We start from the raw sequence: 72,089 nt of genomic DNA on the forward strand, positions 1-72,089 counted from the left end.
AAAGACCCAACACTTCTCTGACAAAGCACAGGTCTGAAATGTTCGGCTTGATGAAGAAGACCACGTCGTCCGCATATAATGACAGCCTTTGCAGAGGGGTGCATCCATTCATTTTACTAAGAACCTAGGCTTCATGTGCCATTATCACAATGTCCGTGAGTACATCCATGGCAATGACAAATAGCAAAGGGGAGATTGAGTCTCCTTGCCTTAACCCCTTTGCATGCATGAACTTAGCTCCAGCCGATCCATTCACAATCACTCTGGAGCTGGTCGAAGTAAGAAGCGTGGCCACCCAAGAAATCCAACGCTCCGAGAATCCTTTTACTCTCAACACCTTAAAAAGGAAAGGCCATGAGAGAGAGTCAAACGCTCTAGAGATATTCAGCTTAAGTAACACGCCCTTGACCTTCCTCTTGTGCAACCTACGCGCCATCTAACGAACCAACAAGAAGTTGTCATGTATGTTTCTGCCTTTAATGAATGCTGACTGGTTAATGTGCACGAGCTCTCCCATCCCCGGTCGCACCCTCATTGCCATGAGCTTGGAAGCCAGCTTTGGCACACTATGGACCAAACTAATCGGCTGGAAGTGATTGATGTTGCATGCCTCCGGGGACTTTGGAATGAGGGTTATAAGAGCTTGGTTTAACCTTCCAAATCCCACCCCATTGCCAATGAAAAATATGTGCAGAGCAGCGATCAAATCTCCCTTCATAATCCCCCAGGCTTTTTGAAAGAAAAGGCCAATGAAACCGTCCGGCCTCGGTGCCTTGTCCGACGACATCTCTTTAACTACCGCCCATATCTCCTCCTCTGAGAATACCAAGTCTTGTTCAGACAGGTCCACCGCAGTGATGCCAAGAGCTTGTAGGTCCACTATGTGCTCCCTTGACTCGTCCCTTTCGAGGATGGCCTTATAGGCATTAAGGAATGCTTCCTCCTTGCCGGCTTGATCTGTGATGACTTGCCCATCCACATGGATAGCTGGAATATAATTCTTCATCCTCCTCCCATTAGCCACCAGATGGAAAAGTTTAGAGTTAGCATCATCATCTTGCAACCAAGAAATTCTGGACCTCTGGCGGGAAATGGTTCGCTCTAGTGAAGCAAGTCCGAGAACCAAGCGCTTAAGCAGTCCCCGCATCCCTCGTTCCTCCCTGGTCAGCAGCCTATTCTCTTGTGCATAATCAAACTGTAGAATGACCAGATTAGCAACGGCCATCTACAACTTGATGTTTCCAACCCTTTTCTGTCCCCAAATGGCAAGAGATCTGGCAGTGTTCCTGAGCAATACATCGAGGTGGTGAAATGGGTCCAAGATCGCAGGATCACAAACCCAAGCCTCCCTCACCACCTCTAGGAAACCATCTAGCTTAACCCAGAACTTCTCAAATCTAAATCTCTTCCCGTAGTGCAAGTGTTCTTCCAAAGATAGGAATAGAGGGCAATGGTCAGAGGTTGACGTAGACAGAGCCTGCAACAAACAATTCGGATGGTCCAGCTCCCAATTGATGGACACAAAAGCCCTGTCAATCTTAGTAAGTGTCGCCACTTCTCGCTCACTGCTCCACGTAAATCTCCTCCCATGCAAGAAAAGCTCCTTGAGAGCATTATCCTCAACAAACCTTCTAAACTTACTCATCATCCTCCGGTCCAGCAATGCGTTGTTCTTATCAGCCGCATATAGAATCATGTTGAAATCTCCCCAAACTAGCCAAGGTCCGGGGCAGAGTTGTCTCCTTGCCGCTAGTTCCTCCAGAAATAGGATCTTTTGAGCGTCTTCTTGCGGGCCATAAACCATTGTAAGCCACCAGGGCGGCCCCTCCAATGGGGACACATAGCCCGTAGTGAAGTTTGTATCATTAACGAAGTTAGTCAACTGCACCTTCGTGGAGTCCCACGCCACAAAAATTCCACCACGCGTGTCCGAGGCAGGCAAGTAGAAAAAGCCATCATAAGCTGGCCCCACACATTGCATTATTACAAATTGATCCACCGACTCCAACTTAGTTTCTAAGATACAAATGATGGCGACCCGAACGGACTCTACAAATTCTCTAAGGGCCTTTTTTCTGGCAGGGCTATTCAGTCCCCTCACGTGCCAGCAAACCAACTCCTGATGATTGTACGGCATAGGAAAAATGTGCTCCATGTCCGTACCCACCACCCGGGAGATGACCTAGGTGGCTACCATATCGGTACGCTCTAGCTCAGCCCCCAAGTTGAGAGGTATTGCCTTGCCAAAGATGGCAGCAATCGCCCTTAGCTGCTGTTCTTGGAGAGGCGAGTCGAACACCTCGCGAAGCTGTCCTAGCGCATCTTCAGAGACCGCCAGATCCTCGCAATCAAAACCCAGTCTTGAGCAGCACCATCTCTGCAGCCAAGGCCTTTGTTTTGCGTGGCCCTCCCACACCTAGCGACCTGGTAGTGCGTCGCGGTGTGAACGGATCTTGCCCTGGCCGAACGCCTCGCAACCCCTCAAATTCCTTGCGTAGAGGCGGTGCCAGTTTCTTCAGTAATCCCGCATAGGAAGTCTTTATATTCCCAAGTGCTACTTGTTCCTTGTTGGACAGACTGGAGTCCGAGCGAAGCAGCACGTCTCGATTATCATTGCATGCGATCGACGTGGTCACATCCTGAATAGTAGTGCCCATATCCCCCATTGGCTGCATGGGCGCTGTCACCAAAATGATTTCCGCCCAGCCAGCGCACTACCCTCTCCGCCTGTGTTGGACCACAGAATCTCCTCCATAGGGGCCCAGCCATCAGACAAATGATTGTCAGCATCCTTGTCTCCACTCGCCCCTGGCCCCAAGGAGATCTTCTGCGGCACCACAGCTTGATTTTCCAACGGGATGATGGAAGGCACCGAGACAACCACCCGCAGAGGATCCCCCAACGGGTCCTGCTCTACTCCCGATACAACCAGCTGGTCTCCCTGCAGTGGAAGCACCGAGACAGGCGCAGATGGCTCCACCACCTGCTCCAATCCCAACTCCTCCTCGCGGGGCCCCTGCGGTGGCCCAACCATATCAGCCGTGACCGGCTCCACCTCCTGCGCCTCCTCCTGATTGGTCCCCTTTTCCCCCTCGATGCTAGCTACAGGCCTGGAAGGCTCGAGAATCTGGACCGGAGTCCTGGTCCGATTGGTCAGGGCACTTGTCACCCCTGTCTCCTTTGGCAGCGGATCCGATGTGACAAGCCCACTAGTTGTCAACAATGGGCCCCCGCCTCTTCCTGTGGACCGGATAGGACGATTTGAAAGAGCCGGCTGCCCCACAATCCTGGTACTGTGGCCCACCACCTCAGCGGCCCCGGCAGTACGCATTGGTGGAATTCTCCAGTCCGATGGCCCCACACGCCCCTCCAGCGCCTGCCGGTATGAACGCCCGGCGCCTCCAGCACCAACTCCGGCCTGTCCCCCAGGCCGCCTGCCTGCGCCCCGATCATCACGGACGCCTCGCGTCCAAGGCAGGACTTGCCAATGGCCACCCGGCCCCGAATCGCGCGAGCTGCCCGGCAAGCCACTCTGGCCGCTGTCCCCATCCTCACTGGCGGCACGACCCTAGTGCTCCGGTGGTGTGAAATCCCTCACCCTGCCGACATGGATGATGGTAGGGTACTCAAGCAACTGTCGGAAGGTTTCGCGTCTCTTCGCAGGATCACAGCATGTCGGCGGCGGCTCCGGCACCCAAAGACAACGGGACACAGGCACCTCCTCCGGATCCACACACCAGGCCCTGAGCTTGAATAGCGACAAGTCTTCTCTGTTCTCCGTCTCAGGTGCTAAGCTATCAATCAAACATGAGCTGCCCAGCAGCTCCACCGCCATGTCCCGGTCCCAAGCATGCGACGGCACCCCCTCAATCATCAGATCCACCTGCATCCTCATCATCTTGGATTTTGCTTGCGCCTGTCTCAGCCAGGGCTTGATGAACAGTTGCACTCCCCCACGGGCGACTGAAGGGACAACAAGAGGTTTGTTCCGAAACTCATGGCTAGCGAACACAACCAAGAAACCCTCCGGGTGATACTTGTGAACTGAGAACCTGTGTCGCGGCATGTCCAACTGCTCCGCCAATATCTCTGCCGCCGTGTCACATGAGATTCGCGGACGTTGCCCTCCCACATACATCACCACTGCCAATTGCAGCCGGCGCTCCATGTCAGCCATGGCAGCAGAGCGGGGCAGAATGCAGACGTCCCCCGACAGCGACGGCGTCTCCAGGAATAGCGGAAAGATGTTGGGCGCAACCGGCGAGGCAGGCGCCCTCGGCGCCCCCTGCCCAGGCTCCAACAATAGCCTTCCCCCTTCCCGAGCCAGCCTCTTCGCCGTCGGCTCTGCCCCGGCTGCCCTGGCAATGACCGCCCTCCGTAACTCCTCCGCAGAGATGAGGCTCCTAGGCTGCGAACACTGCGACGAGACGTGCCCCGACAAACCGCACCGGATGCAGAGCGGGTCATTCGTGCAGTCTTGCCTCAAATAGCCCTCCTTGAAACACCGAAAACAAAGCCCGTAGAGATCCGGCGGGATTTGATGCCGCTCGGAAGAGGAAGGAGACGCCGACCTGCCCCTCAGGCCCGCCTCCATCTGACGCTGCAAAGCACGACGCCTGCACCACATGGCCTTGCGAGACGGCCCAGGCCTGTGCCAGGCCGCCTCCATCCCCAGGGCCGCCACCTCCGCCTACGCAGCGCCCGCCGACGAGGAGCGCGTCGAACCAGGGGAGCCCGAGAGTCCCAAACCAGATACCACCGGCCGCATCGAGGAGGTAACGGATGGGGGACTACGAGATCCAGAAGCCATGGCCCGCGGCAAGGGAGATCACTAGGGTCGGAGAGGCCCGCAGCAGGACGGGGTGGTCACCGGGGCCGGAGTGGCCACCAGCGAGAAGGGTGGTGATACGTCTCCGTCGTATCTACTTTTCCAAACACTTTTGCCCTTGTTTTGGACTCTAACTTGTATGATTTGAATGGAACTAACCCGGACTGACGCTGTTTTCAGCAGAATTGCCATGGTGTTGTTTTATGTGCAGAAAAAAAATATTCTCGGAATGTCCTGAAACTCCACGGAACATCTTAGAAAAAATAATAAAAAATCCTCGCCAAAGATGAAGACCAGGGGGCCCACACCCTTCTCATGAGGGTGCCCCCCCCTAGGGCGCGCCCCCTACCTCGTGGGCCCCCTGGAAACCCTCCGATGCCAACTCCAACTCTATATATTTGCTTTCAGAGAAAAAAATGAGAGAGAAGAAATCATCATGTTTTACGATACGGAGCCGTCGCCAAGCCCTAAAACCTCTCGGGAGGGCTGATCTGGAGTCCGTTCGGGGCTCCGGAGAGGGGGATTCGTCGCCGTCGTCATCATCAACCATCCTCCATCACCAATTTCATGATGCTCACCGTCGTGCGTGAGTAATTCCATCGTAGGCTTGCTGGACGGTGATGGGTTGGATGAGATTTATCATGTAATCGAGTTAGTTTTGTTAGGGTTTGATCCCTAGTATCCACTATGTTCTGAGATTGATGTTGCTATGACTTTGCTATGCTTAATGCTTGTCACTAGGGCCCGAGTGCCATGATTTCAGATCTGAACCTATTATATTTTCATGAATATATGTGAGTTCTTGATCATATCTTGCAAGTCTATAGTCACCTACTATGTGTTATGATCCGGCAACCCCGAAGTGACAATAATCGGGACCACTCCCGGTGATGACCATAGTTTGAGGAGTTCATGTATTCACTATGTGCTAATGCTTTGTTCCGGTTCTCTATTAAAAGGAGGCCTTAATATCCCTTAGTTTCCAATAGGACCCTGCTTCCACGGGAGGGTAGGACAAAAGATGTCATGCAAGTTCTTTTCCATAAGCACGTATGACTATATACGGAATACATGCCTACATTACATTGATGAATTGGAGCTAGTTCTGTGTCACCCTATGTTATGACTGTTACATGATGAACCGCATCCGGCATAATTATCCATCACTGATCCGGTGCCTACGAGTTTTCCATATACTGGTTTACGCTTATTTACTTTCCCGCTGCTACTGTTACAATCACTACAAAATAGCAAAAACATTACTTTTGCTGTCTTTACTTTTGTTGCCGCTACCACCACTATCATATTACTTTGCTACTAAACACTTTGCTGCGGATACTAAGTTTCCAGGTGTGGTTGAATTGACAACTCAGCTGCTAATACTTGAGAATATTCTTTGGCTCCCCTTGTGTCGAATTAATAAATTTGGGTTGAATACTCTACCCTCAAAAGTTGTTGCGATCCCCTATACTTGTGGGTTATCAAGACTAATTTCTGGCGCCGTTGCCGGGGAGCATAGCTCTATTCTTTGAGTCACTTGGGATTTATATCTGCTGGACACTATGAAGAACTTGAGAGATCCAAAAACCAAGATCTATCCCTCAACTACGAGGGGAGGTAAGGAACTGCCATCTAGCTCCGCACTTGATTCACCTTCTGTTATGAGTAAGTTTGTGACACCTATACCTGCTTCTGCTATTCGTTCTGATATGTCGCATGTTATTAATGATGCCACTTCTGCTATGCATGATACTTATGATGAAACTGCTTCTATGCCTGATACTACTGTGCCCCTTGGTGAATTTCTTGATGAACAAATTCCTAGGGCTAGAGAAAAAGAAATTATTGAATCTGAATACGATGATGATAGTGATGATGAAAGTATGCCTGTTATCCCTGAGGGCTATCTTTTTGATATGGAATCTTCTGCCGCTATTTTAGCTTGCAAATATATATATGAGCTTAAGAGGTTATTAATTAAATGGAACAAAGAATCACTTAGAGATAAAATGAAACCCGACCCTGCTTTTGCTACTTCACCTATCTGTGTTCCTGATAAGGATTATGAATTCTCTGTTAATCCTGATATAATTACTCTGGTTGAATCTAATCCATTTTATGGCTATGAATCTGAAACTGTTGTGGCACATCTTACTAAGTTAAATGATATAGTTGCCCTGTTTACTAATGATGAGAGATCGCGTTACTTCTATATACTTAAAATATTTCCGTTCTCATTAAAGGGTGATGCTAAGATATGGTTTAATTCTCTTGATCCTGGTTGTGTGCGTAGTCCCCAGGATATGATTTATTACTTCTCTGCTAAATATTTCCCTGCTCATAAGAAACAAGCTGCTTTGAGGGAAATATACAACTTCGTGCAAATTAAAGAAGAGAGTCTCCCACAAGCTTGGGGGAGGCTTCTCAAGCTACTTAATGCTTTGCCTGATCATCCTCTTCAGAAACCTGAAATACTTGATATCTTTTATAAAGGACTAACCGATGCTTCCAGAGATTACCTGGATAGTTGTGTTGGTTCTCTTTTCAGGGAAAGAACACCAGACGAAGCTGAAATTTTATTGAATAATATGTTGACAAATGAAAATAATTGGGCACCTCCTGAGCCAGCTCCTGAGCCAACTCCTGCTCCAATTACTGAGTCTATTCCTAAACCAACTCCGAAGAAGAGAGGTGTTCTATTTCTCAGTCCCGAAGATATGCAAGAGGCAAAGAAATCTATGAAAGAAAAAGGTATTAAAGCTGAAGACATTAAGAATTTACCTCCTATTGAAGAAATACATGGTCTTAATATACCGCCTGTTGAAGAAACATATGATCTCAATTCTTTATTTACTGAAGAACCTCCTGATCCCGATATCCCGACACAGGTAGTAAAGGTAAATTCTCTCTATAGATATGATAAAGCTGAAGTCCCTCCTACTAAAATTGCTAGTCGGTGCTTGGATGAGTTTGATAACTTTATGTTTAAGCAAGACGACTTCAATGCTTATTTTGGTAGACAATTAAAAGAAAATGCTTATATGATTAGACGCTTGGGTGATTATATGGCTGATATTAAAGGTGAACTTAAACTTGTTAGCAAACATGCTTCTATGGTTACCACTCAAGTAGAACAAGTACTTAAGGCTCAAAAGAAGTGCTTGATGAAATGAATAGTAAGAAAAATGATTATGCTGTTAGAGTGGCTACTAGAACTGGTATAATGACTCAGGAACCTTTGTATCCTGAAGGCCACCCTAAGAGAATCGAGCAAGATTCTCAAAGAAATAATATTGATGTTCCTAGTTCTTCTAAAAAGAAGAAGAAGAAAAATGATAGAACTGTGCAAACTTCTAGTGAACCTATTGCTGAACCACCTGATAATCCAAATGATATCTCTATGTCTGATGCTGAAACACAATCTGGTAATGAACATGAACCTAGTAAAAATATTAAAGATGATGTTCATGATGATGCTCAACCTAGTAATGGCAATGATGTAGAAATTGAACCTGCTGTTGATCTTGATAACCCACAATCAAAGAATCAACGTTATGATAAAAGAGACTTTGTTGCTAGGAAACATGGTAAAGAAAGGGAACCTTGGGTTCAGAAACCCATGCCTTTTCCTCCGAAACCATCCAAGAAAAAGGATGATGAGGATTTTGAGCGCTTTGCTGAAATGATTAGGCCTATCTTTTTGCGTATGCGATTAACTGATGTGCTCAAAACAAATCCTTATGCTAAATATATGAAGGATATCATTACTAATAAAAGAAAGATACCGGAAGATGAAATTTCCACCATGCTTGCTAATTATACTTTTAAGGGTGGAATACCAAAGAAACTCGGAGACCTCGGAGTACCTACTATACCTTGCTCCATTAAAAGAAATTATATTAAAACCGCTTTGTGTGATCTTGGAGCCGGTGTTAGTGTTATGCCTCTCTCTTTATGTCGTAGACTTGACTTGAATAAGCTGACACCTACTGAAATATCTTTGCAAATGGCTGATAAATCAACTGCTATACCTGTCGGTATCTATGAGGATGTGCCTGTTGTGGTTGCAAACATTACTATTTTAACGGACTTTGTTATACTTGATATTCTCGAGGATGATAGTATGTCTATTATTCTTGGAAGACCTCTTCTTAATACTGCAGGGGCTGTTATTGATTGCAACAAAGGCAATGTCACTTTTCATGTTAATGGTAATGAGCATATGGTACACTTTCCGAGGAAACAACCTCAAGTTCATAGTATCAACTCCATTGGAAAAATTCCATCGACTATAATTGGAGGTTTTGAATTTCCTCTTCCTACTGTCAAGAAGAAATATGATATTCTTATTATTGGGGATGTGCATATCCCCGTTGAGGTAACTTAGTGTTATTCGAAATTTCTCCGGTTTCATGATTATCGGAATGAGTTTGTTAACAAGACTTGATCAATCTTGTTAGTGGATTCTTTTTGATGAGCATGAGATGGATGAAACTAGAAGCACAACCTTTTGTACCCTCTCTATACTTTCTGTTATTTATATTAAATATAGTAAAAAATAGTATTTTTCTGTCTGTTTCCTGACTTATCCGTGCAACATAAAAATATCCTGAAAATAAAAGTCCTCAGAATGCCATGCCAATTTAATATGATTTTTTCAGGAATATTCGAGGATTTACTGTGCAAAAATTACCATGGAAGGAGCTGCCACCTGGCCACGAGGGTGGTGGGCGCCCCCCTTAGGGCGCGCCCCCTGCCTCGTGGGCCCACAGTGGCCCTCCTCCACTTATCCCAGCACCCATCTTCTTCCTCTGTCTCACACAAACCCGAAAAACCAACTCAAGCACGAGTTCCAGGCACTTTTGCTGTGATTTTCGATCTCCTTGCTCAAAGCACCTCTCGCAAAACTACTTGGGGAGATTGTTCCTTGGTATGTGACTCCTCCATTGGTCCAATTAGTTTTTGTTCTAGTGCTTTATTTTTTGCAAATTTGTGCTGCATAGGTGACCATGTTCTTGAGCTTGCATGCCAAATTTATATGGTTCCAAGTAGTTCTAATGCTTGATATAGGCTCTAGGCACTTGTAGGAGTAGTTGCTATCAATATTATTGAGTTTGGTTTACTTTTATTTTGAAGTTACTAAAAATTTCAGATTTTTTTAGAGAAAAACAATATTCTTAGGAAGATGTTCCAAGGTGGTTCCTCTAAGAAGCAAGGACCCAGGATTGCTATGCGCGATGCTGACGAGGATCCACCAAGAGACGCTCCAGTACGTCCTTGCGAATGGCCGTCGGAAAATTTTATGGACCGTGCAGGAATTAAAGAAGAATTCAAAGCATATTTGCGCAATGCCGGTCTTGAGGATTTTGAGGCTAACAAATGCCCCCAGTATCATGATCTCACAAGTTCATTTGTGAGGAGGTTTGAGTATTCATCTTCGTGTAATTCTCCTTCAGTCATGTTTGATCTCTATGACAAATCTTATACCATAGACTTAGAGGATTTCACTTATGCTTGCAAACTTCCATCATGGGGTAGTGTTAGGGATCCCCCTAAATCTGAATTTAGAAACTTTCTTGCTAGTATAACTGTGGGGGAATCTAGAGATAACGCAGGCTACCATAGGGAGCATTCACTTTCCTGCTATACATTATTTTGCTCTCTTCATCGGTAGATGCATAAATGCTAACGATGAAGCATGTCACATGTGTGTCCCTGATCTTAGCATTCTCAGGAGTGCTGTGTTAGGAGACCAATCTTATCATATGGGAGCCATTATAGCTCGTAGGTTGCATCATAATAGACATAATGGAGATTTCTTTGGAGGAATTTATGCAACCCGCTTAGCTCATTTTCTTGAGATAGACATTCATGAGGGTGATATGGAGTTGCCTCCTGCATATTTAGATTATGACTCTATGGCTTCGCACCAGTTTGTCGAGAGGCCTGAATCACCTCTTTTATATCGTTTAATTTTTGACAAACGATGTGTTTTCCGTATTACTCTCTCTGCTCCTGCTTTTTTTGATTCACAGACAAAAGGAAGATATATTATTACCAGAGAGGAGGCAGAAGAGTACGAGAGGAGAGCGGAGGCAGCTCGACTCCATGCTGTAGCTCAGCAGGAGATAACCGCTGCACATCAGTATGATCCCAACTATTCTTCCTCATCACAGTACGACCCCAACAATTATTATTATGGACATCCTCTAGGCCAGCCGTGGCCATAAACCAACTTAGGCCAAAATCCTAAGCTTGGGGGAGTACGTATTTCTCACCGACATTACATTTATGTTCACACGCACTCATTGCTAGATGTCGGTGCTCATACTTTTTCACTGTAATATCCATGCTAGTTTATTTTCTTTTTCCTGCTTTCTTCTTGTGTGTTTGTTAAACCTTAAGAAAAAACAAAAGAATTAGTAGTAGTTTATTTTTCTGTTGTAGTAGTAATAATTAAAAAGAAAACCCAAAAATATTTCCCGTTCTTCTTTTGCTTGTTGGGAGCTTTCTTGTGTAAATAATTTTATTTCTTTTCTTTTCTTTGGGGGTCCGTAGGAGAAGACCATAATTAAATTGTTGAAGTGGCTCTTATATGCATTATTGTTGATTTAACCAAGAGCCCATATTGCCTTGTCTTCTCTTGTTTATTGAATGCTCGTAGATTCCAGCTTAGTCCAATGCACGTACACTCTTATTATTATTCACACCGTTCGGTCGTGCAAGTGAAAGGCAATTATGATGATATATGATGGACTGACTGAGATGAGAAAAGCTGGTATGAACTCGACCTATTTTGTTTTTGTAAATATGATGAGTCCCTCGTTCTTGATTCAGCTTATTATGAATAAACATGTTTGCAATGACAATTAGAGATCATAGTTGCTTGTGCCATGCTTGATTAGCTATGAGTTATAATGGTTTACCTTGTGTGCCAACATGCTATTGAGATGATTATGATGTGGTATGATGGGGTGGTATCCTCCTTTGAATGATTTAAGTGACTTGACTTGGCACATGTTCACGCATGTAGTTGAAATAAATCAACATAGCTTTCACGATATTTATGTTCATGATGGATTATATCCTACTCATGCTTGCATCCAATGTTTATTAATTTTAATGCATGTACATGGCTGTTGTCGCTCTCTAGTTGGTCACTTCCCAGTCTTTTGCTAGCCTTCACTTGTACTAAGCGGGAATACTGCTTGTGCATCCAATCCCTTAAACCCCAAAGTTATTCCAGATGAGTCCACTATACCTTCCTATATGCGGTATCTACATGCCGTTCCAAATAAATTTGTATGTGCCAAACTCTAAACCTTTAAATAAACATTCTGTTTTATATGCTCGAATAGCTCATGTATCAACCAAGGTTGTCCTTATCTTCCATGTTAGGCGGGTTATTCTCAAGAGGAGTGGACTCCGCTCCTCACTCACGAGAAAATGGCTGGTCACCGGGATGCCCAGTCCCATGCTTTATGCAAACTAAATCAAAATTAATTGCAAACAAAACTCCCCCTGGGACCTGATGTATGTTGGAGGCACTCGTTGTTTCGAGCAAGCCATGGATTGATGTTTGTTGGTGGAGGGGGAGTATAAACTTTACCATTCTGTTTGGGAACCGCCTATAATGTGTTTAGCATGGAAGATGTCGCCATCTCTTAGTTGTTACGTTGACAATGAAAGTATACCGCTCAAAATACAATTTATCTCTATTTCAAAATCGAGCTCTCGCACCTCTACAAATCCCTGCTTCCCTCTGCGAAGGGCCTATCCATTTACTTTTATGTTGAGTCATCGCCTCTTATTAAAAAACACTAGCTGGAGAGCACAGCTGTCATTTGCATTCATCACTGTTAATTTATATTGGGTATGACTATGATTGGATCTCTTTTTACCATGAATTACAATGTCTAGTTAGTCCTTGATCTTTAAAGGTGCTCTGCATTTATGTTTTGCGGTCTCAGAAAGGGCTAGCGAGATACCATCTTGTTATATCGTATTATGATTGTTTTGAGAAAGTGTTGTCATCCGAGATTTATTAATTATGGCTTGCTAGTTGATTATGCTATTGATATGAGTAATTGTGAGACCTGAGAATTATTGCAAATGTGGTTAGTTATGATCTATGCTGAAAACTTGAATACTGGCTTGACATAGTTACAACAACAAGAGCAAACAGAGTTTGTAAAAGTTTTTTCTTTCTTTCTTTCAGTTTGTCAACTGAATTGCTTGAGGACAAGTAAGGGTTTAAGCTTGGGGGAGTTGATACGTCTCCGTCGTATCTTCTTTTCCAAACACTTTTGCCCTTGTTTTGGACTCTAACTTGTATGATTTGAATGGAACTAACCCAGACTGACGTTGTTTTCAGCAGAATTGCCATGGCGTTGTTTTATGTGCAGAAAACAAATATTCTCAGTATGTCCTGAAACTCCACGGAACATCTTAGAAAAAATAAAAAAAATCCTCGCCAAAGATGAAGACCAGGGGGCCCACACCCTTCTCACGAGGGTGGGGGGCGCCCCCCCCCTAGGGCGCGCCCCCTACCTCGTGGGCCCCCTAGAAACCCTCCGACGCCAACTCCAACTCTATATATTTGCTTTCGGAGAGAAAAAAATAAGAGAGAAGAAATCATCGCGTTTTACGATACGGAGCCGCCGCCAAGCCCTAAAACCTCTCGGGAGGGCTGGTCTGGAGTCCGTTCGGGGCTCCAGAGAGGGGGATTCGTCGCCGTCGTCATCATCAACCATCCTCCATCACCAATTTCATGATGCTCACCGTCGTGCGTGAGTAATTCCATCGTAGGCTTGCTGGACGGTGATGGGTTGGATGAGATTTATCATGTAATCGAGTTAGTTTTGTTAGGGTTTGATCCCTAGTATCCACTATGTTCTGAGATTGATGTTGCTATGACTTTGCTATGCTTAATGCTTGTCACTAGGGCCCGAGTGCCATGATTTCAGATCTGAACCTATTATGTTTTCATGAATATATGTGAGTTCTTGATCCTATCTTGCAAGTCTATAGTCACCTACTATGTGTTATGATCCAGCAACCCCGAAGTGACAATAATCGGGACCACTCCCGGTGATGACCATAGTTTGAGGAGTTCATGTATTCACTATATGCTAATGCTTTGTTCCGGTTCTCTATTAAAAGGAGGCCTTAATATCCCTTAGTTTCCAATAGGACCCCGCTGCCACGGGAGGGTAGGACAAAAGATGGCATGCAAGTTCTTTTCCATAAGCACGTATGACTACATACAGAATACATGCCTACATTACATTGATGAATTGGAGCTAGTTCTGTGTCACCCTATGTTATGACTGTTACATGATGAACCGCATCCGGTATAATTATCCATCACTGATCCGGTGCCTACGAGCTTTCCATATACTGGTTTATGCTTATTTACTTTCCCGCTGCTACTGTTACAATCACTACAAAATACCAAAAACATTACTTTTGCTGTCTTTACTTTTGTTGCCGCTACCACCACTATCATATTACTTTGCTACTAAACACTTTGCTGCAGATACTAAGTTTCCAGGTGTGGTTGAATTGACAACTCAGCTACTAATACTTGAGAATATTCTTTGGCTCCCCTTGTGTCGAATCAATAAATTTGGGTTGAATACTCTACCCTCGAAAGCTATTGCGATCCCCTATACTTGTGGGTTATCAGGTGGACGCCGGAGCCGGAGCGGCTACCGGCGGGGAGGGAGGGAGCGGGGAGGAGGAGGGAGTAGTGCCTATTCAGTCTCTACGACGGTTTTCACTGACAAAAGACAGTTTGAGATTTTTGGAAGTGGAACCCGGTGATGAGTGTACACATTCACAAGTTCCCACTCGTAGTTGTACCCAATATAAACAACCCAATCTCCATTTGCGCCTGCCCAAGCCTTGCCCTCAAGCGATGGCATCTTAACATCACACGTATCATTATCAAGAGGCATCAACTTGCACAAGGTGAGGCTTCTGTTGTCCCCGCGCCAGTCAGCAGGATCACGGTGAAGAAAATAGGGGAGATCAAACCGCTCCTGGACCCGTGGGTTGCTTGTAATGATGTTACTAGTTGAGTCGAGAATGGTCTTGAACGAACCTGCCATGCTAGCAAAGAGTTATATAAGTAGGAAAATGGGAAGAATTGAGGCACCTACAGAAGTAAGGGGTCAGCTTATGATTTTAGGCCAAGGTGATGACGTCGCACCGATCAATGAGTTCCTCCACCATGTCATCTTTCAGATCGGGGCAAGAATAACAGAGTCGTTTCTGGCCTGTTCCCTCCATGGAGAAGATGATCGAACAATGGCAGAAGGAAGGGTGAAGGCAAATGGAGGGAGGAAGAGTGTGCGATAGCAGTTCCAAATCGAGAGGGAAAGGCGAAGAGGCGGTGGACGGTTGCCACGGTACAAGAAGAGGCTAGTGGGGAGCGAACAGTTGCCACAGAGGTCACACACCGACGACAAGGCCATGAGTTAACTGCATGCCGTATATCGCACACACCTTGATCTGGCTGACCGTTTCTTTTGTGTTGCCTAATCACAAATAGTTCATCCAAGTGAACCGTATGCTATACATCGCACACCCCTTCATCTGGCTGCCCGTTTCTTTTGTGTTTACTAATCACAAACAGTTCATCCGAGTGAACCGTGTGTTGTATATCGCACACACCTTCATCTGGTTGCCCGTTTCTTTTGTACTCCTCATCGCAAACAGTTAATTGAACTGAACCGTATGCCCTGCATCGCACACGCAACTAAAATCCGAACCGTGTTTGATGCATCCGTCATCGCAAATGTTTTGCATATTTTTTGATGGTTTTTTACACCATCGTTTGCGATTATTGCATCGCACACAGTTTCGTCGAATGGTCTCTTATCGTAGTGTCGCGTTAGCAGCATCCTGCAGTAGTGTTGGAATCGTTAGAGATGTTGAAGTCTTTTGTGGAAAGATCAAATACCCTACTGATTTTCTAGTTCTTGGTTCTCCACACGATGTTTTTTCTGAAAGCTCACAGACGTCAGCGGTTTAGCGGCGGCACCCGGTTGGACGGGAACCACCTGTGCTTGTATTAGGGGGTGGGTTTGCTCCAGACTGCATTTGCAATGTGCAGGATTGCAAAGGACGATTGTCCCATGAACCCTTCGTATTTAGGATGCAGACTGGCGTGCTGACCTCTCCGTTGAGCCTAGGTAGGACTACGGCGTGTCGATCAGTCAAGGTCGGGCATGACCCAGGAAAGTGTGTTCGGCCGGAGTTAATCAAGCATGTTGGGTAAGTTTGTGCACCCCTACAGGGAAGTTAATCTATTCGAATAGCCATGTCCACGGTAACGGACGCTCGGAGTTGTATCCCGGTCGATACAACTAGAACTCGATACTAGAGACATGAAATGAATATGATGGCTCCGAGATTGCTTTTCTCGTGGTGAGTAGAGGAAGGATCAATTGGCGTTAATAAAATATACTTGCTACTTATATTATGTTAATCTGCACTCTTGTAATGATGCAAGATGCTTCAAGATGCTAGTCTTCGATAGGCTATGCTTTCCCTTCTCTTCTGGCATTTCTGCAGTTCAGTCCAAAGATATAGCCCCATTCGTTTGATACTGATGCATACTTAGTATAGATGTGATGTAAGTCTTACGAGTACTTTGGATGAGTACTCATTGTTACTTTGCTACCTCTTTTCCCCTATACCGGATTGTTGTGATCATATGACGGATCCCATGAGCCATATGCCACCACCGATGACTACCACTACCCCGAGGGTTCCTACTACTACATGGAGGCCGCCGATGACCAGGAGTAGTTAGGAGACTCCTAGGTAGGAGGCCTTGCCTTTTCGATCCATGTTGTTGTTTTTGCTAGCCTTCTTAAGGCAGACTTGTTGCTTATGTCTATACTTAGATATTGTTGCTTCTGCTGACTCGTTTGTATTCGAGTTTATGTATTCGAGCCCTCGAGGCTCCTGGCTTGTAATATAAAGCTTGTATGATTTTAATTTATGTGTAGAGTTGTGTTGTGATATCTTCCCGTGAGTCTCAGATCTTAATCGTGCGTATTTGCGTGTATGATTAGTGCATGATTAAGTCGGGGTGTCACACACACTCAGACCTCAAGAAGGAGAAAAGACAGAGAGGTTCAAAATTATTAATAGAGGCGACAGACAAGAAGTTCAAGCTCGAAGAGAGGAGGGCCATGCTTAAAGAGAGGAAGGCCGCGCTCGAGGAAAAGAAGTTGAAGATCACCGCCCAATGCGAGGATGCCAAGATGTTGACCTTGAATCTGGACTCTTTGGATGCGACACAAGAATGATCGTGCAATCCGTCCGCTACCAGATGTTGCAGCGACAAAAAGATCAGTTGATAGCGGCGGACGATGAGGATGAGGTGGGTGTGGACGTGGAGGCGGACCCGGAGACTGTCTACGCGGCGATGACTACACCTTGATCGGGAGCATACGGCTGGGATTGCCGGTCCGGTAGGGCAGAAAATTGCACGGATTGTCGGACCGATGTTCTTTTAAATCCATGCATGTAAAAATTAAGCATACTTTCCTCTTTTTGGTTGTGATCGGACATGCGATCCGGCGTTGGTGTGATTGGACTAAATTTGAATTTCAAATTCCCTTCACTGACGAACATATACATAATAGCGTTGGATAACGCTCTCCTGCATCCGTGTTCGTAGATTTACGGGTCGTCGTCGGAGATTCCCTAAGAGCAACTCTAGCAGACCCCGCAAAAGCCGCGAACCCGCAAAATTCCGGCGAGTATGCGGGTTCGGCCCAATTTTCCAGCCAGAACAGAGCCCGCATACTCGCCCGGTCCGTAAAAAATTTGCCGCGGCCCGCAAACCACACGCCCCGACCAGTATATCTACGGGTTTGCGGCGCGTTTGCGGGTCCATACCATATCCCCCCGCCGCCACCGAGCTACGCAATTCCCCACCCCCTCTCCACATTTCTCGCCGCCGGCGACCCCCTTCCGCCTCCAGCCGCCATGTGGGGATGCATGTGGAGCTCCGGACGCGGCTCCGAGAGCAGATCCGACGGCGGCAGCGACCCCAAGCGCGAGCGGCGCGTCCGGTCGGATGACGCGAGAAAGCGCGGGGCGGGGAAGTGGACCAACCGCGGCCTCTCGCCGCCGCCGTGCTTCCACGTCCGCGAGACGGACGATTACGACCGTCGGCATGGCCGTACCCCTTCCTCTGCCGCGGGCTCGTCCTCCGCAGCGAGATCTTCCTACGCCGGGAGATCCTCCTCTTCCGGCGCGGGCCTTCTCCCCGTGAAGAGGGAGTGGTCGGAGGAGCCTGAGGACTTCGAGTTCGTCCTCATCAAGGAGGAGCCCGAGGAGCTTGGCCGCCGCGGAGTCGTCGGGCCAGAGGACTTCGTCGCCGATGTCGACGTGGTTGCGGCCGCCATTGCCGAGCGGAGCGTGCGCGAGGAGGCGGAGCGCCGACGCCACCACGAGGAGCTCGAATACCTCCAGTTTTGGCAGGCGGTCGCGAGCAACCTCGCCGCCAGGGAGAAGGATGACGAGTGGTGGCGCATCGGCGAGCAGCAGAGGCCGAAGTACATTGACCTCAACAGCTCCGGCGAGGAGGATTGAGCTCCTCCACGGTGTCGTCCATGGTCGCGAGCTCGCCACCGTGAGATCCCCACCCCCTCTAGTACTAGCACCAATGTAGTATGCAGTATGAACTGGTGTTTGTAGTTTTTGATCATGTAAATATATGTAGTACGTGATGAACTAGTACGGTGCAATTTCTCCCGTGAAACTATTTTTTCAAATTATGCAGTTCATCTATGGTTTCTGTTCGACTACGCTCGTTCTCAACCCACAAACGAGATTTTCGTCAAAACCGCAAACGCGTTTTGAGAGTCGGGATTTTGCGGGGTCTGGTAGAGTTGCTCTAACCAAGCGACAGAGAAGGCCCAGTGCAAGGTGACCTTACGCATGTGTGGTAGGAGTAGTACTTTGCTTCGCTCTTCCCTCCCAAAACAGAAGCATGCAACAACAGGTAACTCTCAAAACAAGTACCACCACATCACATACAGAAGCCATGAGAGCATGTACACACGGCATCTCGCATTTATAGGAAGATTTGCATCCAAGGAAACTGTCCGTGTACGTACGGCGTACCCTCAGCTTTCAATAACGCCTGTTTTGCACCAAACCAACGCCGTCCTTTCTTTGCCATAGACCGTACGTGCATACTACTTACACTCGTACTCCCAGTACCATAATACCGTCCTTCCCCGAGAACAATTACGCGCTCACCCACACGCCATCACACCAAGCACAAGACATGCGGTGAAAAGGAAGATAAGATCCGGTTACCAGACAAGCAAAACATTTCCTGCCAGCTCTCCGCCGCTGTCCACCAACGCCGACGTCGCCGGAAGCTCGAGTCGAGAAGCGCTGTCTGCTGCATGCTGCATGGTACTGTGCCGCGCAACCGCATTTCTTCTTCTCCGTCGTCGTCGTCGTCATGATGCATGAGGCGGGGCGCGCGGCCATGGCAGGGCACGTGAGCTTAACTAATGGCCGCCCGCTCCCTTTATCTTTACTCCTCTCCTCGCCTCCTTTGCCCGCTTCTACGCCTCCGCTTTTCGGCCCTCTCCCCTTTATTTTCCTTTTGTTGCAGCTGCTCCGTAATCTATGTTGCGCGTGGACCCCATGTTAGTGGCAGTACGGGGGAGGGAGGTTTAAAGCCGTTGCGTTGCTTTTGGAGGATGGATGGATGATGAGGTTGACGTCGTGCTGGGCCGCGCATCGGGCCGCGTGTCGCGCACACTGACACAATGGAGTATTCTTCTGTTGCCCTTTTAATGACCGGGATTAAGATACCTCTGCACACAATTCTCTACTGTGTTTACAGTAGAGTAGCTTCTTCATGCAGGCAGGGGCAGGCACGCAGTGGGATGATGCAGAAGGAGGGCAGGGCTTCTCATGGATCTTGACCTTGACCGCATAGTTCCGCATGGATTTGTTAGGATTACCTTTTTAGAGTAGATGTCTTTGCCTTCCTGATGAAAGAAAGCCAATAATGCTCTGCTTAACACTCCCTCCGTAAACTAATATAAGAGCGTTTAGAATACTAAAATAGTGATCTAGACGTTTTTATATTAGTTTACAGAGGGAGTACTAGATTGGGAGGGAGGAATAAACATGAAGCCAAAATCCAACGAGAAACGGGGGCGAGATTTGGGACCCCAACCCAACCCATTCTATTCAATTTAAAGTGGACACAAAGCTAATCTCCGGGCACCACAGTACGTCCCGCCCAAAATAAATAGGGGCAGGGCCAACGGGCTCAACTAAACAAGGCGCCCGCCCAGCAATCGGCCTAAGTGCAGCACAAGCTAACAAATCAATCCATCGACGTCGCCGCGGCAACTTATGGGTCGGGTCGGGCGCGGCGACTTATGGACAAGAACGTCTGCAAACCTCATTCAGTTGCCTCCCAGGGCCACGGGCACGGGCGCGCCCAATCTCTTGACTGTGCGTGGAGCAGTTTTGTTTTCGAAAACAAGGAGTCGGGAGGTCTCGTGCTCCACCCGAAAAGCGCAAGCGAACAAGGGCGACAGCGACTAATCCGGCCACTCTCACATCGGCTGGAAAGCAACCCCCTCCAGCTCCAGTCCCGGCCAAAATTTAAGCCCCGCCCCCAGAAGCAAGGGGGGGAGAGAAAGATAGATGGCGATCCATGGCTTAATCACCGCCATCAAAACCAAACCTCCCTCTAATCAAAGCCAAGAAAGAAAGAAAAAACACCACAGCCACGAAGCCTTCGCTCACTGTCACTGGGCTAGCCAGCCTCACTCTCACGCACTGCAACCAACTGCGAGCTCGCCGCGCCACCCTAGGGGTTGGGCTCGGGCCACCATTACTCCCACTCCACCTTCCCCGTTTCAATTCACTCCAGTCCAGTCCCCACACTCCCCCCCCCCCCCCAACTAAAAGCTCTCTCTTTCCTTCTCTCCCCTTCTCTCTCCTCTCCGCCATGGCCGCCTACTCTCCCTCCTTCTAGCGCGCGCCCCACCGCCATCGCCACCACCGCGATCCAGATCCCACCCGCCGCCCGCCGCCGCCATGGGGGGCTGCCACGCCAAGCCGCGCACCCGCGACGCCGACGGGGCCTCCCCGCCGCCGCCCGCGCCGGCCACGCCGCCGCCGCCCTCCTCCACGGCGCCCGCCACGCCGGCCTCCAAGAAGCACTGGACGTCGTCCCCCTTCTTCCCCTTCTCCACGCCCAGCCCCAGCCCGGCGCACCACCTCTTCTCCTCCTCCTCCGCGGCCTCCCCCAGGGCCTCCTCCAGGGCCTCCTCCAGGTCCCCCGCCCCGGCGGGCGCCAAGTCCCCGGCGCCCGCCACCCCGGCCCGGCGCCTCCTGCGCCTGCCCTTCCCGCCGCCCTCGCCCGCCAAGCACATCCGCCAGGCGCTCGCGCGGCGCCACGGCCCGCCGCGCCCGGCGATCCCCGAGGAGGACGGCGACGGCGGGAGGGGCCTCGACAAGGGCTTCGGCTTCAACAAGGGCTTCGCCGCCAAGTACGACCTCGGGGACGAGGTCGGCAGGGGCCACTTCGGATACACCTGCGCCGCCAGGATTAGGAAGGGCGCGCGCAAGGGCGACGCCGTCGCCGTCAAGGTCATCCCCAAGGCCAAGGTGATGACCTACCCGCAACCTCTGCAAACGCTTCAAAAATAAAAAATATCGGATCCGTTCGCTAGTTTTTCTGAAAGTTGATGCCGCGCTAGTTTAGATTTGTGAATTTCTGTTGGATAATTCGGTACTCTCATGACTTTTGCGGTTTTGATTGATGCTGTATAAATGTCCTTCATATTTTGTTGAACAGAGAAAGGTAAAGCATGTGTTCCTGAAAGCAACCACTCACTAATATAGTCTAATCAAAGTTTTTGAGAACTGGATGCATGCCTGTTCATTTCTTAAGAAACGTGGCCCCTTCTTGTCTACACGAGTAGTCGAGTAGATGTGCCTTGTTACAGATGTAACCTGACATCATGGGTTCATGTACTAACATGCTATTGATCTACATCGTGCATTGTGAAAAGAATATCTAGTTTTATCACATGCTGCATACCTGTATATAAGAATAATATGGATTACGAGATCTTCTACGTTCAGCATTGTTGCATGGTACGTACTAGGTAACATATTAAATTGTGTGCTGTAAAACATTAAATATACCCACTTGAATGATGAGATCTGAGTAAGTCCTGTCATTTTTTGTTATGGAGTTTACACTTGATATTCCGTAACTACTTTGCCTATCGCTCTTTTATGGCTGTGCGATCTGGTTTAATCTCTCCATAGTTGCAATCTCCCTTGTTTGGGTCACCACATTTCAATGCCTTACTTGAGGATTAATACCATCATTGTGTCGTTGCTAGGCATGAACTTAGTTCCTCACTCCTCCTATGTACATTTTTTAGTATCATCTGAAGTTGCTCTAATCTCTTGTCAGATGACAACATCCATTGCTATAGAGGATGTCCGCAGGGAGGTGAAAATTTTGAAGGCTTTGGCAGGACACAAGAACTTGGTTCAGTTTTATGATGCATATGAGGACAACGAAAATGTCTACATAGTCATGGAGTAAGTTCCAGCACCTTGATAGTCACACAATGTGTTTTGACTTCAATTTCACATGCTATGAGGATGCACTCCTTAAGATGTCAAGCAGAGTAGAGTAGCTTTTTGCTCTTGTTATCAACACTCTCAACTACAAGCATAGAAAACAAACTCACTGAATAATCAGTTCCATTTTATTGACGCAACTTCAATAGTTTTCCACAGTCCCTTTTTATTAAGATTCTTTGATCTACTTATTGCTGATGCGGCAATAATTACCTTTCAGAAGCATATAATGCGTTATCTTGTGTGCTTAAAAATGTAGTTAACAACCATATGTTATTTCATCCATATGTCTGGACGGTTAGTTACCTTTTCAGTTCTTAGGTTAGTTCTTGTTCTTACGTTAGTTCTTGTTCTCAGGTTAGTTACTGGCAATTTAAATAATCTGAGCAGTTATCACTTGATAATGCATGATGAAAATGAACATACATTAATGCCATTTGGGGCAGCCACACTGTTTTAAATATGCTTGCAGTGCAACTGGATACTCTTTTATTTTCCCGCCCAATTGCCCAAACTTGACAACAAATATTTTGCCAATAAAAAGGATTTCTAGATATGGCCAAATCCAGATGATGTCATTACTACAGGTCGTTGAATGTTGCCTTATATTAGGCATCTGTTTTTTGGCATCTATATTTAGCTTCTATACCTTCCGCTGATAGTGATCCCTGTACGCTCTATTCTGGATTTCAAATGCCATCCACGCCATGTTTAGTTTTTTTAATATCTAATTAAAAATCCCGTTGTTTAGGTTGTGTGAGGGCGGGGAGCTTCTGGATAGAATACTTTCCAGGTAAGCTACAAGTAAACTTACATTATGTTATACAACATCATGGTTTATTACGAAATACTTTAATATAGCTTATGTTTTGCATTCATTTTAAGTAGAGGTGGAAAGTACTCCGAGGATGATGCAAAGTCTGTCCTGGTGCAAATATTGAACGTTGTCGCTTTTTGCCACATTCAGGGAGTGGTTCATAGGGATCTCAAACCAGAGGTGAAGTTCAGTTTTACCTGCATCTCATCAGTTGTCATCATTACCATGTTTGAGATATTAGAAAGTGATGATTTAAATAGTGCTGGTAAACAAGCCATGACTTTTAAGGCAAATGGCGATGGCTACCTGTTTCTACTTCCAATGTTCGAACCTCCTTTTTGAAAGAAAAAAAATTACACTGTTCCAAAGGACGTATAATTTGTTCATGACATTCCTTAGATGGTGTATTTATTGTATTGCCTTTCTCTTCTCCTGTGAATAAGATCTAATTTTACTGTTTTTGTATTTGACATTGCAATGGATTTCTAAAATGTTGTGTTTTTTCTCTTCAGAATTTTCTTTTTACTTCGAAAGATGAGAACTCTCAACTTAAGACAATTGACTTTGGATTATCAGATTTTGTAAAACCAGGTTAGTTTCTTGCTCATCAATCTGCATATCTGTTAATTTGTTGATTTGTACTTGCCATCAGTGAAGATAATACTATCCACTAGCACTTTTTTAATGCAGTGGTCTAATACCTTATGCAGATGAGAGACTAAATGATATCGTTGGAAGTGCTTATTATGTTGCTCCGGAAGTTCTGCATAGATGCTATAGCACAGAAGCGGATGTCTGGAGTATCGGTGTCATTGCATATATCCTCCTTTGTGGCAGCCGCCCTTTTTGGGCACGCACTGAATCTGGCATATTTCGTTCTGTTCTCAAAGCTGACCCCAGTTATAATGAGGCACCTTGGCCTTCTCTGACTCCAGAAGCAATGGACTTCGTTAAGCGCTTGCTATGCAAGGATCCACGTAGAAGGATGACTGCAGCACAAGCTTTAGGTGAGTTTCAGTCTGTATGTATGGATCCAGTTTAAACTTACATTGCTAACTCTGCCTTATATCATGTTTTTCAGGTCATCCATGGATTAGAAATTACAATGACATTAAGATGCCATTGGACGTCCTTATATTTCGTCTTATCAAAGCTTATATTCGTTCTTCATCGTTACGTAAAGCTGCTCTGAAGGTCTGCATTGATAAAATCTGTTCTGTTTTTTCTCCTGTTGTTCCACATAGATATATGCTGTTGCTTCAAATCTGGACTTGCTTTTATATTACAGCATTTTTTCTACTCAAGGCTTTGAATGGTTGTGCAGTAACCTAGTATTTTGTTAGATGTTTAATACTTTCAAGTCCACATGCCTTGTACAAATTCCTGATCAATATCATTACATGTGTATAATTTTCATTAAAAAAATTGGACGCCTACTTTTTGTACCATTGGTTTTATAAGTTCCAAAATGAAATGCTTGTACAGTTCTATTTGTTTGCAATTCTCTCCTGTTAAAATAGCATAAAGAGGGGATGCCACTTTATTTGAACCTCAAAGTGGTGCTGTCAAAATATTCTTTTGATACCTATGGCTGACCGCTTTTACTTTCCTCTGCAAGCTGCAGCCGTTGATGTATCTTTCTTGATCCATTACAGGCTTTGTCGAAGACTTTGACTGTTGATGAGCTTTTTTATCTCAAAGGGCAGTTCTCCTTATTAGAGCCTGATAGAAATGGATGTATCACGCTAGATAATATCAGAATGGTTGGTTCGTCATAGAGCTCTGATATGTTCTCTCCCATTCATTTTGAACCCCCTTGCTGACTCCTCTTCCTTCCTTTTTAGGCCTTAACAAGAGAAGCCACTGATGCGATGAAAGAAACACGAGTTCAGGAGATTCTTGTCTCGGTACATTACTTATGTTGTTGATCTTAAAGACAGAATTTTCATCCAGCATAAACTGTACTCACGGTATACCTGAATTGTCTTTTCAGCTGAGCGCTCTTCAGTACAGAAGAATGGACTTCCACGAGTTCTGTGCAGCTGCAGTAAGTGTTCACCAGCTTGAAGCATTAGACAGATGGGAGCAACATGCGAGATCCGCTTATGAAATTTTCGAGAAGGATGGCAATCGAGCCATTGTAATCGACGAGCTAGCTTCAGTACGTGATATCTTCCTCCCTGTCTATTTTCATTCTCTAACTGATAAATTTGGAGTCCCTTCACACATTTCCTATGATGCTACTTGGTGTTTCAGGAACTGGGTCTCAGCCCTTCCGTGCCGCTGCATGTCGTTCTACAGGACTGGATCCGGCACACCGATGGGAAGCTCAGCTTCCTCGGGTTTGTCAAGTTGCTGCATGGCATGTCCAGCAGGTCCCTGTCAAAGATGAGATAGCTGTTGATAATCTCTAACGACAGTACAAATTTATGCTGCCCCAGCCCCAGCCCCAGCCCAACTTAGCAAGCAAGGCCAAGACTGCACACCGAGGTCAACATGACACGACACGACGCTGCCTGCGCTAGAACCCGCCTGGTTTTGCCACTAATCTGAATATAGAGTTCTGTTTGCGGTCGCCCGTGTACTGATCACCACCGTCTTCTTCAAAGTTCATCAGCATCATCTTTTAGTAGGTTAGGAAAAGGAAATTTCACCCGTGTCTCGGCAACATGTGATGCCTCTAACAGTCTCTTAGAATAGCCCGCCCAGCCATGTCCTGTCGCTGTGGGCAGCGTTGTAAAATGCCCCCGTTCATGTAACTGGAGCAGAGTCGCCCTTTTGTCGTCAGTGTGCCGTTATATTGATTGAGTTGAAGATGCTTGAATTTTGTGCTGCTCACCCGGTTTTGCTTCAACGTTCTTCCTAATTGTCTGACTCTGATTTTAGTGAAGGATGGGTGGCTGTCGTCGCATTTACAAGAGCACTGGTTTCATTTTTGTATGGCTGTCTATCGTCGCATGGACAAGAGCACTGATTTCATTTTTGTATGGCTGATACTCGTGATATGTTTGGTTGGTGTCTGAAACGGACCTTACCATTTCTTTGGTTATAACCAAATTTTTTGCCCTTGATTTGTTTGGATAGTTGGCATTTTTTGTCAATATTGGTCACTTCATCAGGAAGATAAACATTCACTCAAATTTTGATCGTAGGGTGAATCTTGATAAATCATAGGTGTTTTTTTAGCAAGGGTTGCCCTCAAACTGCTAGAGGTGGGCAAGTCAAATAGTGAGACCTTCAAGTACTTGAAGCATGGAAATATGGAGCAAGATTCCAAAAGTGTCCTTCTCAGCTCGACCTCATGTGAGCTCGGTATAAACAGTAAGACAAATTTTAACATGCTTCCTTTTACCCTCTCTTTTTAGGTCTTTTTTGATTCATAGGATAGGATTATTGTAGAAATAGGAATTTTGTAGGAAATGAGATGACATGTATCTCAAATCCTATGAGTAGGAATAGGAAACGAGATGTCATTTGGTTGACATCAAAGGAATTTTTCCATTGAGTCTAGGCTCATTTTTATTTTCCTATGAAATGTGGAGGATAGGAACCAATTCTATGTAGGAATAGGAATCTATTCCTATGAATCAAAGGGCTCTAAAAGAAAAAAATCCTATAAGAATCCTATCCTCTAAAATTCCTATGAAATTCCTCCAAACCAAAGGAGGCCTTACATCTAAGGTAAGAAGGTAAGAGTTAATCAGATCACTAATTAATGAGATCAACGGCTCAGATCTATTATATACTTTTACCTCTCATGAGAAAAGAGGGGTAAGAGGGAGCATGTTAAAACTGCTCAAACAATAAAGTCTGAAATTTTTGAAAAAAAACTATTTTTTATAAATTTTAACAAATGTTTTTAATGCTTGCAAAGTTTCATCATGAATGACATTTGTGGAAGTCGTGGCAATAAAATAAAAAAAAATTAGCAATGTAAAATGCTTTTGAAAATAACTTTTTTGCAGCATTGATTTTGTTCTTTTTCCACGACTTGCACAAATGTTATTCCATGATGAAATTTTACAAGTACTTAGAACAATTGTCAATGTTTGACACAGAAAAAATAGAATTTGTTTTTTTGGGTGATTTTATTGTTCACCTGAGCTCATTTGAGCTCGAGCTGAGAACATCACATCTACAAGATTCAAGGTTAGCTTGGAAATTTATTGTTTGTTGGGGGAAAATATGTGGTGATCAAGTCGGTGGTACAAACTATCCCGGTTTATTCTATGTTCTATTTTAAACTCCCACTTGGGCTTTGCGAGTATATTAACACTCTTATAGGGAAATACTGGTGGCGAAGCAAAGGAGGTGAACATAAAGTAGCTTGGGTTAGGTTTTCGTGATTTCGAGTTGTTTAACCTTGCGTGTCTAGCAAGGCAAGCATGGAGATTATTGGAAGAACCTAGTTCTTTGAGTGCCAGAATATTGAAAACGGTTTACTATCCAGATAGCTCAATCCTTGATGTGAATCTTGGCTCTCACTCATCATAAATCAGGAGATCAATCATTAAAGTACGTGATATTCTAGCCCATGGCCTTATAAAAAGAATAGATGACGGAGCCTCCACTGAAATATTGTGTCACAACTGGCTTCCTCGACAAGGGACGATGAGGCCAATTACCACATGAACAAATGGAAATGCTAGCATCGTATGTGAGCTCATAGATGAGATGTAGAAATGCAAACATTAAGGTGTGTTTACGAAGACTTGCCCAACAGCCGATCACATGTTATGATCTTCTTCACCATTGAAATATGTCTAGCACTCCTAATTGCTCATTATGTGGTTGTCAAGACTCACGACATCATTCCTTGATTGACCGCTCGATGTTGAGATGTGTTTGGGTTCTGTCTAATGAAGAAGTTCCTGAGCATACGGTTGACACGACATTTGAAGCCCTAGCTCGCTGAGAAGCTCAAGCTCTAGCGGATGATCTGCTGCCAAACACTTACCCAACGCCTCCGACTGTGCAACCGTTGAGCAGGATATATCGAAATGTAGGAGTAAGGCATGGTGCCATTGTCAGGGAAATCATTGCTCGTGCAAGGGATTTCGAGTATTGTCGTGTTGTCTATGGAAGTCGCAAGAGTAAACATAAGGCGGATAGTGTAGCTAAATTCTCATTATCTTTAGATGTTGGTTGCCATATTTGGCTAGTTGCGCCACTTGATATTTGTAACAATCCCTTTGAACGTCATCGAAAATAAAGTGCAATGATGTTCCCTAAAACAAATCACCAAAAATTTGAGTGGCTAATTTATTTGGTAGGGTGAAATTGAGCTCAAACCAAACGCACGCTTAAGGCATGTGAGACTTTTTTGGGGGAAGATGGCACGTGAGACTTGCGAGAAGCTCTCAATTCTCTTTAGATACCATAATTATTCTAACTATCATTACAACCGATTTTGCCTACGCTCATACTTTACGTTTTGTGATAGTCTACTAATATTCAAAAACTCGCTTCCTGTGAACCAACCCTAGTCATGGGTTCGTCATCCCAAAAGCCAGTCCCGGATATGTGAGGTTCTTCTGGCGACGTTGATCTCGCCACCACAACATGCAACACCGCCCTTGCCCCTTGAAGCATTCAACATCGAGTTTGCCACCACAACATGCAACACCGCCCTTGGCCCTTGAAGGACTCAACTGCCATCGTCCCTTGACGGTCATCATCTTGATAACATGTCACCGTCGTCCGCTTCTTCCACTCTCGAGGTGTGACGGAGAAGGCATCGTGCTCGACCACATTTGATGCATTAGTAGCAGGAAGGTATCTGAGTGTTGGCACCATGAGGGCCTCGTCGGCGATACATGTGTGCTCGTTAAGGGAGAGAGAGAGACCAGCAACGACAGAAAATCGGAGAGAAGTGAAAACTAGAGATGAAAATCTATTTAATACTCTTATCTCATTGACGGCCATATTTGAAGTTTATAAGTCCAAACAAAGTATTCTATCAACTAACTTGAACAAAACAACAACTTAAAACTGCTTTTTCTAAAAATCTCTACAACTAGTTTTGCTAAAATTTAGTCCAAATATTACTACTCCCTCCAATACGTGGAGCCGGGATCCGCTGAAGTACGCCCCCCTGAGGTTGGGTCATTGATGGGTGGGTCCGGATCCATACGTCAGTATGTGAGCTGTACGTTAAAGGAGTCACGTCTCCAATACGTAAGCATATTATGGGACGGATGGAGAAGTTACCAAAACAGCTACCATGGCATTGGCAAGCTAAGCTCTGATCTGAGCCGTTGAGGCTTTCTTCTGAGCAACACGTCAATCCAAATGTCCCAACCCAACGGCCGTTCATTCAAAATTTGAATTTCTGGAACTTATAAAGTGACGTTACTTGTGGAGAGGCTGCAGACGTTGCTGGTCTGACAAGGCAATATAAATCATATAAATCCGCCTTTCCATTTTTCTCCGAGGCAAACAAAAGGGGGAAAACGCGAAGGCCGAGGGGCAAAGCGGCGGCACGGCGGCGCGGCGGAAGGCAATCCGGTGGCGCGCAAGGACGCCGCGATGCCGGTAACAAGAGGGCGCGCCGCGGCGGCGGTGGCGGCAGATGAGGAAGAGGGCCACGCGCCCATCGACATCTCCTCGGATTCCGATGCCGGCGGATCCGAAGAGTCCGGGTCGTCGTCGTCGGAGGAGGAGGAGCCCAGCAGCGACGAAGACTACATCGACATCAGCGACAGCGGCGAGAGCTGCGTCGACGTCAGCGACAGCGGCGAGAGCTACGTCGACATCAGCGACAGCGACAGCGAAGACGATGAGGACGACGATGAGGAAGGCGGCCGCGCGGGGAACGAGGGGGAAGCGGGGGCGGAACGACCCGGCGCGGATCGGAGCGAGGCTGCCTGCACCAAAATCGCCGATCTCCTCCGCCGTATGCACCTCTATCCCTTTCTCGTTTGCTCTCGGCCGTAATTCGGATGATTGCGTTCTATAGGCAGGCGATATTTTTGAAAATCTGGAGCGGAATTGGAACTCGTAGATAGTGCTGATTGCCGTTTGATTCTTGGAAAACGTGGCATGTGCTTGGCACTGTTGATCTAATAAACTTGTACTAGATAGTTCTGCGTACTGTAAGCTTAGAACCCTGTCGGGGAAGTAGCTTCGTGGTATGGATTGCATCCAGAGGAGACTCAATCTGTGAGCACCTGTGGGTTAGTAAAATCTAGTTTTTTTTTTTAGAAAAGGAGGATGACCCCCGGCCACTTTATTGATTATTTTCGAGGACCTTACAAAGTATTACAACAATATGCCTGAATTCGCCATGCAACATATGCCACTACTCCTATCTATATGATGAAGGGGTGCTACCTGGGCCACATACCCGGTCTACTCACCTAAGCCTATCATTAAAAGCCGGAAGCCCCAGCCGAGCAACATACCGGGTCTTGGGCATAAACTGGTCTGACGCACTCACATGTGTCGTCGCCGCCATCTTCCACAGGTCCGTCTTCAGAGCAGATATTGAGGCTTCTACCTTGTCAGGCCACTCCGTCATCGACGCCACCTTGACGCCAGACAACTACCTCCACCTGCGCGAGTCCATCACCGCGCATCGGGCGCCGAGTCTCCACTGCACCACGCCGCTGAGATCCGCCGTCATCAATGTGAAGGATGAATTACCGCTCCACCAAAAAAGGCACCCGCTGATCCATCGATCCCGTGTACGCCTCCAAGAATGACGCCCCCAAGGAGGAAACGACACCAACGCGCCGCCGTCATCCGATCAACTGATCTAGAGTTTCCCTCGGAGGTAGCGGATAGAGGTCTAGAGCTTCTCCACGGCGATGCCTTCAAGAAGGTAATGACACCACAGGGTGCCACCAACGCCGGTCTTGGCATCAAGCCAAGCACAAGGTTTTCACCCGGATCTGCTCGAAGAACCTCCATCACGTATTGTGCGCACGGGTCGCCGCCGATCTGAGCCGCCGCACATGGCGCAGGCCGCACCGGCCAGATCAGATCTGTCCGGAGGGCACAACCCGCATGGTGCCGACCCAACCACCAGGCCCTCCATGCCGCCACCGCCGATCCGAGGTCAGATGGTGTGTCGCCGCAGACCCGGCCGCCGCCGCCGAACGCCGCCACGCAGCCCGAGACAGGGCCGGCTGCCGCACCCCACCATCGCCGCCCTTGGCCGAGGCAGCCGCCACGCCGCCGCCGGAAGGCAGGCCCGCCGCGCCGCCAGGCCAGATCGGCCGTGCCACCCATGCCGCGGGGCTCCGCACCGCCCGCACAGCGCAGGCAAGAGGGAAGACCCCCGCCACCGCCATCAGCCCCGGGCTATAGCCGGCGGCGTCCTTCGGCGGCGGCGGAGGGAGTGGAGGACGGATGGGGACCCCCGGCGGCTAGGGTTTTAGATCCCGCCCGAGTCGCCCGAGCGGGGGCGACGCGGGGGGAGGGAGGGGAGTATTTCCGTGATCTTAGCCAATAGTGCAACTCAATCAAGTCAATCAAGTTATAAAATCTAGTGCAACTCAATCAAGCCGCGAAACATAGTCTTCCTTGAGTGATATTGGACACCGTGGATGATGCTGCACCCTGGAACCCTGTTGGCTGTTGAGAATTAACGTTGTTCGTGGTGGGATACATCCAGGGGGAACTCGATCTGATTTCTTGCTGGTTGGAGGAATCTAGTGCAACTGAATTTAGTCGCAGAATGTGGTCTGCCTCCTAGTGATATTGAATATCACAGCCTCACCTGAAGAAATAGGATTCCCAAATTATGTAGATATTTTTGTAGGCAGCTATAATTTGTTTTGAAATACAGGCAGAATGGTGGTTGAAATGGATATGAGCAATTGGCAGGACCAACTTCAATGAAAACCAGTGGTTGAATTGAGCTGGAATCCTTGGCACGACTTCTGTCATGTTTGAGATGGTAGAAGTTAGGACAGTGCTATATGATATGGCTAGACCTTGCTTTTGTTCTGTTTGTTCCAGAGCAAAACATGAATTTATTGAACATCATGGTCCTTATATCTGAGTGTACTCTCTTATTTCCTACATAATTTGATGAGCAATATTTTCTTGTAGGTGGGAGAAACCTGGATGGGATTAAGTTGGCGGAGTGCAAAGCATATTTAAAGAATAACGGTCTTCCCCAAGTTGGGGACATAGCAACTTGTGTCGAAAGAATAATGCTGCATCGGAGGTTCGTTATTTGATATGTCCTAGTCATGAACTATTCAGTAAATTGGCGCTTGTCCTCAACTATTGGGACGAATAGCTTTTGCATCTGATATCGATAGTCACATTTAAAAAAACACTCCCTGCATTATTATTTTTTGTTCTTGGTTTTTCTTTAATCCCAAATCCCCTGTTATATGGTGATGCGACATTTCTGAAATAGGTTCAAAGATGAAGATCCTGAGAAGATTTATCCTCGGTCATCCTTTTGTATTAACTGTAAAGGTGAGTTCCCACTTGTCATGGAAGCTTTCTCTTATCTGCATACAAAATTATGGAAGGCAGTTGACCATGGTCTGTGAATTAGGCGATGTCTGTCGAGGTGATACTGTCTTATTCAAACAAAAGGTTCACGAGAAAAGGTACTCATTGGTGTTTCTTGCACTAGAGCATCCTGTGTCTCTTTGGAATGGTAATGTGATTCTCCTTTGGTTATGACAGTGGCAAAAGGCACTCAAAATGTATGGGGAAGCGAATAGTAGCTGGGAAAGTTGTTAAGGAAAGTTATGGTAAAGACAAGCAGCAACACACATTTACTGTAAGGATCGATTCAGTGATATAGTACTGCTATTGTTTTTCCCCCTCTTATTATGGCCTTTGTGACTATGTTAGTTGTTCAATTCAATAGATTCAAGTGTTCTGGAGCAAAGGAGTAGGCAAATTACCACCTTTGTATCTGCTACTTGTCAAAGGACGCAATCTATACAGAATGATGACTTTCCGTCAGGTAGGAACTGCTCTTTACCAGAATTAGTTTGCACTAGTTTCTGCAAATCACATTTTTGATATTAGAACACTTCAATATTACCCAACGCACGCACTTAATCATACTTATAATTCTATGCTGTCTTTTTAGATATTGTGCTATTGGAATGTTATCGATCTGTGCATACCAAATATCAAGTTTATGTTGCCTTTCATACTACTCGTATGAGGTAGCTACAGATAATCTTATTGATCCATTCTGCTGTTTGGGTATGCATGAATTATAGCTTTTAACCACACCAACATAAATGGGAAAAATGAAGCTTATTTTACACATGCACCATTTTGAGGATGTTTGGACAATTCTCAGATGGTGTGTACTTATGCATTGATATATTGACCTTGTCACAAGATGGCCCCGTATGATTTTCATGTTCATGTAGCAATTCTTTTGTTTTAATTCTAGGCTTGGGCAAATGAAGCGAATAGGTTGAAGGCTCTAGAAGAAAAGCACAATAGAGGAGATGCTGCAAGGCGTGTCCGTGCTTCAAATAGACGTAATTCTGGAGGACACGGTAAATTCTATTGGCAACATAACCTTGGTTGTTCCTGGGACAGATTATATTTCGCTGTTATTACTATCCCAGTTCTGAACTAACTGATGTTATTGCATATGTGGGTTAGTATTCGATCGAGGAGATACTGTGTTAAAAGCTGTTGTATTTGTTTAATAAATCCTCTTCTCTGCCCTAGAAAAATATCTTTTCTAGAATGTAGTACATTTTCCGTATTCGATGTTAAAGTTTGAACCTTACTGTATGCTAATGACTTCTACGATGATGGTTAGACAGTACAAATACCAGCAGTTTGTGACCATTTCTTATTTGGATTTTGATTTTGATGTCTGTAGTATACTCTAAAGTTTGGTTTGGTCTAATCGACTGGCATTGGGATCCTTAAGAATCTACTGTAGAACCAGCTGTTCCTCAGAAGGAATCAATTAAAAATCTATCTACATAGAACAGCATAACACATACATAAGCTTTTGCAAGATGAGCTGTCTGTTGTTGCCCACGAAAGATGTATGCATACACTTTTTTACATTTGTTTCACTAAGCTATTGTGTGATTCAACTTGTGTCTCCTCAATTTTCTTTGGAGTTTCGAATTCTACTATTTTGAAGGTCTATGTTTGCTGTGCCAGGTGCCAGACTAATTTTGTCCCTCTTCCTTTTGTATCTATCCTTCTTTCAGCTCTTAAGGGCAAGAAATCGAAGGAAAAAGGAAAGCATCAGTCTCAACCTGGAGGGCCTGATGGCGGATCCAATATCACTAAAGGCAGAAAACGTGCTATGCAATCCTCCAACTCCGATCATCCTACCAAAAAAAATCGAAAAGAAGAGCACCGAGTGTCTTCTGGAAAAAACCGCACCGATGGTCGTCAGAAGGCAAAGACAAATTCTGCCCCCCTGGATAAAAACATTGGTACCAGCACCAGCAGTTCTCAGCAAAATGCCAACACGGAGACAAATCATGCCATCTCGCAGAAAAACCCGCGGACAGCACCAGTTAACAATGGCCTGCATAGCACGGAGGCTAGGCCGAGTAAAGGAAAAACCGGTTCGAAGCAAAAAAACACTGTTGGTGGCAACCATGGTCAGTTTGAAGGAAGGCGCGTAGGTTCAGCTTCTCATCCGCAGGCATACCCAGGAAATTCAGTTGGGATACATCATCCTTTATCCGAGAGGACCCATCGGCCACCTCCATTGCGCGAAGTTGGCAATGCCTGGCAACATCATATGGACGGCAGATCAATTTCATGTCCAAACCCTAAAATGGTTTTTGAACACCCGAATGCAGCACTGGCTGGCTGGCGCGCGCCTGGTTATTTCAGGGAACCTCCACCTGATCAACGTGCAGTGGTGTTTCCACCATTCAACACATCGCAAACTATGTACCGCCGTCATCCAGATGGGGCATATGTGATGCCGCAGTACAGATATTCTGGTGGTAGTAATGGGTTTCCACGATAGGGCAGTTTAAGTTTATCAGATGACAGTTGGATTGTTGAACACTTGATCAGTGGTCACTACTCACTAGTGAGAACTGTGGAAACCCTGCCAGCTCGCTGAGGTGATTTTGCACATTTCTGGTGTCTATCTTGTGGAAAATGTGACGGCCACTGTAATTGACACGGATGTTTGTGAGGACATTCCAATACATGCGTATGAGAGCAATAGGAAGGCGAGACAGTGAAGTTGAGAGTAAACCAGAATGCTTGAGAAATACCCCCATTCATTTGCTGAATGGGTTCATAAATGGGCGTATCTGCTAGCTTTATTTTCTGAATCGATTCATTAATCGACTTATCTGCTACAAGTAGTAGAATTTTTCTGAAACATCACAAGATGATTCTGAGAAAAATATTAATTGGTAGTATTACCAAATTGCTTACTCCAGTCTTTTGGCGGATACGGCCGTCAGCCTACACCAAACATATCAGTTGAGTATAGTTAAGTATTGTATACAGTCTGAAACCGTGAACTTTTCCCCGAGCACATGCCGGGGGACACAACAAGGACTCGGTCATGATCGACATTTGGCTTGGCAATACATACACCTGTACCTGTGACGGCACCATGTCTCCTGTCAGTTCTCCATCTGCTACGCTTGTATATATTCGACGCGATGCCGCTTCCTTTCGTGACTTATTATCGACCGGTTGACCGACGACCGGCCCAAGATCTACTACATAATAAACTGTCTGCACGTTTACTGCTTAGCGTCGAGCAAAGGGCATTTCTAACCAATCCCCAATACGACCATAAAAAAGTAAATTTTTTGATTTACTCCTTTACGGCAGACCTAGCCGATCATTTAAAAACGTTAACGGAGTAAAAAATTTACTCCAACTACCCATTCCTTTCACAATTTTCTTAAATATACTCCATCGTGCGACAGTCGAGTAAAACTCCTTCTCGCCCTCCCGCGCCGCACTGCCTCCCGCCACCGCCACCACCAACCCCCTGCCGCCGCCGCTGCCGATGACCTCCGAGCCGGTCGGAATGGATAGCCACCCCACCCCCTCCCCGCTCACCCCGCCGGCCACCAGCGCCGGCTTTTCGCCGCCAGAAATCACCAACGTGCCGCCGGTGGTGTCGAAGAAAAAGCTTGGGGATGACAAAGAACCACCGGGGCCAAGCTTCGCCTCCAACCGTACCAATGGTGTCCGGGTGGCCACCGCTTCTCCGGCAAACGGCACGCCGCACCTACCTGAGAAAAATGGGCTCGAAAGCCGACGACGGCGGCGGCGGCGCTCGCCGAGGCGGCCGCCAATAAGAGGATGAAGAAGACTGCGGTGGCGCCTCGTGCGGCAACTCTGGTTGCCTCTACGGCAACTGCTCCAACGTAGGCGGCGGCCGCAGCCGACAACAAAAAAATGCGGTCGTCAAGTGCTCGATGAAATGCCAACAAGGTAAAAATAAAACCTCGCGTCCCGTTGGTATTTGATAGTGATTGTTTATAGTGCTTGCCTTTGACATTGTAGAGCGGAGATGCATGTGTTTAATTTGAATGTTTTTAAGATATGTATTATGTAGTGTTTGAAGTTGGTGTGATTAGGACACAAAAATCAAGTCAATTTTATTTTTACTCCATTAAACATTTAGGGGATCGACTAGGTGCGGCCACGGTTACTCCAACTTTACTTCACTAACTTTTAGGGGATCGGCTAGGCTTTACTCACTAACTTTTAGGAAATCGGTTAAAAATGCCCTAATACTGGCGGAGGTTTCATGCGCTGTCACGATGAATAAGATTCAAGTGCATGCTGCGGCAAGTGTCCTGTGCGGTGGTAGCTTTTGCAGCGGGCTCGATCGTGATGGCGAAAGGGAGAGTGAAATCTAACCAAGTCTAATCGGACGAACACATGCACCTCACGCACATCAGTGCTGTGAGAGCCAAAATTCCTTGGGCATCATCATGCGTGCGTGCCATTTTTGTGGGAAGCACGAAGCTCGCGGGTGGGGTCGGCAGGTGCGTGCGCGATGCGACCCCGTTCGCCTCGGGCGTCGGGCGGGTCCCATCCCCGGTCCCGGGGGCCGACACGGATCAGGTGATATGTACCTTTGTATGTCACCGTGTGACTTGTGGCCCAAATTCATATTTAAACATTGTAAAAAAATCTGAAAAAAATCATGCATGTTCACAGCACATATTAAGATAATTCTTAAAAAATTCAGATCAAAATTCAAAACATACATCAAGAAGCAAAAAAGAGAAACTCGTATGTGAATAATATACAAAGAACCATTCGCAACTATTCATAACAGATTTCTCTTTTTTGCTTCTTGATGTATGTTTCGAATTTTGATCTGAATTTTTTAGAAATTATCTTAATATGTACTATGAACATGCATGATTTTTTTCAGATTTTTTTACAATGTTTAGATATGAATTTAGGCCGCAAGTCATACGGTGACATGCAAAGGTGCATGTCAGCTGATCCCTGTCCCCCGGGGGCTGTAGCCGAGTCGCCGGTGCAGTGCGCATGCGTGCTGTGCTCTGCTGACCAGCGCCCCACAGTCGCGCCCGCGCGCACGTACTACGTTCTGCACGAGGTCAATGTTTTCGACTCCGATCAACCCTCTGCTCTCCCCGGTTGGTTTGGCACCACGGGCCTACGTACGTGAGCCCACCCTCCACAAAACGCTAACATCGAGTCAAACACCGTATCTTATCCGATCCATTTTTCATAATCACGCCTATCACCTGGATCTTAAGATATTCAGGCCACTCGTACTCGTAGATAATTTCGCAGGATCTAAACGGCAATCGAAGGCATTCGCTTTTCTTCTCATGGTTTTTTTTTCAGATTAAAAAGAAAAGTACTCTCTACGATAACGATCGCCCTCTGGGCTCTGGCTTTGCCTGTACGCTCCCGCTTCCCTGTCATGCACCACCACAGGCCAAGCGCCCAAGCCACGACCGCGTGGCAAAGGAGAACCCGAGCCATGGAAAGTGCAGCAGCGGCAACAGTCTCATGTGCTTGAGTTTATCGAGCGAAGCGAAGGCTCGTTGTCTGTGTCGACTGTCTACGCAGCAGTGAAAGGTCGGCGGCTACGAATCATGTCAAATTTAGCTCAGCTGTTTGCTTGCTTGCCCGACAGGATTGGACCGTGAACACATGCCTCCTACATCTGCGTTGCACTCCTCCCCGGCTCCTCTTCGATGGCGATGATGACGGCGACGGGTGTGTTGGATTTGATTCTCTGCCTGCCTTTCTAGGCCCCTCCTAGGTTGCCAAAGGTTCAAGTTCCAAACCAAAAATCAGAAGGTGTCTGTACTTTCTGCCGCTTCGTTGTTCCAACATCAATCAAAGCAAATGGCTAGTAGGAGAGTGTGGTTACAATGATCGATGCTGTTTGGAGTGTGTCACGAACGAGGGTTTGGAACTATGGGTGTGTTTGGTTCTTGGCTATGCTTGCCCTGCCAAGTCTTTAGCTGTGGCTAAAATCTTGGTTGCTCGTAATTTGGCCAATATATTGGTAAAAGCAAGTGAAGTAGATTGAGCAAAGAGTCGTTGACATGCCAACCAATTACTTCCTCCGTAGAGAAATATAAGGACGTTTTTTAGTGATCTAAACGCTTTTATATTTTCTTACGGAGGGGGTATCAAACGTCAAAGCAAAGAGCAATTTTTCTTTTCATCTCCCAACATAATTTTCACCCAGTTTATAACATTTTTTGTTCTTAAATAAAAGAGAAAGAAAGCGTTTTCCAAAAAAAAGGTATCCAAACATGTGTTCAACTCTCTGGAGTATACTTCTCTTTGAGACCATATATTCATTCTCTCTCTCTCTTTTTTTGCGAAAAAGATTTATACCTATTATAAAATCTATCAGAATTATAAGTCATCTCAAACATAATAAAAATTACATCAAGGTGTCCAAACCATGCACGATCGCTACCGCCACCAGAACGAGTCGTCGAAACGTCGCTCCCCTACCGGAGCTGGCTTGACCTTATTGATAACAACCGAGAAGTCTTCATGCACATGCCCCCAAGAATCAGCGCCCTTGAAGTGTAATTGTCACCGTTAATATGGCCCTCTCTGGCCGATAAAAGGGACTTCCAAAACCGCCCCTAGGGAAATCCCCATTAGATCATTTGGAGCTCTCTATGCCCATTATAAACAGAAGAGCTCTCTCTCTCTCAACACACAACCAAGAACACACAAGCAGAAGCAGAGTATTACACCAAGGGACGAAGCTAGAAAAAAAAAGTATGACGGGATCATATATTTGGCAGTGGGTTCACCCTTCTATAAATGTTGGTGATTAGTATCAGACTAGTGAAGGATTTTCAAATTTCATTGGGGTCAATTGACCCCAATGCTAATAAGGCGGCTCCGTTCCTGATCACACCTCGTGGTACCCTGAACCTTGGTAAATTACCTCTGCGATGAGAAGTGACTTAAGTGTTTTGAACCCTAGCCGAACAATCTAGGAGTGCTCTCTAAACTTCGGTCTCGATTATCACCCGTCAACAGGCACCTTATACCATGCACACAAACTAACTGAAAACGACACCTCCGAAGCTAGTCAACCTCCCACTAGCATCGTACACAAGAGGTCGTGACCGCTATTAGGAGGGCGGGGGCTCTTAGGCACGTATGAAGAAGCAAGCATCCCACAAGACAATGAGTCATAAGCTTCACATGGCAGGCCGCCGACCAACATCGATGGCCACGTTGTCCTTGTATGACAACAAAGATAATGCCCTCGACCCCGTTGAAGCTTTGGGGGTGCCGCCCCGACTTTCCACCCTCGACACCACCTTCCGAGGTCGTCACCCTGACCTACCGGCACCCACCCTCAAGCTACAGTGTTGCACAACCCGACTACATCCATCACGAGGCGCACTTCTTAATTGAGTCAGTGTTTTGCCAAAATCCAAACCTTTTGCTTGGGTGAATAATGATGAGAATAAAGTAGTTGGCTATTTTTTTGATAGAAGGTAATATATTAATATCAAGACAATACCAATTACTTATGGCCTCTGCACTGCCACAATTTCAAGATCTAATCAAAACATCGAGGATGCACACAACCAAATACGATAAAATAAGAAGGAAAGTGAAGAAAGCCGACACGGGCTAACGACTTGCGACTGACCAACAACAACTGTCGGTGAATCTTGGTGATGTGTAATCAGAACTGACGGTGAATTTTTTTTCTGAACGCACACACGAGCGATTTCTAAAGACGTGTTGTAATAGTGGTGGCCTATTATTATTGGAGGGTCCCCTTTGTTCCTTCGCCACAAGCTGCGAATTCAAAACGAAGGAACAAACATTGTGTCAAAAGGTAGGGCCGGGAGCTGTTGGTACTTGGTAGGTGTTGACTTGGGGATAACTCTCTGAAATCAGAACTGGCAATCCAGAGTTCTACTACACCTCAGTTCTTTTACAGAAGTTCTTCTGCGTTTCTACTGGTTAGCGGCACTGTTCTCCTCTCCAGTCGTGTTTCTTTTTTGCTTGCCTTTCTCTGTGGACTTGACACCACATTCAATTAGGACATGTACAATGACGGCATATAGATACATATGTCCCATGATAAAAATTAATTTGAGGTATCTATATTATTTTTTCTCTCCAATGCAAGCTATCATTAGTGGACCTCATTAAAAAGTAGAAAATAAAAACTTAGTACACATGCACCTCTACTTTTCACTCAACCTTTTCAGCTTTTGTCACCAGACCACACTTTTTCTCTCAATCACCCGCCTCCTAGAAAGGATCCCGCTTCCCTATCCGATCCTATTTTATGTCATATCCGATTTTATATGGCATGCGAGGTATCACCTTAAGAATACGCATTGTACATGCCCTTGTGCCTAATGCCTACCCACATGGCCACAACTGCTTAATTTCCTGTGAGAAAACAAGAGATTAGCACCGTTCATGATGATGTCTCGCTCTCATGTCTAATCATCGGTACATAAATTCCTCCAACACGAGGATTATCACCATCCATGATTTTGGACAGGTCTCAATAGACAAGTTTTAGGGCTTAGACAGACAAATCTTAGACAAGATCGAATTAGATGCTCTCCAGATAGAGGTAGCGAAACATCGCCCTTGTAACATAGTTTATCATCATTATCAATATCAATCGAGCAAGATGTCGGCTTCTATCTCCTTCGTGAGGAGGCGAACCTAGGTAAAATATCGCGTCTTTCGTCCCGTTAAACCCCATTCAAGCTACCATTTGCGTTGGCCTCACGACGAAATCCTCACACTAGGACATCTGTCGTGACAAAATCACAACAAGGCGCAATTGTCACCATTCGTATAAATCCCCATTATATTATTTGGAGCTCCCTATGCCCATTGTAAACAGAAGAGCTCTCTCTCTCTCTCTCTCTCACTACAGAAGCAAGAACACACAAAGCAGAAGCAGAGTATTACACCGAGGACGAAGCTAGGAAAAAAAGTATGACGGGGTCATGTATTTGGCAGTGGGTTCATCCTTCTATAAATGTGAGTTATTAGTACCAAATTAGTGAAGGATTTTCAAATTTCATTGGGGTCAACTGACTCCAATGCCAATAAAGCAGCTCTGTCCCTGATTACACCTCGTGGTGCCCTGAACCTTGGTAAATTACCTCTGCGTCTGAGAAGTGACTTAACTGTTTTGACCCCTCGCCGAACAATCTAGGAGTACTCTCTGAACTCCAATCTCGATGATCACCCGTCGACACGCACCTTATACCATGCACACGAACTAACAGAAAACAACAACACCGAAGCTAGTCAACCTCCCACTAGCATCGTACACAAGCGATCGTGACCGCTATTAGGAGAGCGGGGACTCTTAGGCGCGGATGAAGAAGCAAGCATCCCATGGGACAACGCGTCATAAGCTTCCCATGGCAGGCCGCCGACCAACATCGATGGCCACGTTGTCCTCGTATGACAACAAAAATAATGCCCTCATACCTGTCGAAGTTTTGCGGATGTCGCCCCGACTTTCCACCCTCGACACCACCTTCCGAGGTCATCACCCTGACCTACCGGCGCCCACCCTCAAGCTACAGTGTTGCACAACCCGACTACATCCATCACGAGGCGTACTTCTTAATTGAGTCGGTGCTTCACCGAAATCCAAACCTTTGCCTGGGTGAATAATTGATGACAAAATAAGCTAGTGGGCTAATTTTTTCAACCGAAGATAGTATATTAATATCAAGAAGACAATACCAATTACTTATGGCCCTTGCATCGCCACAATTTCAAGACCTAATCCATACATCGAGGATGCACAAAATCAAAAACGATAAAATTAGAAGGAAAAATAAAGAAGGCCGACATGGGCCAACGACTTGCGACTGACCAGCAACAACCGACGGTGAATCTTAGTGATGTGTAATCAGAACTGACGGTGATTTTTTCTTTCTAAAGACGTGTTGTTATAGCGGTGGCCTATCATTATTGGAGGCCCCCCTTTGTTCCTTCGCCAGAAGCTGCGGATTCAAAACGAACGAACAGACATTGTGTCAAAAGGTAGGGCCGGGAGCTGTTGGTAGGTGTTGACTTGGGATAACCCTCTGATCAATCAGAACTGGCAATCCAGAGTTCTACTACACCTCAGTTCTCTTAAAGAAGTTCTTCTGCACTTCTACTGGTACTCCCCTCTGCGGTCGTGTTTCTTTTTTGTTTGCCCTTTCCTTGTGGACTTGACACCACCTTTAAATTTTAATTATGCCTAACGGCTAATGCCTACCCACATGGCCACAGCTGCTTAATTTCCCGTGAGAAAACAAGAGATTAGCACCGCTCATGATGATGATGTCTCGCTCTCATGTCTAATCACCGGTGCATAAATTCCTCCAACACGAGGATTATCACCATCGATGGTGTCTGCTCCGGTAGAGTACATTCCGGGTACTACCTCCGTCCTTGTTTATTAGTCTCTTATGTAATCTATGCTAAATTTTGATTAAAGATTTAACAGATAAAATCAAACAAAAATTATATCATTGCATTCGTATTTGAACATAGTTTTCAATGATATAATTTTTGTGATATGCATGAACTTTTTGTTAGTTAATTTATGATCAAAATTTGGCATAGATTACAATGAAGACCAATAAGCCAGGATGGAGGTAGTAGCAGCGTATCTTTCTTCCACCGAGTGGTGTTCAGTTAATAAACACTTAAACTCCACAGTCCCAACCAATCAACCGACAATTCCACGATTGCAATCCAGGCCAGAGAAAATTACTACTCGCTACTTGTCCAGTTGATGAGAAGAAAGAGAATCTTTGCAAGAAAAGCTCAGATGAGAATCTTGGGAGAGGCAGATGGGTGATGCGCCTGCTTGCATCATGCAACGAGCAAGTCTCTACGCTACCACCAGTAACAAACACATCAACACCTCAGCTCATCTCAGCTAGCTCTAAGGCTCTAATCATGCCGGTTACTAGCATCCAACCCCCATCAGTTTTAAACTCTGGGAATGTCAGATCCGCCAGCTTATCTTAACCCGGATTATTCCGCGGTGGCGATGCGGCGAGCTCGACGAAACAGTTGTGACAGTTCGCAGTGTACCTGAAACCATTATACTACGCCCGGGAACAGCTCAGGGCGTCAGCAGCTTGCCGCCGAGCCCGATCGATCCATCCACCCAGCATCCCATCGCATGCACGCAGCATCACGCTCACACACCCCGACGGAATCCCGCAACAGTGTCCCCATGTTGCCGCGCTGCGTCCTCCCTGGTTTCTCATTAGATTAATCGACAATATACGTGTGCCGATGCAGGGTTTGGTCGCCTAATCGCGCATGGAATTAGCAGACAGCCCTTGCAAAACGAGAGATTCAAGGTGTGATTGAGTTCTTGGGCAAAATTTGCAAAGAATTTGCGAGTTGCATGTGCTGCGTAGGTACATAGCTTATCTACACTTGTATGAGAACCTTTGTGGTGATTCACACACGAAGAAAGAAAGAATACAGATCGAGGAGGGCGAACCAAGCGGGAGCAAACGAATGAAACTGTTCTCTTTCCTTCTTTTTTTCTTCTACTGCCAAAGTGGCCAGCATGCCATGCATGTGCGCGCGGGAGAGCGAGCTGCGTCGTCGGCCGTCAGTTGGCGGCGGCGGTGGCGCTCCGGCCGCGGTTGGAGTTCGACGAGGAGTAGCTGCTGAGCTTGCGGCTGATGGAGTGGATGGCCGGGTTGGACCGGAAGTAGCCGAAGAGGCTGTTCCGGTGGAACGGCAGCGGCGTCGTCGTCCTCCGCCGCATCTCCTCGGCCGCCGCCCGGCTCACCGTGTACGGCGCCATGTCGCTGGCCGACGCCGCCGAGCCCCGCCCCTTCCGCATCGACGCGTCGCCGCCGCTCTTGAGCATGCTGTACTTGAGCAGCGGGTCCTTGCCGGCGGTGGCGCGGCCCTCCGACGCGCTGCGGAACAGGAACAGGTCCTTGAGCCGCCACTTCCGGCTGCCGCTCCCGCACCCGCGCATCAGGGAGGCGGCGCCGCGCGGGGAGGGAGGGGAGGAGCAGAACTCGTCGTCGATCGGGTCGCCCCTGTACGGGGACAAAGACCGCGTGGCCCTCCTGCTGCGAGACGACACGCCCGACGACGAGGACGACGCAGGGGCCGACCGGCCGGACCTGCCCCTCGTCTGGCCCTGATCGGCCGACGCCTCCGCCCGATCCCCTGCACCGCCGCCGCGCACCGCGGACATCGTCCTCGCTCTTCTCGGCGACCGGGGCGAGACGGAGAGGGAGGCGTAGTCCTCGTCGGCGAGCAGGCCGCCGCTGGAGCGCGGGCCGTTGAGCGGCCGGATCCTGCCGCCCTCGAACAGCTCGTCGGCGGCGGCCAGGATGGGCGTGGACTCCCGGAGCTGCCCGCTGAACCCGAAGGCGAAGTCGAACGTGGCGGCGTCGCCCTGCTCGTCCGCGGCGTAGCTGCTGGCCCTGGACGGGCTCGTGGGGGCGCTGGAGAAGAAGTAGCAGTAGCTAGGAAGATGGCTGCCGCCGCCGCCCATGGCAGCCGCGGTTCTTGGGCTGCACGGCGCGCTCGGCGCCATGACAGGCACCGCCACCTCCATCTCTCTACACGTCTCCTCCGCCACACCTCTCCTCACTCTCAGCTCTCTGCTCCTCCTCTCCTCTTCTGCTGCTGTACTTCTTTAAAGATAGATGCCTCCGGATTTTGCTTATGTAGGTGGCGAGGCTTTGGCTTGGCCGGAGATGGAGATGGGAGAGGGAGAGAGGAAGGTAGGAGGAAGCTGGATCGATCGTAGGGGGTGGGGGGATGGTTGAAGGGAGAGAGGGGGGGAGGGTACGTTAAAAGCCGTCGCCGAGACATCGACCATGTGGTCTTATGCGCAACTTGCTCGTTTTCAATTCGATTGACATCAACAGTTCGTTAGAGAATTAGCTGCTTGGAGGTTTGAAAATAACACGCTCTTTTTGTTCCCGTGCATGCAGCCGCGAGCACGGTAAAGAGACCGCATGAATTGGTTGGTGAATGTGTGTGTAGCTAGAGGAATGGCATTTGTTTTAGTGATCACACAAAACCGTTTGAAATAAGCGGGTAGCTATCTTAGAAAAAATAATCAACAACTCAAGAAAATTAATGATCACACAAAGGTAAAAAAGGTAAAAAAAAAGAGATTAAGGATTAAAAATTTGCACCCGCAATAAAAAGTCCAACAAAAATAAAGGAAATTTTTGGTCTAAAATCTTTCTCGGCTTTCTTGCAATTCAAGCCTTAAATTTTCTTGTTCCTTTCCATGACACACAGGGAGAATCCTGACCACTTAGGGATGCAAGCGGACGCACCGTGTTGCCACGAGACCCAAAGTACACTAATCTTTGTTACTTTGATTTTTCATGCTAGGCTTAATTCACATCTTGCAGGTCTTCGTGAATTCGCAGATGCCGTCTGCTTGCATGCCGAAAACCACTCTCTAATGTTGACTGGAATGGAAAAACTATTGCAAAGGAATAACTTCTTAAACTTTTAGCCTAGCAGAAGACGTACCCAAAGCAAAGGGCCACTATAAGATTTATTAAATTTGATGAAAATACCAAATTTCTGCAATCAAAGGCAACAATGAAATACAGTAGAAATCATATTGCGACGCTTTAAGGTGAGCAAGGCATAGAACACAAACAACAATCTTATACATAACTTTCATATAGAGGAATGGTACCCATGTCCCTACATATAATTTGTTTAGCTTGGACTTATTGATTACTAGACATGATGATCTTCAAGCTCTAAAAGAACCTTCCTCCAAAGAGAAAACTGGTGCAGTGATCAAGGGAACTCCTCTTGATAAACCTCCAGGCCCTAATGGCTTCAATTCTGGTTTCATCAAACACTGTTGGGATGTAACTGCTCCAAAATTTTACAAGCTCATTGCATTGACAACATTAATTCATCTTACATCACTTTGATTCCTACGAAAGATTCTCTTGCTACTGCCAATGATTGTAGGCCTATTTCTCTATTGAATTGCACATTAGAAGTCATTGTCAAGCCATTGGCTAACAAACTGCAAACAATTGTTTTGAAGCTGGCACACACAAATCAATATTGATTCACTAATTCAAGATTGCTTGGCCTGGGCATATGGATACATCCATCCATGTCATTAGTCAAAGAAGGACATTGTAATTCTAAAACTAGGGTTTTAAAAAATCCATACTACTAGAGGATTTGGACCTAGATGAATGACATGGATATACATGATATACTCCTTCAGTTTTTCCTCTCTTATGTTAAATTGGGTGTATGGGAAACATTTTTTATGCAAGAGAGGTTTCAGTCAAGGTGGCCCTTTATCCCCTCTAATATTTTTGCAAGTTGTTGATATCCTTCAATCCATTCTAAATGAGGCAATGTAACAAACTTGATTTTATCCCCCCTCATCACAAATACCAGTACATATTTTCCAGTAATTTAGTATGCAGATGATACGGCTCTAGTTATGTCAGCCTGCTATATACAATTACAACAAACTAGGAATCTCCTTCTGTATTTCTCTGTTTACACTGGTCTCAAAGTAAATTATGAAAAACCTATCATGAAACCAATTAATATTCCAGACGACAAAACACAAGAGATAGCTGCTACTTTGGGGTGTGCACTTGGTAGTATACCTTTCACCTATTTCAGGCTTCCTCTGAGTTTGACCAAACTAAGACTAGAAGATTTTAAGCATATTCTGTAGAGGGTGGGTAGAAGACTGGATGGATGCTCCACTTTACTCTCCTATGGTGAAAAAATAGTGCTGGTAGAATCAGTATTCTCAAGTTACCCATTTTCTTCATGAGCACATTGTTGCTTCCTATTGATATTCTTGAACAGATAAATAAATACCTCAGACATTGCTTCTGGAGAGAATATGGCATGGAATGCAGAGGCAATGCCACATGTTGCTTTGGATAATGTTTGGCTCCCCAAACATCAAAGAGGATTGGGAGTACTAGATCTGGCCTCTCACAACTGATGTCTTCTAATGAAACGCTTGCACAAATTTCTCAACAAAGATGATCTTCCCTGGGTTAAACTTGTTTTTTTCGAGAAACTAGCAGGAGCGTTTCCTTTCAATTATAAGAACAGAGAGTGTTACAAAGATTACACAAAGTTTTCTTGGGAGAGAAAACCCGAAGAATCCTGAACGGCATGCGGACTACTCACGGTAGAGGAAACAACTAGATCTGTGCGAGCGAATATCTGCCAAGGCTACGGTAGCCACTTCTCTGTAGGTCATCCTGTTGCTGGTGAAAACACGGCGGTTCCTCTCCTTCCAAATGTTCCAAAGCGAGTATATCATGATCCCACTACGCTCCCTCATGCTCCGGTCAGCGGTCGTGGCAAGGTACTCCTACACCAGAAGTTAACTGAAGAATCAGTGTTCGGTGGGCTTGGGTAGGTCATCCCTTCGGCGGCATTGACAGTCCTCCACACATCATGCGAGAAGGGGCAATCTTTGGAAAAGGTGGGCGATAGTCTTGACAGAAGTGAGGCAGAGGCGGCAGATCGGATTGTGAGGCCTTCCACGGATTGCCAAGTTGTCGAGGTTCGTTCTTAGCCCATTTGCATCAACGAGGACATCCAAGATGTGACAGGTGGCGAAAAGCACTTCCTTGTCTGGGTTGGCAAAAATCCCGGCATCATCAACGTACAGTGATGTTCTGATTCTGGCAGTTCTTGCCTGAACAGGCTTGAGAACCCCCATGTCAGTAGCCATGTGAAGGATCCACTGCAGAGGGTCGATGGCGAGGATGAAGAGCATGGGCGAAAGCGGATAGCCCCGACGGAGTCCCTGAGCGTGGTGGAAAGGGGGTCCCAGAATCTCATTGAGCAATACTCAAGAGGTCGAGGAGGACAAGGTCAATGAAATCCAGTCTATCATGTTCCGGACAAAACCAAGTGCCTGCAGCACCTCAAGTAGGTAAGGCCAATTGATGGAGTCAAAAGCCTTGGAAATATCCAGATTCAGGAAGAGGCTCAGGGTCTTCTTTTTGTGCAAGGCTTTGATCAGGTTTTGAACATGAAGGAAATGTTTGAGACACATCCTACCTGAACAAATCAATTTGCAACACACCAGTAGGGGCCTTATGGTGGAAGAGCATAATCAAGTTGATCCAAGAATTCAAGAGGGTGGCCAGATGCCCTCTAGGACAGGGCAACATTGTCATGGTGTGGCATGATAACCGGGGAGGATTTTTTTTGAACAAAGATTCCGTGAACTATACTCCTCTTCTAGGAATGCAAATGTTTTCGTCAAAGATTGTTTGGAAGAAGATCATGAAATCAATAACTTTCATACTCTCATGTCCTTACAATCATATCAACAATATCAAGAGCTAAGGTTGATATTTCAACAACAAATTACAAAGCATTATGACAAGAGGACCTATCCATGGAAGGCAATTAATTACTCATCTATTTAGATGTATACGATCATACGACAAGGTCCTCTAGCTCATTTCATATTCAAAAAATCTCTTGAGAAGTGCTACCATTCTCACACACACAAAATCTTCTAGTTGATGTTAAATGACAGAGTAAACTCAAGGAATCTGCTGCAGAGAAAACATTTTTACCTTCCTTCATATAATTGTGTGCTCTGCACTTTGCACACGAAAGAAACTTCATTGCACCTGTTTTGGAACAACCCTTTTGCTCTAGCCTGTTGGTACACCATCTATTTTTAAGAAACATAGGTATTTCTATGTTGGACAATATCATTTTTGATAAAGTCTATCTGGCTAGCAATTTTTATTTTGGCATAATCATCAACCACTGCTGGCATATTGGGATACAAATAAATTCAGAAAATATTCAAGAATGACCTACCCAATGTCACTGCTTGGACACATTGCTGAAAAATGATCTCCTTCTCACCTCCCATAGAATCAAAAGCAAGCATGTGACAAAGTTCAAGAACTGGATTGATCTTCAACCCAGCTAGTGTTGTTTAAAATGGATTTCCCCAAAATTGGAATTGGTTGAGCCTGAGGCTTTTTGAATTTTTCTCTCTTTATACATATACTTTAATTATATGAAAATTATGTACTACAATTATCCTACGGTTCATGATTCAAAAATGACCTGTGTGCGAAGATTTATTTTGCATTGTCTGCCTTTTTCATGTTCAGATATTATGTTACTCGACATTGGAGTCAAGAGATGACATAAAAGTAAAAGAGTAAAAATTGTAAAGATTCCATAAAATAAAACATGTTATAATTCCATAGAAAGGACCCCCAAAAGATAAATAAAAAATCATAAGCATGTTCTCTCAAAATGCAAATAGGACCTCAGAAGGTAAAAAAATCATAGTCAGGTCTTGACGCTATCAGTGACCTCGTTTGAGAGTTATGGCCACGTGTTGAGGCATATCTCTCTCGAGGTAGTTTTGGTGATTGATGACAACATGTTTGCGGACTAATCATGTGCTTTGAGTAGTTCACAGATTCATCCTTGGCACGAGACGTTTTCTTCCCTTCGGAGTGTCATTCAAGACGGTGTAGCTTTTTCGTTTCTCTTTTGGTGGACTAGTTGCGTAGAGGGCACCGCACTATCAAGAGGGGGTCCACTGGGGTATTGCATGGGTGAAATCAACACGCACATGTCAGCTTCTCACCCTCCGAGCTCTTCCACTTCTTTGGAGAGATCTCTTCTCTTTTCTGTATCCTGTCTGGGTTCCAGCGGTAGTACCGCGCAACCCAGCGGTAGTACCGTTGAGGAGTCACAAGCGGCAGTACCGCTCCAAAGCGGTAGTACCGCCCGTGACTCCACAACAGTACTACCGCTAGCCTGCCTGGCACCACCGCCTCGTCCTCATCCTCGATGGAGAGATCTTCTCTCTCTCTTCTGTGTCCCAGCGGTAGTACCGCACTACCAGCGGTAGTACCGCCGAAGGGTCACAAGCGGCAGTACCGCTCCGCAGCGGTAGTACCGCCCGTGACCCCGCTGCTGTACTACCGCTGGGTTGTCTGGCTCCTACCGCCTCGACTCGAGGGCTCTTTTTCTCGTGTCAGGTTTTGCGGCACTAGTTGCGGTAGTAGAGGCGGTAGTACCGTTTCGGAGCGGTAGTACCGCCCTTACCAGCGCGGTAGTACCGCACTGGGTCCAGATCCCTACTGGTCTTCCCTGCGCGGCAGTACCGCTCGCTGGAGCCACAGTACCGCTGGCTCAGTGGTAGTACCGCCCCCCTTTAGCGGTACTACCGCCCTTTGCGGGGCTGGTTGGTGGGGCAACGGTTGGATTGTTGCCCCACTATAAAAGGGGTCCCCTTCTTCTTCTTTGACTCACCTCTTCCCCCTCAAGCTCCATTAATGCTCAAGCTCCATTAAATGCTCCAAGCTCCATTTTCGCCCGATCTATCTCTCTAGCCAATCAAACTTGTTGATTTGCTCGGGAGTGGTTGAGAAGGCCCCGATCTACACTTCACCAAGGGATTTTCGATTCCCCCACTCATCCCTAGCGGATCTTGTTACTCTTGGGTGTTTGAGCACCCTAGACGGTTGAGGTCACCATGGAGCCATAGTCCATTGTGGTGAAGCTTCGTGGTTTTGTTGGGAGCCTCCGATTAAGTTGTGGAGATTGCCCCAACCTTGTTTGTAAAGTTTCGGTTGCCGCCTTCAAGGGCACCAATAGTGGAATCACGGCATCTCGCATTGTGTGAGGGCGTGAGGAGAATACGGTGGCCCTAGTGGCTTCTTGGGGAGCATTGTGCCTCCACACCGCTCTAACGGAGACGTACTTCCCCTCAAAAGGAAGGAACTTCGGTAACACATCCTCGTCTTCACCGGATCCACTCTTGGTTATCTCTTACCTTTACTTGTGCAAGCTCTTTAGTGTTACTTCTCTTGCTTGCTTGTATGCTTGTTGTTATTGCATCATATAGGTTGCTCACCTAGTTGCACATCTAGACAACCTACTTCGATGCAAAGTTTAATTTGGTAAAGAAAAGTTAAAAATTGGTAGTTGACTATTCACCCCCTCTAGTCAACCATATCGATCCTTTCAATTGGTATCAGAGCCTTGTCTCTTTATTAAGGACTTTACCATCCAAAGAGTATGGTTGATACCGTAGACGGTGTGGAGGAACACTCCGGTGTGAATCCGACCTCGTCTACGGGCGATGGGGGAACCTCGGTCTCTCGTGAGGAGTTCAATGTGGCCTTGGAGACATTGAAAACCTCCATGACGACCGAGGTTGAAAGCATGTTTACTAAATTTCTTGAAGGGCTTAAACTATCCACCGCACCGTTGAAAGTGGGTGACCCCACCGACAAGGTGACGGATGCTATCCCCGACAAGGGGGAAGCTAGTAGTGAAAAGGCTCCTTCTTCTAGTGGTAAAAATGGCACCGGCATCTTTGCTCATGTGGAACCACCACTTGTTTATGGTGGACCGGTTCCTTCTACTCATTTGAATCATGCCGGTCCTCCCCCTAAGATTGTGAAAAATGAGGACTTTGATTCTTGGGTTTACCGCTTTAAACGTCATTTAAATCATGTGAACACTAACCTTTGGAGAATCATTGAAGAAGGTTTCTATCCGCATGATCCAAGCAACTTCACTCCTCGAGAATCCGCGGATAATAAATTCAATGAGAATGCTCTCTTCATCATTCAAGATGCAATCCCACCCGAAGACCTACCTCATCTTTGGCCCTTCGCTTTGGCCAAAGACGCATGGATTTGCGTTGTCTCCCTCTACTGGGGAAGCGCAAGCATTCAACGCTCCAATTATGAAGTGGTGCAAGATGAGGCTGATGAGTTTGCAATGAAAGAAGATGAAGAACCTCATGAGCTTTATTGGAGGGTAACCAAACTCGCGGTCTCACTCCGAGATCATGGGAGCAAGGACACAGATGAAAATTGGATCAAGCGCAAATTCCTCAAGGCAATGATGCCCTACCACAAGGCCATGTCCTCCGTCATTCGTCAAAGACCGAACTTCCACACTTTGACCTCAAGCGAAGTGTTGGATGAGTTTGTGTCCATGAACATTTTGGACAAGGCCGCCGACAATGCGGTGCTTCGTTCTCAGAGGGCAAAGAAGCCCAACCTTGCATTGAAGGCCAAGCTCTCCATTGAAGAAGAAGAAGAGGAAGAAGAGGAGAGCAACCCCGAGGATACGAAGTATGCTTATCATGAACACGTGGCACTCGCTTCAAGGCAATTTTGGAGCAAGAAAAACTCGAGGCCAAACTTTAACAAGAACAACTCAAGTGGCACGAAGAGCAAGCAACGTGTAAGGACTTGCTACAATTGTGGCAACGTGAGTCATTTTGTTGCGGAGTGCCCGTATGAGAAGAGGGAAGACAATGGTGGCAAGCTCATCCGAAAGGACAAGGCCAAGTTGTTCCCCAACAAGAGCAACTTCACCAAGAAGACTCCTCCCAATGCATTGGTGGTACAAGAAGAGTACAATGAGGATGACGATGATGATGAAGGTGATGAGTCGGTTGCCATGGCCTCCATTGCCATTGCGACGACTCCACGGGTGTCCCTCTTCGACTCACCCAATGAGAGCATCACCGCCAAATGGCTCATGGCTAAAGCCACCAACAAGGTAACTCCCAACATCAAAACTACCATCATTAATAACTTGAGGGAGCGAATGTGGAGACTAATGAGTTTGAGGCCTTTATGGGCAAACTTAAGGGAAAAATCCAAGAAGCACTTTGTTGCTCTCTTGGAACAACTTGGTGAAGCCAATGACATGATCGAGGCTCACGAAGACACCATCACTAAGATGGAAGAGCATAGTCGTGACTATGCCGATGAGATTTCAGATATTTCCAATACTCTTGAGGAAGAGCGTGGTCTTCGTTTAGCTCTTGAGGAGTCACACAACGTTGATTATGCTAAGTTAAAGAAAGATTATGATCATGTCCTCATTGTTTCTCATGTGCTAAACTCCGAGAAGGACGAACTTGAGGTTGATCTTGCTAGACTCAAAGAGGAGTTTGATCTACTTGACAAGGCTCACAAGGTCTTGAAGGGTGCTCATGCTAGCCTCAAAGAGTCTCATGATTAACTTCAAGTAAAGCTAACCAAGGAAAAAGCCACTTTTCCTCGTATGATGTTAATTGATAATGCAAATGCTACTAACCCGTGTTGTGAGCATGTGCGTCTCGTTGAGGAGAACGCTAAGCTAAAGGGGCAACTTGAGAGAGGTCTTGCGACTTGCATACAAGGCAAGAAGAACCTCAATGACCTCTTGATCAACCAAAAGGGAGTTGTGGCCAAGGAAGGGGTTGGGTACGTGCCCGACTCCAAGAACAAGAAGAAGAATGACAAGACCAAACGACCTCCTCCTCTCATGCAAACCTTTGTGAAGGAGGGAGAGAGTGCCTCCGAGGAGAAGAAGAAGAACAATGAGAAGGGTGGCATTGTCAAAAAGGGCAATGCCACTCCTCGCATCAAAGCCGGTGACTTTAATCCTTCATATGTGTTATGCTGTGCTAGTGATGGGCATGTTTATGCCAAATTCGTTGGCTCTCCTCATGAATACATTGAATGGTCTATTTGGGTTCCAAAGACCCTTGTTACTAACATCAAAGGACCCATTACAAAATGGGTACCTAAAACCAAGCATTAATCTCTTGTAGGTGTTTGCTTCCGGTGGGGGATCATGGTTGCTCGATAGCGGAGCTACAAATCATATGACCGGAAGCAAGGACTTGGTGGTGGATGTGCACAAGATTTCATCTATGCCCACCAATGTCGAGTGGGGTGACGCCTCATCCTCTAAGGTATTGGGACTTGGCAAGGTGGTCATCTCTCATGATCTCACGACCGAGAAGGTCATGCTTGTTGAGTCCCTTGCATACAATTTACTTTCCGTTCGTCAACTTGCTATCATGGGCTTTACCACTTTCTTTGATGTCAATACCGTGGCCCTCTTATGGAGCAAGACTCTTAAAGTAGCCTTTGTTGGGCATGTCGAGAACGGTCTATATGTGATTAACTTTTCGGAGCAACCCACTAAGACCGCGACATGCCTAATGGCTAAAATTGATGTGGGATGGCTTTGGCATCGCCGTCTAGCCCATGTCAATATGAGATCTTTGCAAAGTCTTCTCAAGGGGGACCATGTCCATGGACTAACGAATGTTAGTTTTGCTAAAGATCGTGCTTGCAGTGCTTGTATCGAAGGAAAGCTACATGAGAAGGCTCACCCTCCCACGATAATACAATTAAAGCATGGATCTCTTTGGGCCTCCATCCTTCGATAGTCTTGGAGGTAGGAAGTATTGCTTGGTGATTGTGGATGACTACTCTGTTGGAAATATGCCCTAGAGGCAATAATAAAATGATTATTATATTTCCTTGTTCATGATAATTGTCTATTATTCATGCTTTAATTGTATTATCCGGAAATCGTAATACATGTGTGAATACATAGACCACAATGTGTCCCTAGTGAGCCTCTAGTTGACTAGCTCGTTGATCAATAGATAGTCATGGTTTCCTGGCTATGGACATGGGGATGTCATTGATAATGGGATCACATCATTAGGAGAATGATGTGATGGACAAGACCCAAATCCTAAACATAGCACAAGATCGTATAGTTCGTTTGCTAGAGTTTTTCCAATGTCAAGTATCTTTTCCTTAGACCATGAGATCGTGTAACTCCCGGATACCGTAGGAGTGCTTTGGGTGTACCAAACGTCACAACATAACTGGGTGACTATAAAGGTATACTACGGGTATCTCCGAAAGTGTCTGTTGGGTTGACACGGATCAAGACTGGGATTTGTCACTCCGTATGACGGAGAGGTATCTCTGGGCCCACTCGGTAATGCATCATCACAATGAGCTCAAAGTGACCAAGTGTCTGGTCACGGGATCATGCATTACGGTACGAGTAAAGTGACTTGCCGGTAACGAGATTGAACGAGGTATTGGGATACCGACGATCGAATCTCGGGCAAGTAACGTACCGATTGACAAAGGGATCTCGGGCAAGTCTTGGCGCCTCCCTCTCCCCTGCAACACCTCTCCCTCTCGTAGTAGAACGGCGAAGCCCTGTTGCGGTGACCCCTGCATCCACCACCACGCCGTTGTGCTGCTGGATCTTCATCAACCTCTCCTTCCCCCTTGCTGGATCAAGAAGGAGGAGACGTCACGCTGACCGTACGTGTGTTGAACGCGGAGGTGCCGTCCGTTCGGCGCTAGGATCTCCGGTGATTTGGATCACGTCGAGTATGACTTCCTCATCCCCGTTCTTTGAACGCTTCTGCGCGTGATCTACAAAGGTATGTAGATGCAATCCGATCACTCGTTGCTAGATGAACTCATAGATGGATCTTGGTGAAACCGTAGGAATTTTTTTGTTTTCTGCAACGTTCTCCAACAGTGGCATCATGAGCTAGGTCTATGCGTAGTTCTCTTTGCACGAGTAGAACACAATTTGTTGTGGGCATAGATGTTGTCAACTTTCTTGCCGCTACTAGTCTTATTTTGCTTCAGCGGTATTGTGGGATGAAGCGGCCCGGACCGACCTTACACATACGCTTACGTGAGACTGGTTCCACCGACTGACATGCACTAGTTGCTTAAGGTGGCTAACGGGTGTCTGTCTCTCCCACTTTAGTTGGAGCGGATTCAATGAAAAGGGTCCTTATGAAGGGTAAATAGAAGTTGACAAATCACGTTGTGGCTATTACGTAGGTAAGAAAACGTTCTTGCTAGAACCCTATTGCAGCCACGTAAAACTTGCAACAACAATTAGAGGACGTCTAACTTGTTTTTGCAGCAAGTGCTTTGTGATGTGATATGGCCAAAGTTGTGATGAATGATGAATGATATATATGTGATGTATGAGATCATGTTCTTGTAATAGGAATCACGACTTGCATGTCGATGAGTATGACAACCGGCAGGAGCCATAGGAGTTGTCTTTATTTTTTGTATGACCTGCGTGTCATTGAGAAACGCCATGTAAATTACTTTACTTTATTGCTAAACGTGTTAGCCATAGTAGTAGAAGTAATAGTTGGCGAGCAACTTCATGGAGACACGATGATGGAGATCATGATGATGGAGATCATGGTGTCATGCCGGTGACAAGATGATCATGGAGCCCCAAGATGGAGATCAAAGGAGCTATGTGATATTGGCCATATCATGTCACTATTATTATTTGATTGCATGTGATGTTTATCATGTTTTTGCATCTTGTTTACTTAGAACGGCGGTAGTAAATAAGATGATCCCTCATAATAATTTCAAGAAAGTGTTCCCCCTAACTGTGCACCATTGCGACAGTTCGTTGTTTCGAAGCACCACGTGATGATCGGGTGTGATAGATTCCAACATTCACATACAACGGGTGTAAGACAGATTTACACATGCAAACACTTAGGTTGACTTGACGAGCCTAGCATGTACAGACATGGCCTCAGAACACAGAAGACCGAAAGGTCGAGCATGAGTCGTATAGAAGATACGATCAACATGAAGATGTTCACCGATGTTGACTAGTCCGTCTCACGTGATGATCGGACACGGCCTAGTTAACTCGGATCATGTTATACTTAGATGACTGGAGGGATGTCTACCTAAGTGGGAGTTCAATATATAATTTGATTAGATGAACTTAATTATCATGAACTTAGTCAAAAATCTTTACAATATGTCTTGTAGATCAAATGGCCCACGTTGTCCTCAACTTCAACGCGTTCCTAGAGAAAACCAAGCCGAAAGACGATGGCAGCAATTATACGGACTGGGTCCGGAACCTGAGGATCATCCTCATAGCTGCCAAGAAAGAATATGTCCTACAAGCACCGCTAGGTGACGCACCCGTCCCACAGAACCAAGACGTTATGAACGCTTGGCAGACACGTGCTGGTGATTACTCCCTCGTTCAGTGCGGCATGCTTTATAGCTTAGAATCGGGGCTCCAAAAGCGTTTTGAGCGACACGGAGCATATGAGATGTTCGAAGAGCTGAAAATGGTTTTCCAAGCTCATGCCCGGGTCGAGAGATATGAAGTCTCTGACAAGTTCTTCAGTTGTAAGATGGAGGAAAATAGTTCTCTCAGTGAGCACATACTCACTGTGTCTGGATTACATAACCGCTTAACTCAGCTGGGAGTTAATCTCCCGGATGACGCGGTCATTGACATAATCCTTCAGTCGCTTCCACCGAGCTACAAGAGCTTTGTGATGAACTTCAATATGCAGGGGATGGAAAAGACCATTCCTGAAGTATTTACAATGCTGAAATCAGCAGAGGTAGAAGTCAAAAAGGAACATCAAGTGTTGATGGTGAATAAAACCACTAAGTTCAAGAAAGGCAAGGGTAAGAAGAACTTCAAGAAGGACGGCAAGGGAGTTGCCACGCCCGGTAAGCAAGCTGCCGGGAAGAAGCCAAAGAATGGACCCAAGCCCGAGACTGAGTGTTTTTATTGCAAGGGAAGTGGTCACTGGAAGCGGAACTGCCCCAAATACTTAGCGGACAAGAAGGCCGGCAAAACGAAAGGTATATGTGATATACATGTAATTGATGTGTACCTTACCAGTACTTGTAGTAGCTCCTGGGTATTTGATACCGGTGCAGTTGCTCACATTTGTAACTCAAAGCAGGAGCTGCGGAATAAACGGAGACTGGCGAAGGACGAGGTGACGATGCGCGTCGGGAATGGTTCCAAGGTCGATGTGATCGCCGTCGGCACACTACCTCTACATTTACCTACGGGATTAGTTTTGAACCTCAATAATTGTTATTTAGTGCCAAGTTTGAGCATGAACATTGTATCAGGATCTCGTTTAATACGAGATGGCTACTCATTTAAATCCGAGAATAATGGTTGTTCTATTTATATGAGAGATATGTTTTATGTTCATGCTCCTATGGTGAATGGTTTATTCTTAATGAATCTCGAGCGTAATGCTACACATATTCATAGTGTGAATACCAAAAGATGTAAGGTTGATAATGATAGTCCCACATATTTGTGGCACTGCCGCCTTGGTCACATAGGTTGTCAAACGCATGAAGAAGCTCCATGCAGATGGACTTTTAGAGTCTCTTGATTACGAATCATTTGACACGTGCGAACCATGCCTCATGGGTAAGATGACCAAGACTCCATTCTCAGGAACAATGGAGCGAGCAACCAACCTATTGGAAATCATACATACTGATGTGTGCGGTCCAATGAGTGTTGAGGCTCGTGGTGGCTATCGTTATGTTCTCACCCTCACTGATGACTTGAGTAGATATGGGTATATCTACTTAATGAAACACAAGTCTGAATCCTTTGAAAAGTTCAAGGAATTTCAGAGTGAGGTTGAGAATCAACGTGACAGAAAAATCAAGTTTTTGCGATCAGATCGTGGAGGAGAATACTTGAGTCACGAATTTGGTACACACTTAAGAAAATGTGGAATAGTTTCACAACTCACGCCGCCTGGAACACCTCAGCGTAATGGTGTGTCCGAACGTCGTAATCGCACTCTATTGGATATTGCGATCTATGATGTCTCTTACCGATTTGCCGCTGTCATTTTGGGGCTATGCTTTAGAGACTGCCGCATTCACTTTAAATAGGGCTCTGTCAAAATCCATTGAGACGACACTGTTTGAATTATGGTTTGGGAAGAAGCCTAAGCTGTCGTTTCTAAAAGTTTGGGGATGCGATGCTTATGTCAAGAAACTTCAACCTGAAAAGCTCGAATCCAAGTCAGAAAAATGCGTCTTCATAGGATACCCTAAAGAAACTATTGGGTATACCTTCTACCTCAGATCCGAAGGCAAGATCTTTGTTGCCAAGAATGGATCCTTTCTAGAGAAGGAGTTTCTCTCGAAAGAAGTAAGTGGGAGGAAAGTAGAACTTGATGAAGTATTACCTCTTGAACCGGAAAGTGGCGCAACTCAAGAAAATGTTCCTGTGATGCCTGGACCAATTAGAGAGGAAGTTAATGATGATGATCAAGATACTTATGATCAAGCTCCTGCTGAACTTCGAAGGTCCACAAGGACACGTTCCGCACCAGAGTGGTATGGCAACCCTGTCTTGGAAATCATGTTGTCAGACAACGGTGAACCTTCGAACTATGAAGAAGTGATGGCGGGCCCGGATTCTGACAAATGGCTGGAAGCCATGAAATCCGAGATAGGATCCATGTATGAAAACGAAGTATGGACTTTGACTGACTTGCCTGATGATCATTAAGAAGAAGACATACGCGGATGGTGTTGGGGAACGTAGTAATTTCAAAAAAAATCCTACGCACACGCAAGATCATGGTGATGCATAGTAACGAGAGGGGGGGAGTGTGATCTACATACCTAGTAGATCGACAACGGAAGCGTTGACACAACGTAGAGGAAGTAGTCGTACGTCTTCTTCCCGATCCGACCGATCCAAGCACCGTTACTCCGGCACCTCCGAGTTCTTAGCACACGTACAGCTCGATGACGCTTCCCGGGCTCCGATCCAACAAAGCTTCGGGGATGAGTTCCGTCAGCACAACGGCGTGGTGACAATGATGATGTTCTACCGGCGCAGGGCTTCGCCTAAGCACTACAACGATATGACCGAGGTGGAATATGGTGGCAGGGGCACCGCACACGGCTAAGGAACGATCACGAGGATCAACTTGTGTGTTCTAGGGTGCCCCTTGCCTCAGTATATAAAGGAGCCAGGGAGAGGGGGCGGCCGGCCAAGGTGTGCGCGCCAAGGGGGAGTCCTACTCCCACCGGGAGTAGGACTCCTAGTTGGACAAGGAGAGAGGGGGAAAAGGTGGAAGAGAGGAAGGAAAGGGGGGGGCGCCCCCTTCCCTTGTCCTATTCGGACTAGGAAGGGGAGGGGCGCGCGGCCACCTCTTGCCTCCTTCTCTCTTCTCCCTTAAGGCCCATCTCCGGAAAAATGCCGATTTCACCCGGAACGATTCCGATGTCCAAATATAGGCTTCCAATATATCAATCTTTACGTCTCGACCATTTCGAGACTCCTCGTCATGTCCGTGATCACATCCGAGACTCCGAACAACCTTCGGTACATCAAAATGCATAAACTCATAATATAACTGTCATCGTAACCTTAAGCGTGTGGACCCTACGGGTTCGAGAACAATGTAGACATGACCGAGACATGTCTCCAGTCAATAACCAATAGCGGGACCTGGATGCCCATATTGGCTCCTACATATTCTACGAAGATCTTTATCGGTCAGACCGCATAACAACATACGTCGTTCCCTTTGTCATCGGTATGTTACTTGCCCGAGATTCGATCGTCGGTATTCCAATACCTAGTTCAATCTCGTTGCCGGCAAGTCTCTTTACTCGTTCTGTAATACATCATCCCGCAACTAACTCATTTAGTTGCAATGCTTGCAAGGCTTAAGTGATGTGCATTACCGAGAGGGCCCAGAGATACCTCTCTGACAATCGGAGTGACAAATCCTAATCTCGAAATACGCCAACCCAACATCTACCTTTGGAGACACCTGTAGTAATCCTTTATAATCACCCAGTTACGTTGTGACGTTTGGTAGCACCCAAAGTGTTCCTCCGGTAAACAGGAGTTGCATAATCTCATAGTCATAGGAACATGTATAAGTCATGAAGAAAGCAATAGCAACATACTAAACGATCGGGTGCTAAGCTAATGGAATGGGTCATGTCAATCAGATCATTCAACTAATGATGTGATCCCATTAATCAAATAACAACTATTTTGTCTATGGTTAGGAAACATAACCATCTTTGATTAATGAGCTAGTCAAGTAGAGGCATACTAGTGACACTCTGTTTGTCTATGTATTCACACATGTATTATGTTTCCAGTTAATACAATTCTAGCATGAATAATAAACATTTATCATGATATAAGGAAATAAATAATAACTTTATTATTGCCTCTAGGGCATATTTCCTTCAGTCTCCCACTTGCACTAGAGTCAATAATCTAGATTACACAGTAATGATTCTAACACCCATGGAGCCTTGGTGCTGATCATGTTTTTCTCGTGGAAGAGGCTTAGTCAACTGGTCTGCAACATTCAGATCCGTATGTATCTTGCAAATCTCTATGTCTCCCACCTGGACTAGATCCCGGATGGAATTGAAGCGTCTCTTGATGTGCTTGGTTCTCTTGTGAAATCTGGATTCTTTTGCCAAGGCAATTGCACCAGTATTGTCACAAAAGATTTTTCATTGGACCCGATGCACTAGGTATGACACCTAGATCGGATATGAACTCCTTCATCCAGACTCCTTCATTTGCTGCTTCCGAAGCAGCTATGTATTCCGCTTCACATGTAGATCCCGCTACAACGCTTTGTTTAGAACTGCACCAACTTACAGCCCCACCGTTTAATGTAAACACGTATCTGGTTTGCGATTTAGAATCGTCCGGATCAGTGTCAAAGCTTGCATCAACGTAACCTTTTACGATGAGCTCTTTGTCACCTCCATATACGAGAAGCATATCCTTAGTCCTTTTCAGGTATTTCAGGATGTTCTTAACCGCTGTCCAGTGATCCACTCCTGGATTACTTTGGTACCTCCCTGCTAGACTTATAGCAAGGCACACATCAGGTCTGGTACACAGCATTGCATACATGATAGATCCTATGGCTGATGCATAGGGAACATCTTTCATATTCTCTCTATCTTCTGCAGTGGTCGGGCATTGAGTCTTACTCAACTCCACACCTTGTAACACAGGCAAGAACCCTTTCTTTGCTTGATCCATTTTGAACTTTTTCAAAATTTTGTCAAGGTACGTGGTTTGTGAAAGTCCAATTAAGCGTCTTGATCTATCTCTATAGATCTTAATGCCTAATATGTAAGCAACTTCACCGAGGTCTTTCATTGAAAAACTCTTATTCAAGTATCCCTTTATGCTATCCAGAAATTCTATATCATTTCCAATCAGTAATATGTCATCTACATATAAAATCAGAAATGCTACAGAGCTCCCACTCACTTTCTTGTAAATACAGGCTTCTCCAAAAGTCTGTATAAAACCAAATGCTTTGATCACACTATCAAAGCGTTTATTCCAACTCCGAGAGGCTTGCACCAGTCCATAAATGGATCGCTGGAGCTTGCATACTTTGTTAGCTCCCTTTGGATCGACAAAACCTTCTGGTTGCATCATATACAACTCTTCTTCCAGAAATCCATTCAGGAATGCAGTTTTGACATCCATCTACCAAATTTCATAATCATAAAATGCGGCAATTGCTAACATGATTCGGACAGACTTAAGCATCGCTACGGGTGAGAAGGTCTCATCGTAGTCAATCCCTTGAACTTGTCGAAAACCTTTTGCGACAAGTCGAGCTTTATAGACAGTAATATTACCATCAGCGTCAGTCTTCTTCTTGAAGATCCATTTATTCTCAATTGCTTGCCGATCATCGGGCAAGTCAACCAAAGGCCATACTTTGTTCTCATACATGGATCCCATCTCAGATTTCATGGCTTCAAGCCATTTTGCGGAATCTGGGCTCACCATCGCTTCTTCATAGTTCATAGGTTCATCATGATCTAGTAGCATGACTTCCAGAACAGGATTACCGTACCACTCTGGTGCGGATCTCACTCTGGTTGATCTACGAGGTTCAGTAGTATCTTGATCTAAAGTTTCATGATCATCATCATTAGCTTCCTCACTAACTGGTGTAGGTGTCACTGAAACAGTTTTCTGTGATGTACTACTTTCCAATAAGGGAGCAGGTACAGTTACCTCGTCAAGTTCTACTTTCCTCCCACTCACTTCTTTCGAGAGAAACTCCTTCTCTAGAAAGGATCCATTCTTAGCAACGAATGTCTTGCCTTCGGATCTGTGATAAAAGGTGTACCCAACAGTCTCCTTTGGGTATCCTATGAAGACACATTTCTCCGATTTGGGTTCGAGCTTATCAGGTTGAAGCTTTTTCACATAAGCATCGCAGCCCCAAACTTTAAGAAACGACAACTTTGATTTCTTGCCAAACCATAGTTCATAAGGCGTCGTCTCAACGGATTTTGATGGTGCCCTATTTAACGTGAATGCGGCCGTCTCTAGAGCATAACCCCAAAACTATAGCGGTAAATCTGTAAGAGACATCATAGATCGCACCATATCTAATAAAGTACGATTACGACGTTCGGACACACCATTACGCTGTGGTGTTCCGGGTGGCGTGAGTTGCGAAACTATTCCACAATTTTTCAAATGTACACCAAACTCGTAACTCAAATATTCTCCTCCACGATCAGATCATAGAAACTTTATTTTCTTGTTACGATGATTTTCAACTTCACTCTGAAATTCTTTGAACTTTTCAAATGTTCCAGACTTATGTTTCATTAAGTAGATATACCCATATCTGCTTAAATCATCTGTGAAGGTGAGAAAATAACAATATCTGCCACGAGCCTCAATATTCATCGGCCACATACATCTGTATGTATGATTTCCAACAAATCTTTTGCTCTCTCCATAGTACCGGAGAACGGTGTTTTAATCATCTTGCCCATGAGGCACGGTTCGCAAGTACCAAGTGATTCATAATCAAGTGGTTCCAAAAGCCCATCAGTATGGAGTTTCTTCATGCGTTTTACACCGATATGACCTAAACGGCAGTGCCACAAATAAGTTGCACTATCATTATCAACTCTGCATCTTTTGGCTTCAACATTAAGAATACGTGTATCACTACTATCGAGATTTATCAAAAATAGACCACTCTTCAAAGGTGCATGACCATAAAAGATATTACTCATATAAATAGAACAACCATTATTCTCTGATTTAAATGAATAACCGTCTCGCATCAAACAAGATCCAGATATAATGTTCATGCTCAACGCAGGCACCAAATAACAATTATTTAGGTCTAATACTAATCCCGAAGGTAGATGTAGAGGTAGCGTGCCAACCGCGATCACATCAACTTTGGAACCATTTCCCACGCGCATCGTCACCTCGTCCTTTGCCAGTGTTTGCTTAATCCGTAGTCCCTGTTTTGAGTTGCAAATATTAGCAACAGAACCAGTATCAAATACCCAGGTACTACTGTGAGCTCTAGTAAGGTACACATCAATAACATGTATATCACATATACCTTTGTTCACCTTGCCATCCTTCTTATCCGCCAAATACTTGGGGCAGTTCCGCTTCCAGTGACCAGTCTGCTTGCAGTAGAAGCACTCAGTTTCAGGCTTAGGTCCAGACTTGGGTTTCTTCTCTTGAGCAGCAACTTGTTTGCCGTTCTTCTTTAAGTTCCCATTCTTCTTCCCTTTGCCCTTTTTCTTGAAACTAGTGGTCTTGTTGACCATCAACACTTGATGCTCCTTTTTGATTTCTACCTCCGCAGCTTTCAGCATTGCGAAGAGCTCGGGAATAGTCTTATTCATCCCTTGCATATTATAGTTCATCACGAAGCTCTTGTAGCTTGGTGGCGGTGATTGGAGAATTCTGTCAATGACGCAATCATCTGGAAGATTAACTCCCAATTGAATCAAGTGATTATTATACCCAGACATTTTGAGTATATGCTCACTAACAGAACTGTTCTCCTCCATCTTGCAGCTGTAGAACTTATTGGAGACTTCATATCTCTCAATCCGGGCATTTGCTTGAAATATTAACTTCAACTCCTGGAACATCTCATATGCTCCATGACGTTCAAAACGTCGTTGAAGTCCCGATTCTAAGCCGTAAAGCATGGCACACTGAACTATCGAGTAGTCATCAGCTTTGCTCTGCCAGACGTTCATAACATCTGGTGTTGCTCCAGCAGCAGGCCTGGCACCCAGCGGTGCTTCCAGGACATAATTCTTCTGTGCAGCAATGAGGATAATCCTCAAGTTACGGACCCAGTCCGTGTAATTGCTACCATTATCTTTCAACTTTGCTTTCTCAAGGAACGCATTAAAATTCAACGGAACAACAGCACGAGCCATCTATCTACAAACAAGCATAAACGAGCAAGATACTTATCAGGTACTAAGTTTCATGATAAATTTAAGTTCAGTTAATTTAGTTAAAGAACTCCCACTTAGATAGACATCCCTCTAATCCTCTAAGTGATCACGTGATCCAAATCAACTAAACCATGTCCGATCATCACGTGAGATGGAGTAGTTTCATTGGTGAACATTATTATGTTGATCATATCTACTATATGATTCACGCTCGACCTTTCGGTCTCCGTGTTCCGAGGCCATATCTGTATATGCTAGGCTCGTCAAGTATAACCCGAGTATTCTGCGTGTGCAAAACTGGCTTTCACCCATTGTAGATGGACGTAGAGCTTATCACACCCGATCATCACGTGGTGTCTGGGCACGACGAACTTTGGCAACGGTGCATACTCAGGGAGAACACTTCTTGATAATTTAGTGAGAGATCATCTTATAATGCTACCGTCAATCAAAGCAAGATAAGATGCATAAAAGATAAACATCACATGCAATCAATATAAGTGATATGATATGGCCATCATCATCTTGTGCCTGTGATCTCCATCTCCGAAGCACCATCATGATCACCATCGTCACCGGCGCGACACCTTGATCTCCATCGTAGCATCGTTGTCGTCTCGCCAATCTTATGCTTCCACGACTATCGCTACCGCTTAGTGATAAAGTAAAGCATTACATCGTGATTGCATTGCATACAATAAAGCGACAACCATATGGCTCCTGCTAGTTGCCGATAACTCGGTTACAAAACATGATCATCTCATACAATAAAATTTAGCATCATGCCTTGACCATATCACATCACAACATGCCCTGCAAAAACAAGTTAGACGTCCTCTACTTTGTTGTTGCAAGTTTTATGTGGCTGCTACGGGCTTAAGTAAGAACCAATCTCACCTGCGCATCAAAACCACAACGATAGTTTGTCAATTTGACTCCGTTTTAACTTTCGCAAGGACCGGGCGTAGCCACACTCGGTTCAACTAAAGTTGGAGAGACTGTCGCCCGCAAGCCACCTATGTGCAAAGCACGTTGGGAGAACCGGTCTCGCGTAAGCGTACGCGTAATGTCGGTCCGGGTCGTCTCGTCCAACAATACCGCCGAACCAAGTATGACATGCTGGTAGGCAGTATGACTTATATCGCCCACAACTCACTTGTGTTCTACTCGTGCATATAACATCAAACCATAAAACCTAGGCTCGGATGCCACTGTTGGGGAACGTAGTAATTTCAAAAAAATTCCTACGCACACGCAAGATCATGGTGATGCATAGCAACGAGAGGGGGGGAGTGTGATCTACATACCTAGTAGATCGACAACGGAAGCGTTGACACAACGTAGAGGAAGTAGTCGCACGTCTTCTTCCCGATCCGACCGATCCAAGCACCGTTACTCCGGCACCTCCGAGTTCTTAGCACACGTACAACTCGATGACGCTCCCCGGGCTCCGATCCAGCAAAGCTTTAGGGATGAGTTCCGTCAGCACAACGGCGTGGTGACAATGATGATGTTCTACCGGCGTAGGGCTTCGCCTAAGCACTACAACGATATGACCGAGGTGGAATATGGTGGCAGGGGGCACCGCACACGGCTAAGGAACGATCACGAGGATCAACTTGTGTGTTCTAGGGTGCCCCTTGCCTCAGTATATAAAGGAGCCAGGGAGAGGGGGCGGCCGGCCAAGGTGGGCGCGCCAAGGGGGAGTCCTACTCCCACCGGGAGTAGGACTCCTAGTTGGACAAGGAGAGAGGGGAAAAAGGTGGAAGAGAGGAAGGAAAGGGGGGGGCGCCGCCCCCCTTCCCTTGTCCTATTCGGACTAGGAAGGGGACGGGCGCGCGGCCACCTCTTGCCTCCTTCTCTCTTCTCCCTTAAGGCCCATGTAGGCCCAATAAACCCCCGGGGGGTTCCGGTAACCCCCCGGTACTCCGGAAAAATGCCGATTTCACCCGGAACGATTCCGATGTCCAAATATAGGCTTCCAATATATCAATCTTTACGTCTCGACCATTTCGAGACTCCTCGTCATGTCCGTGATCAAATCTGGGACTCCGAACAACATTCGGTACATCAAAATGCATAAAGTCATAATATAACTGTCATCGTAACCTTAAGCGTGCGGACCCTACGAGTTCGAGAACAATGTAGACATGACCGAGACATGTCTCCAGTCAATAACCAATAGCGGGACCTGGATGCCCATATTGGCTCCTACATATTCTACGAAGATCTTTATCGGTCAGACCGCATAACAACATACGTCGTTCCCTTTGTCATCGGTATGTTACTTGCCCGAGATTCTATCGTCGGTATTCCAATACCTAGTTCAATCTCGTTGCCGGCAAGTCTCTTTACTCGTTCTATAATACATCATCCCGCAACTAACTCATTTAGTTGCAATGCTTGCAAGGCTTAAGTGATGTGCATTACCGAGAGGGCCCAGAGATACCTCTCCGACAATCGGAGTGACAAATCCTAATCTCGAAATACGCCAACCCAACATCTACCTTTGGAGACACCTGTAGTACTCCTTTATAATCACCCAGTTACGTTGTGACGTTTGGTAGCACCCAAAGTGTTCCTCCGGTAAACGGGAGTTGCATAATCTCATAGTCATAGGAACATGTATAAGTCATGAAGAAAGCAATAGCAACATACTAAACGATCGGGTGCTAAGCTAATGGAATGGGTCATGTCAATCAGATCATTCAACTAATGATGTGATCCCATTAATCAAATAACAACTATTTTGTCTATGGTTAGGAAACATAACCATCTTTGATTAATGAGCTAGTCAAGTAGAGGCATACTAGTGACACTCTGTTTGTCTATGTATTCACACATGTATTATGTTTCCGGTTAATACAATTCTAGCATGAATAATAAACATTTATCATGATATAAGGAAATAAATAATAACTTTATTATTGCCTCTAGGGCATATTTCCTTCAGTCTCCCACTTGCACTAGAGTCAATAATCTAGATTACACAGTAATGATTCTAACACCCATGGAGCCTTGGTGCTGATCATGTTTTGCTCGTGGAAGAGGCTTAGTCAACGGGTCTGCAACATTCAGATCCGTATGTATCTTGCAAATCTCTATGTCTCCCACCTGGACTAGATCCCAGATGGAATTGAAGCGTCTCTTGATGTGCTTGGTTCTCTTGTGAAATCTGGATTCTTTTGCCAAGGCAATTGCACCAGTATTGTCACAAAAGATTTTTCATTGGACCCGATGCACTAGGTATGACACCTAGATCGGATATGAACTCCTTCATCCAGACTCCTTCATTTGCTGCTTCCGAAGCAGCTATGTATTCCGCTTCACATGTAGATCCCGCTACAACGCTTTGTTTAGAACTGCACCAACTTACAGCCCCACCGTTTAATGTAAACACGTATCTGGTTTGCGATTTAGAATCGTCCGGATCAGTGTCAAAGCTTGCATCAACGTAACCTTTTACGATGAGCTCTTTGTCACCTCCATATACGAGAAGCATATCCTTAGTCCTTTTCAGGTATTTCAGGATGTTCTTAACCGCTGTCCAGTGATCCACTCCTGGATTACTTTGGTACCTCCCTGCTAGACTTATAGCAAGGCACACATCAGGTCTGGTACACAGCATTGCATACATGATAGATCCTATGGCTGATGCATAGGGAACATCTTTCATATTCTCTCTATCTTCTGCAGTGGTCGGGCATTGAGTCTTACTCAACTCCACACCTTGTAACACAGGCAAGAACCCTTTCTTTGCTTGATCCATTTTGAACTTTTTCAAAATTTTGTCAAGGTACGTGGTTTGTGAAAGTCCAATTAAGCGTCTTGATCTATCTCTATAGATCTTAATGCCTAATATGTAAGCAACTTCACCGAGGTCTTTCATTGAAAAACTCTTATTCAAGTATCCCTTTATGCTATCCAGAAATTCTATATCATTTCCAATCAGTAATATGTCATCTACATATAAAATCAGAAATGCTACAGAGCTCCCACTCACTTTCTTGTAAATACAGGCTTCTCCAAAAGTCTGTATAAAACCAAATGCTTTGATCACACTATCAAAGCGTTTATTCCAACTCCGAGAGGCTTGCACCAGTCCATAAATGGATCGCTGGAGCTTGCATACTTTGTTAGCTCCCTTTGGATCGACAAAACCTTCTGGTTGCATCATATACAACTCTTCTTCCAGAAATCCATTCAGGAATGCAGTTTTGACATCCATCTACCAAATTTCATAATCATAAAATGCGGCAATTGCTAACATGATTCGGACAGACTTAAGCATCGCTACGGGTGAGAAGGTCTCATCGTAGTCAATCCCTTGAACTTGTCGAAAACCTTTTGCGACAAGTCGAGCTTTATAGACAGTAATATTACCATCAGCGTCAGTCTTCTTCTTGAAGATCCATTTATTCTCAATTGCTTGCCGATCATCGGGCAAGTCAACCAAAGGCCATACTTTGTTCTCATACATGGATCCCATCTCAGATTTCATGGCTTCAAGCCATTTTGCGGAATCTGGGCTCACCATCGCTTCTTCATAGTTCATAGGTTCATCATGATCTAGTAGCATGACTTCCAGAACAGGATTACCGTACCACTCTGGTGCGGATCTCACTCTGGTTGATCTACGAGGTTCAGTAGTATCTTGATCTAAAGTTTCATGATCATCATCATTAGCTTCCTCACTAACTGGTGTAGGTGTCACTGAAACAGTTTTCTGTGATGTACTACTTTCCAATAAGGGAGCAGGTACAGTTACCTCGTCAAGTTCTACTTTCCTCCCACTCACTTCTTTCGAGAGAAACTCCTTCTCTAGAAAGGATCCATTCTTAGCAACGAATGTCTTGCCTTCGGATCTGTGATAAAAGGTGTACCCAACAGTCTCCTTTGGGTATCCTATGAAGACACATTTCTCCGATTTGGGTTCGAGCTTATCAGGTTGAAGCTTTTTCACATAAGCATCGCAGCCCCAAACTTTAAGAAACGACAACTTTGATTTCTTGCCAAACCATAGTTCATAAGGCGTCGTCTCAACGGATTTTGATGGTGCCCTATTTAACGTGAATGCGGCCGTCTCTAGAGCATAACCCCAAAACTATAGCGGTAAATCTGTAAGAGACATCATAGATCGCACCATATCTAATAAAGTACGATTACGACGTTCGGACACACCATTACGCTGTGGTGTTCCGGGTGGCGTGAGTTGCGAAACTATTCCACAATTTTTCAAATGTACACCAAACTCGTAACTCAAATATTCTCCTCCACGATCAGATCATAGAAACTTTATTTTCTTGTTACGATGATTTTCAACTTCACTCTGAAATTCTTTGAACTTTTCAAATGTTCCAGACTTATGTTTCATTAAGTAGATATACCCATATCTGCTTAAATCATCTGTGAAGGTGAGAAAATAACAATATCTGCCACGAGCCTCAATATTCATCGGCCACATACATCTGTATGTATGATTTCCAACAAATCTTTTGCTCTCTCCATAGTACCGGAGAACGGTGTTTTAATCATCTTGCCCATGAGGCACGGTTCGCAAGTACCAAGTGATTCATAATCAAGTGGTTCCAAAAGCCCATCAGTATGGAGTTTCTTCATGCGTTTTACACCGATATGACCTAAACGGCAGTGCCACAAATAAGTTGCACTATCATTATCAACTCTGCATCTTTTGGCTTCAACATTAAGAATACGTGTATCACTACTATCGAGATTTATCAAAAATAGACCACTCTTCAAAGGTGCATGACCATAAAAGATATTACTCATATAAATAGAACAACCATTATTCTCTGATTTAAATGAATAACCGTCTCGCATCAAACAAGATCCAGATATAATGTTCATGCTCAACGCAGGCACCAAATAACAATTATTTAGGTCTAATACTAATCCCGAAGGTAGATGTAGAGGTAGCGTGCCAACCGCGATCACATCAACTTTGGAACCATTTCCCACGCGCATCGTCACCTCGTCCTTTGCCAGTGTTTGCTTAATCCGTAGTCCCTGTTTTGAGTTGCAAATATTAGCAACAGAACCAGTATCAAATACCCAGGTACTACTGTGAGCTCTAGTAAGGTACACATCAATAACATGTATATCACATATACCTTTGTTCACCTTGCCATCCTTCTTATCCGCCAAATACTTGGGGCAGTTCCGCTTCCAGTGACCAGTCTGCTTGCAGTAGAAGCACTCAGTTTCAGGCTTAGGTCCAGACTTGGGTTTCTTCTCTTGAGCAGCAACTTGTTTGCCGTTCTTCTTTAAGTTCCCATTCTTCTTCCCTTTGCCCTTTTTCTTGAAACTAGTGGTCTTGTTGACCATCAACACTTGATGCTCCTTTTTGATT

The 72,089-nt window shown here is 45.7% G+C and overlaps 3 protein-coding genes and 2 pseudogenes across 3 annotated transcripts; 2 read left to right on the top strand and 3 right to left on the bottom strand.

Moving 5' to 3' along the window:
- Positions 1 to 2,683: 2,683 nt before the first annotated feature.
- On the bottom strand, positions 2,684 to 4,810 carry LOC147984240 (uncharacterized; annotated as a pseudogene).
- Positions 4,811 to 17,713: 12,903 nt separating this feature from the next.
- LOC147984241 (uncharacterized) lies at positions 17,714 to 18,414 on the bottom strand (annotated as a pseudogene).
- Positions 18,415 to 20,769: 2,355 nt separating this feature from the next.
- Positions 20,770 to 26,153, top strand: LOC125536215 (CDPK-related kinase 5-like). The gene is made up of 11 exons (XM_048699394.2): positions 20,770 to 21,505; positions 22,326 to 22,456; positions 23,250 to 23,291; positions 23,387 to 23,495; positions 23,828 to 23,906; positions 24,026 to 24,322; positions 24,397 to 24,509; positions 24,971 to 25,078; positions 25,160 to 25,222; positions 25,309 to 25,476; positions 25,572 to 26,153. The coding sequence occupies exons 1-11, from the start codon at positions 20,933 to 20,935 to the stop codon at positions 25,710 to 25,712; spliced, it is 1,824 nt and encodes a 607-aa protein (XP_048555351.2). The 5' UTR covers positions 20,770 to 20,932; the 3' UTR covers positions 25,713 to 26,153.
- A 3,527-nt stretch (positions 26,154 to 29,680) lies between these two features.
- On the top strand, positions 29,681 to 35,574 carry LOC125536216 (uncharacterized). The gene is made up of 8 exons (XM_048699395.2): positions 29,681 to 30,210; positions 32,373 to 32,490; positions 32,689 to 32,750; positions 32,833 to 32,887; positions 32,967 to 33,063; positions 33,154 to 33,252; positions 33,697 to 33,805; positions 34,484 to 35,574. Exons 1-8 carry the CDS (start codon positions 29,844 to 29,846, stop codon positions 35,260 to 35,262), a joined length of 1,686 nt encoding a protein of 561 aa, XP_048555352.2. The 5' UTR covers positions 29,681 to 29,843; the 3' UTR covers positions 35,263 to 35,574.
- Positions 35,575 to 44,122: 8,548 nt separating this feature from the next.
- On the bottom strand, positions 44,123 to 45,557 carry LOC125536217 (uncharacterized). Its single transcript, XM_048699396.2, has one exon. It carries the CDS (start codon positions 45,343 to 45,345, stop codon positions 44,377 to 44,379), a length of 969 nt encoding a protein of 322 aa, XP_048555353.2. The 5' UTR covers positions 45,346 to 45,557; the 3' UTR covers positions 44,123 to 44,376.
- Positions 45,558 to 72,089: the final 26,532 nt, after the last annotated feature.

This window comes from Triticum urartu, chromosome 2A, assembly GCF_056163025.1.
Source record: "Triticum urartu cultivar PI428250 chromosome 2A, HENAU_Tu73, whole genome shotgun sequence".
NCBI classification, from domain to species: domain Eukaryota; kingdom Viridiplantae; phylum Streptophyta; class Magnoliopsida; order Poales; family Poaceae; genus Triticum; species Triticum urartu.

Bases quoted from the DNA above. Each gene is read 5' to 3' on its own strand.
- LOC125536216 (XM_048699395.2), top strand. From the start codon at position 29,844: ATGCCGGTAACAAGAGGGCGCGCCGCGGCGGCGGTGGCGGCAGATGAG. The intron at 32,751-32,832 runs GTGAGTTCCCAC...TCTGTGAATTAG, and splicing joins CTTTTGTATTAACTGTAAAG to GCGATGTCTGTCGAGGTGAT. The intron at 33,064-33,153 runs GTAAGGATCGAT...TCAATTCAATAG, and splicing joins AGCAGCAACACACATTTACT to ATTCAAGTGTTCTGGAGCAA.
- LOC125536217 (XM_048699396.2), bottom strand. From the start codon at position 45,345: ATGGAGGTGGCGGTGCCTGTCATGGCGCCGAGCGCGCCGTGCAGCCCA.
- LOC125536215 (XM_048699394.2), top strand. From the start codon at position 20,933: ATGGGGGGCTGCCACGCCAAGCCGCGCACCCGCGACGCCGACGGGGCC. The intron at 22,457-23,249 runs GTAAGTTCCAGC...CCCGTTGTTTAG, and splicing joins AATGTCTACATAGTCATGGA to GTTGTGTGAGGGCGGGGAGC. The intron at 25,223-25,308 runs GTACATTACTTA...TTGTCTTTTCAG, and splicing joins TTCAGGAGATTCTTGTCTCG to CTGAGCGCTCTTCAGTACAG.